The 71,772-nt window shown below is 45.8% G+C and overlaps 2 protein-coding genes across 2 annotated transcripts; one reads left to right on the top strand and one right to left on the bottom strand.

Annotated features, from left to right (window-relative positions):
- The first annotated feature begins 19,410 nt into the window (after nucleotides 1–19,410).
- Nucleotides 19,411–28,663, top strand: MC2R (melanocortin 2 receptor). Its single transcript, XM_007974766.3, has 2 exons — nucleotides 19,411–19,561; nucleotides 26,949–28,663. The coding sequence occupies exon 2, from the start codon at nucleotides 27,077–27,079 to the stop codon at nucleotides 27,983–27,985; it is 909 nt and encodes a 302-aa protein (XP_007972957.1). The 5' UTR covers nucleotides 19,411–19,561; nucleotides 26,949–27,076; the 3' UTR covers nucleotides 27,986–28,663.
- Nucleotides 28,664–28,955: 292 nt separating this feature from the next.
- Nucleotides 28,956–52,958, bottom strand: MC5R (melanocortin 5 receptor). The gene is made up of 2 exons (XM_007974765.3): nucleotides 52,828–52,958; nucleotides 28,956–51,413 (listed from the first exon to the last, which is right to left on the bottom strand). The coding sequence occupies exon 2, from the start codon at nucleotides 51,372–51,374 to the stop codon at nucleotides 50,397–50,399; it is 978 nt and encodes a 325-aa protein (XP_007972956.1). The 5' UTR covers nucleotides 51,375–51,413; nucleotides 52,828–52,958; the 3' UTR covers nucleotides 28,956–50,396.
- Between the last annotated feature and the right edge of the window lie 18,814 nt (nucleotides 52,959–71,772).

Here is a 71,772-nt window from a genome sequence, read left to right as displayed (position 1 = left end):
ACAAGTCTCACCTTACAATCCAAAAAATCACATTCATAAGTATTTTGACAGCTACTTTGATATTATTTCCAAACAAAAGCTACCATGAAATTATGTACAGAAGCCCTATTCTGTACCAAAGGACCAAAGGACCATTCTGTACCAAATGACCAAAGGAAAAAAAGGAATCAGAAAGTCTTACAACAGATGACTGTGTGGGAACCCACTCAGACATCAAGAGTTGTTATAGGGGCCAGGCACGGTGGCTCACTCCTGTAATCCAAGCACTTTGGGAGGCTGAGGCAGGTGGATCACAAGGTCAGGAGATCAAGACCATACTGGCTAACACTGTGGAACCCTGTCTCTACTAAAAAAAAATACAAACAAAATTAGCCAGACATGGTGGTGAGCGCCTGTAGCCCCAGTTACTCGGGAGGCTGAAGCAGGAGAATGGCATAAATCTGGGAGGCGGAGCTTGCAGTGAGCCAAGATTGCACCACTGCACTCCAGCCTGGGTGACAGAGAGAGACTACATCTCAAGAAAAAAAAAAAAAAAAAAAAAAAAAAACTTGTTTGTTTTATATTTAATAGTGATAACTCTGAAGACATAGTTGTTTTATTACACAAAAAATATTGGCCGGGCGCGGTGGCTCAAGCCTGTAATCCCAGCACTTTGGGAGGCCGAGACGGGCGGATCACGAGGTCAGGAGATCGAGACCATCCTGGCTAACACAGTGAAACCCCGTCTCTACTAAAAAATACAAAAAAAATAGCCGGGTGAGGTGGCGGGCGCCTATAGTCCCAGCTACTCGGGAGGCTGAGGCAGGAGAATGGCGAAAACCCGGGAGGCGGAGCTTGCAGTGAGCTGAGATCCGGCCACTGCACTCCAGCCTGGGTGACAGAGCGAGACTCCGTCTCCAAAAAAAAAAAAAAAAAAAAAAATATTAAATTTATCTTATTTAACTAAGTTTTATCCAAATCATGTTAACCTGGAAAACATTTGGATCACTTCCTATATTTCTAGGAGTTTGGGGAATATTTATTTATAAATGATTTTTTTTTTCCAAGCCAAGTTAGAATAGAGCCCTTATAGAGGATTTTATAAATGAATTTTGCAATGCTATCCAGAGTTAAGAAAAATCAAATATACAGAACATACATTAATAGACATACAAACACAAATAGAGATCTCATAGCTTTCATCCTGAAATTTTAGCCACGAATCAGGCATAAATATTCTGATGCTTAATTTTAGATGTCTGCTTGATTGGATTAAAAAATACTAACATAGCTGGTAAAGCACAGTTTCTGGGCATAAGTGTGAAGGTGTTTCTGGAAGACACTGAGATAAGGAAGATCCACTCTGACCCAATGTGGATGGACGCTGATACGGTTTGACTGTGTCCCCACCCAGATCTCATCTTGAATTGTAGCTCCTATGATCCCTACATGTTGTGGGAGCGACCTGGTGGGGGACGATTGAATCATGGTGGTGGTTACTGCCATGCTGTTCTCATGATCTGATGGTTTTATAAGGGGCTTTTCCCCTTTGGCTTAGCATTTCTTGCTGCTGCCATGTGAAGAAAGACATCTTTGCTTCCCCTTTCATCATGATTGTGAGGCCCCTCCAGCCATGTGGAACTGTCAGCCTATTAAACTTCTTTGTTATTTATAAATTGCTCAGACTCAGATACTTCTTCATAGCAGTATAAAAATGGACTAATACAGGCACCAACCAATTGCTTGAGAGTCCAGATAGAACAAAAAGGAAGAAGAGGCCGGGCGCGGTGGCTCAAGCCTGTAATCCCAGCACTTTGGGAGGCCGAGACGGGCGGATCACGAGGTCAGGAGATCGAGACCATCCTGGCTAACACAGTGAAACCCCGTCTCTACTAAAAAATACAAAAAGCTAGCCGGGCGAGGTGGTGGGCGCCTGTAGTCCCAGCTACTCGGGAGGCTGAGGCAGGAGAATGGAGTAAATCCGGGAGGCGGAGCTTGCAGTGAGCCGAGATCTGGCCACTGCACTCCAGCCTGGGCCACAGAGCGAGACTCCGCCTCAAAAAAAAAAAAAAAGAACAAAAAGGAAGAAGAAAGGTGAATTATCTCCTTCTGAAACTAAAACATCCTTCTCTTGTCTTTGACATCAGAACTTCAGGGTCTCAGGCCTTTGGCCTCAGAATGAGAGTTACACTATTGGCTTCTGAGCCCTTTGGACATGGACTGAGCAATGCTACCAGCTTTCCTGGTTCCCCAACTTGGAGACAGCCTATTGTGGACTTTCTCAGCCTCTGTAATTATGAGAACCAGTTTCCCTAATGAATCTTCTCTCATCTGTCTATCTACATAAATCCAACAGATTGTGCCTTTCTGGGGAACCCTGACTAATGTGATTACAAAAATACAAAATTTGCCAGTTTAAATAGAGGACTGGGGTTTTGTCTTTACCCCATTTTATATTTGTATTATAACTGTGTTTCTGGAAAATGGAACAAGTTTTTGTCTTCTTCATATGAGGGCTAAAGTGTTTTTCTCACCAATATTTTTGAAGATTTTTAAGATTTTCAAGATTTTCTTTTGACACTAAGCCCTAAAACTAACCTTAACCCCTACCACTAAACACTAGCCCTAACCCCTACCGCTAAACCCTAACCCTAACCCTAATCCTAAACTCTTTCCCTAAATCCTAACCATAACCATAGCCCTAAACCTAACAGAACCACAACCCAAACCCTAACTCCAACCCAAACCCAACAACAACCCTAATGCTAACACTAACCCTAACCCTAACCCTAACCCTACCCCTACCCCTAACCCTACCCCTAACCCTAACGCTAGCCCTAGCCCTAGCCCTAGCCCTGACCCTGACCCTGACCCTGGCCCTAGCCCTGACCCTGACCCTGACCCTAAACCCTGACCCTGATCCTAAACCCTGACCCTGACCCTGACCCTAACCCTAACCCTAGGGTTCTGTCCACTATCCTCTCTTTTAAGCCTTTTGCATCTATGTTCATGAGAGATATTGGTCAATAGTGTATTTTCTTGTAATGGCTTTTCTGGATTTGGTATTAGGGTAGTGCTGGTTTCACTGAATGAATTAGAAAGTATTCCTTATAAGTTTCTCTTCTAAGAGAGATTGAAGAGAATTGGTGTTGTTTCTTTCTTAAATGTTTGGCAGAATTCACCAGTGAACCCATCTGGTTCTGATGTTTCCTTTTTCAGAAGGTTATTAAGTATTGATTTAATTTATTTAAGAGACAGAGGCCTATTTGGATTATCTATTTATTTTTATGTGTTTTGACAGAGTGTGCCTTTTAAGAAATTGGTCTGTTTCAAATAGTTTATCAGCTTTGTGGGTATGTAATTGTTCATAGTATTTCTTTGTCACTTCTTTATTTTTGTAGATTTAGAGATACAAATTCAATTGTGTTATATGAATATATTGCATAGTGGTGAAGTCTGGGATTTTAATATAGCCATTACTCAAAGAGTGTACATTCTACCCATGAGCTAGTATTTTATTTCTTCCTTCCCTTCCACCCATCCACACTTTAGAGTCTCCAGTGTCTATTAATCCATACTGTATGTCCATGTGTATCGATTCTTGGTGAGAAAGAGAAGTTATTAATTTTCTGTTTCTGAGGCATTTCACTTAGGATAATTGTCTCCAGTGCCATCCATGTTGCTGCAGAAGACATAATGTTATTCTTTGTTATGGGTAAATAGTAGTATATTTGTGTGTGTGTGTGTGTGTGTATCACATATTTTCTTGTCCAATCATCTGTTAATAGACACTTAGGTTGATTCTATGATTTTGCTATTTTGAATAGTGATGAGATAAACATGTAAGTGCAGATGTCTTTTGATATAATGGTTTCTTTTCCTGAGTTAGATACCCAGTAGTGGAATTGCTGAATCAAATGGTAGTTCTATTTTTACTTCTTTGAGAAATATACACACTGTTTTTCATAGAAATTATACTAATTTATATTCCTACCAATATGTATAAGTGTTTCCTTTTCTCTGGTTTCTCACAAGTATCTGTTGTTTCTTAACTTTTTAGTAATGGCTATTCTGAGTAGTGTAGGATGATATCTCATTGTGGTTATAATTTGCATTTCTCTAATAATCAGTGACGTTGGGCATTTGTTCATGTTTGGTGACTGCTCTATATCTTCTTTTGAGACATGTCTGTTCATATTCTTTGCCCACTTTTTAATAAGGTTATTTGTCTTGTTTTATTTCTTATTGAGTTACTGAGTTCTTTATCAGATGCATTATTTGAATATAATTAATCCCACTTGTCATCATTTTCATGACTATATAATTCAAAATGGCCCATTTTCATTTTTCATATTAGTAATTTGTTTTTCTCTCTTTTCTTCTTAGTGAACCTGACTACAGGCTCAGTGATTTTATGGATCTTTCCTAAGAACCAGCTTTTGGTTTTCTGGGTTTTCTGTATGATTTTCTGTTTTCAATTTAGTTGATTTCTGCTTTAATTCTTACTATTTATTCTCTTCTAGTTTGAGTTTAACTTGCTCTTCTTTTTCTAATTTCCTAAAGTGGAAGCCTAGATAATTGATTTTAGATATTTTTTCTTTTATAACATGTGAATTCAATGCTATATATTCCCTCTAAGCACTGCTTTTACTGCATCCCACAAATTTTGATAAGTCATGTTTTATTATTTAGTTCATTTTTTTAAGTGTGGTGCTGAGTGAAAGGCAACTTACAACTATTTATATTCAATCAGAACAGCTACAAGGGAGGAAGAGTGAGAATTTTTAAATACTTTTAAGTTAGAAAATACACTTTAGTTTTATTTTATATAAGTGATGCTACTCTCATTAACCATCACCACTTTATCTCCTCCCTTGCTACCTTTCCTAGCCACTAGTAACCATCATTCCAACACTGTACTCTCTCTGATATTGTTTGGATATTTGTCTCATTCAAATCTGATGTTTAATTGTAATCTCCAATGTTGGAGATGGGTCCTGGTGGGATGTGTTGGGGTCATGGGAGCCTATCACTTATAGCTTGGTACTGTCTTCATGACAGTGAGTTCTCAAGAGATCTGATTGTTTAAGTATGTGGCATCTCCCCCAACTCGCTCTTTCTCTTGTTCCTGCCTTTGCCAGGTGAAATGTTTGTTCCTCCTTCTGCTCCCACCTTAAATAAAAACTTCCTGTAAAACCTGCAGAAATTTGAGCAAACTGAATTTATTTTCTTATTAGTTACCCAGTCACGGATTTCTTTTATGCAAGAAAATGCCTAATAGAATCTCCATGAGTTCAATTTTTTCACTTTTACCTCCCACAGATGAGTGAGAACATGAAAGTGGTTTTTTTTGTATGCTTGACTTATATTTCACTTAATATAATTTCTTTCTGTTTCTTTCATGTTGTTGCAAATGACAGGGTTTCATTAATTTTGCAGTTGAATAATACTCCATGGTATAATGTACGACATCTTCTTCATCCTTCTCTCCAGCGATGAGCACTTATGTGAATTCCAAATCTTAGCTGTTATGAATAGTGTTGCAATAAGAGTGCTGCACCGTTACGAATAGTGCAGATATCTCTTTGACATAGGATTTCTTTATTTAGGAAATATACCTAGCAGTAGGATTGCTAGATTATATGGTAGTTCTATTTTTACTTTTTTGAGGAACCTCCATAGTGTTCTCCATAGTGACTGTATGACCATTTTAACTAGATGAGATGACGTCTCCTTGTGGTTTTGATTTGCATTTCTTTGATGATTAATGATGTTCAGCATTTTCTTTTCATAGAGCTATTATCCATCTGCATATCTTCTTTTGAAAAATTTCCATTCAGATCTTTAGCCTATTTTAAAAATCTGATTAGATAGAATAAATATAGTGTTTGATAACACAACAGGGTGACTATAATCAATAATATTTTATTGTATATTTTAAAGCAACTGTAAGAGTAGAATTGTCACTAACATAAAGAAATGATAAATTATTGAGGTGTTAGCTATCCTAATTACCCTGATTTTATTGTTATACATTATATGCTGGTATCAAAACATCACATGTATCCCATAAATATATACACCTATTCTGTAACCACAATAATTTAAAATAATAAAAAATGATATTTCTTTCTGGACGCTCTGCTTGTCAGATTTTAATTTAGAAATGATATTTGTCTCTGGACACCCTGCTTGTCAGATTTTTTTTTCATTTTGTTAAGACCATAAAATGTTTTGCAAAGAAACTTAAAGAACTACTGAGAAAACCTTGAAAACGCTTTAAATGATTTCTAAACCCAAAGAGGACTCTGATAACTAAATAAACTGAGCAGAAAAATGAATGTTAACAAGTAAATATCCTTCTTTATACCCTAAATAAAATTCTAGAATACTGCGATATCGTATCAAGCAGAAAGAGTGCATCTGGGAATTTTGAATAAATATTTCCTAATGGTGATAAAAATTATTTCCTCATTGTACAACTGGCCACATATGATATTGAATGAAAATTTTCAAATTTTGGCTTATGAATTTTAATCAAATAATTTGAAGGGCTGGACAAATTTGTTATTTAATTCAGAAACTATCTCTGACCATTTTCATATCGATTTCTTGGAGGTATTCCAAGGGCTGTGAGAGGCATTGGGAAATTACAGACTAGAGAAATTCACTTTAGGCTTCACCTTCCACTTTTTTCAGCTAGAACAGCACTTTTTGAACTTTGAATTGCTTTTTAATATATTAAGATTTTGTGTTAGATGTCACTTTCAAACTTTAAAGACAAATGGTTCAGAAAATGTTGGGCGCAGACTATTCTGTAAAATTCAGTGATTTTTTTGATAAGAAGTTCATGCTCATTTTCTACATATTTAAGATATTCTCTAAACAGATATTTCAATAAACTATTAGTAGAACTCTTAGTGATATTTGGAAATAAATAATCTGATGTCAGAGGATTTATATATATTTAAATTAAATATTATGTTTTTATTTTTAAATTTAAATTTACATATAAATATATAAATGTCTATATATGTAAATTTAATATTACATGGTATCAATATTTAAATTAATATACACATAAATTTACAGGTATAAATTTATTATCATGTATTAAATTTATACAATAATATTTATATATATTAGTATTTAAATTAATACACTTAAATTCACATGTATATTTGTATCGGAGTCTCACTCTGTCCCCCAGGCTGGAGTGCAGTGGCCAGATCTCGGCTCACTGCAAGCTCCGCCTCCGGGTTCACACCATTCTCCTGCCTCAGCCTCCCGAGTTGCTGGGACCACAGGGGCCGCCACCTCGCCAGGCTAGTTTTTTGCATTTTTAGTAGAGACGGGGTTTCACCGTGTTAGCCAGGATGGTCTCGAACTCCTGACCTCGTGATCCTCCTGTCTCGGCCTCCCAAAGTGCTGGGATTACAGGCTTGAGCCACCACACCCGGCCCTAAAATCCAATTTTTTTAGGACATAAGTAATAATATCACATCCCAAACATCGGGATGGGGCATGCCTCCATATCTATTGTATGGTGGAAGAAACATGGCATTTATTTAAGATCTTCGGCACTGTTATCCACAGTGATCTGAGATTGTTCAATAATTGTATACCTACATTTAAAAAATATGTACCCTGCAGGAAAGATATGAACATCAATGAACCAACCACAGAAGCAGCAGAAGTTGGAATTTAGTGACAACTGGGGTGCACAGCCTCCAACAAATGGGGGGTATCCCACCATCTTTTCTCACCTGAAGTCACTACGCAAGACATTGAATCATAATTCACTTGCTTGGTAAAGTCAAATAAAAATTCAGCCAACAGCTGTGTGTGGATTCCTCCGAGTTTCCATCCAAGGGTGGAACTCCGTCTGTGGGTGGCTGAGCAGTTCTGCGTTTCTGGTGTAAGTCTCTGGAGTCCTCTTAGCTCCATTGGCACATGGGGGCCTCGCTAGCTGATGCAAGGAGCAGCATATGCTCAGAGAGGGGAAGGGACAGTGCAGCACAAGCCCGAGGTGAGTTGTCCCAGAGGGGAAAATGTGCACACCAACTTTCTATGAGCATTCAGCAAAGTAGACTATTTTGACAATGTGCATTACATGCTTTGCACAGACACATAGAATAGTGACAAAGTGACATACACTGATGTCTTAAGGAACAAGAAAAAATGTTAAAGCTGCTACCCAAGGAGAAATGAAATCAGTTACCAGATAACTTAAACAAAAACACCTGCAAGGGAGAGAGGGCAAAATGAGGGAGGCGGAGGTGCCTGCCCCTGAGGAGCTCACGTGCCAGCAGAGAAAACACTGCAGGAAGCCATCACACTACCACGAGGTGAGCACAAGGGGAGTCCCACAAGAGAGCAGCGGAGCACTCCCCTCCCTCTCCAGGGAGCCAGGTAGAGTCATGGGAGCTGACGGAGGCTGCGGATGGGTGGGGGACGCCACACAGCTTGGAAGAGGGTGTTTCAGGCCAGTCACAGGGCACAGACTGACAGATGAGCCAGTGCCCCGCATGCATTCAGGTGCTGCAGGTTTTTCGGGGTGCATAGAGGTGGGGGAAGGTGCCAGGCCCACTCCCAGGGAACCTGGAGATGTAACGGAGCCGTATCACAAATGGTGTTTACATCAAGGAGTGTAGCTAGCTTGGATGGGATAGACCAGCAGTCTTCAACTATTTGTGCTCAGGTCCCCACCAAAAGGATTTAGGAAATCTCCCTCCTCAATGAGTACACTTCCCAGGTGACTTCCAGCACTTTTCATTATAGGCTTAAGTAACTGCAAAGGATGTCATTCTCAGCCTACTGTAAATGTTTCTTTTCAGCTGTTACATCACTTATTACATTCAATGGAGTCTAAATACTACACAATTGGATATCTACACCATGATCCATTTTTTTAAAAACTACGTCTTCAAAAAGTCATAAATCTTAGATTATTTTTTTTTTCCTTGAACTTACTGGGAGTAACTTTCTTTTGTTTGGGAAAGTACTTTATTGGGCCTCTTGCTTATGCAGAGATGCACAGGCCTAGAAGAGATGGAACATCGAGACAGGCAGGAGTTTAATTGCTGTGCAACAGAGATTCTCAGACTCCTGGGCCTCGGAAGCCCCTGGAGGGCGGTCCCCTACCCACATCCCAGTTCTGACCCCCGGTCTGCTGCTGTCCTATACATGTGCAGGCGATCCTCTGGCTGCTTGTCTGCTGACCACACTGTGAAAATCACTGCTCAAGAAAATCAAGTAAAGAAGTACTTTTCTTGGACAGATTTATTTGTTTAAAAGAAAAGACACTGCTCTGGGGACCCAGGTGCCTCTCAAGGTGGGGTCAGGCAGGAGAAGGACAGAGAAAGCACCTTGTGGATAAAGAGGACTGGCCCTAAAGTGGAAGGTCGTAGGACAGTGACAGTTCTGTGAATTGTTAAATTGCCAGCACCCAAACTTTTAGCGGATGTTGAGTGAACCTACAGTGCAGTGTGGCCATGAGCTGGTCTCTGTGCCTGGAGACTGTCATCACCTCCCTGAGCCCTCTGTGCTAGGAGACTAAAGGGGAGGCTCAACGTGCACTCCCAGCAAAGAGGCGTGGGAACAGCCTCCAGGCATGGTCCAAGGCAAAGGCAAGACGCCAGGGGCAGCAGCTCCCACACACAGAGGCTGGCAGCAGCCACCGGACATGGGTTATGAAATTGCAGCAGCAACTGGGGGAAGGAGCTAAACCCCCACAGCATCACAGAAAGGAAACTCAAGTTATTTCATTTCTATGTCAAAGGGAACACAAGGGAAATGTGGGGCATGAACAAACCGTGTCCGGTATGAGACAGCCTCCCAGGGTGACGCTGAGAGAGTTGTTTCACCTCTGGGGGGTTCTCGGTTTCCTTCTCTGCACATCGAAGTGTTTAAACCCATGGGCCTCTAGGTACCTTCCAATTCTAAGAGCCTGGGATTTGCTAGAGGTTTTTGATTATAAGAAATCACAATCCGTCCTGTGCATACAGACGGAAACAAAGTTAAATGCTTTCCTTTTCCTTTTCCAGGGAGGCTCTAAAACCAAAAGGAATTGATGGAACAGTCAGCCCCAAACTGGAGAATTTACTCTCAGTTCTTTTTGTTTCTAAAGGTTTTGGAAACTTACTCCTTTTCCATTTAAATGATCACAAGTAGCTGTAGCATCTCCCCAACGGAAACAGCAGTGCAAGGGAAGCATCTTAGACGACTTGGCCAAGAGTGACAGGAGCATTCTGGGGTTCTGTGCTACTGAGGTTTGAAAACCCTACTCTACACACGTCTTTCAAGAGCACACAGCCGCAGCGCTGCCATGAAGTTAAGCCTGGAGGATTGCAGGGGCATTCCTGTCGCAGAGCCGTTCTGTTCTTGTGTAACCAGAGCCACTGCTCAGTGACACAGGGGCCCAGTCCCTGGGAAACCCGGGCTCTGCATAAGCACTAGTTGGAACCTGGGACCACAGCTGAGACTCCAAACACAGTGCTGGGAGGCCCAGGCTAATGGCATCTGCCAGGTGGCAAACACACTGCCATCTCTGCAAACTCCTCTCTGAGCCAGCTTTTATGGACTGTGTTCATCTGTGCTGTCAAAGAAAACATTTCAACAAATTGTGTTTAAAGACCGAATTGGCTTTTATGAATGATTCATGAGTTGGGCGGCACCCCATCTATGAAAGGGGCATGGGTAGCTGGGCAGACGAGGCAGGCTTTACAGGCAGAAGAAGCTGAAGAAGCAGAAAGAGGGAACAAAAAGCAGAGGGGTTGTTTCAGTTACTTTCCTTATAGAGTCACTGACTTAGCTTGACTGGGCCCCTTAGGACTGGCTGCTCTGAATCTCCCAGTTTTTTTTTGGGAAACGGGCCCATTTCTAGGCTCAGTTGGGTTATGTGGCACCTGGCACAGGTGACTCCATTCTGGTTTCCTCTGATCTGTTGTGGCCAGGTTCAGAAGCTCAGTCCTAACAATGAGCTTCACACATTGTATTTAATGGTGCAGAAATCTACCATTTGCCTCTCCAGATCCCCTGTTCAGCCTCTCCTCACAGCTCTTTGTGTCAGGAGGCTGAGTACAAAGGATATATCAGTAAATTCCTTGCCCTCTGGCTTCTAGTTGGATTAAGCCCATGAGTCGAACAGGAGAGAGGAGAGACAGGGTATTCTCCCAGCTCTCCCCTGCAGGTCACCACAGGCTGGATACATGCCTCAGACCCAGGGCAGCTGAGAGGCATGACTGTGCCCAGATTCTGTGCTCTGCGGTATGGCTTGCTCTACTCTGCTTACATCTTTGTAAATGACCCTTTTATTAAACTTGTCTCAGGTAATCCAGTCTGAGTGAACCACATGTTGCAGGACATTGACTGTCTCTGTGTCTAACCAAAGCTCCAATCTGGGAGGGATGTGGGAATACTAGAAAAGTTCAGGAAGATAAAACAATAAGTGATTATAGGGATGAAAATATAGCAGCCAGAAGAACTAAGGGTTACTTGAAGCCGAGAAGGCAGAGAGAAAGTGCTTGCTATTGTGCAGACAGCAGGCACAGGCAAGGAGAGGCAGCCGCCGCCCTTCATCCCCGCAGAGCAGCCGCTGGGCAGGAAGGCAAGCCAGCCTTTCTGGGGACAGTTTCCTCATTGGCGAGGCAAGGAGGGTGATACAGATAGAATATTTCCAGTGTATCTTTCAGCTGTCCCCAGGCTCTAACAATGACTCCATGACCTGGTCTCACACAGTCTTCGTTTTAGAGCTTCTCCAGCCGCAGTGGCGGTGATCTGCCCACAGTAGGGCTAAGGCACAAACCCTGTTTCATAAATAGCCACCACCACCTCCCCAAATTAATAAACTAACAAACACAATTCTTGTAACAGCCTTCAGCTTTAGGTTGTGGCTGGTGTCCCCACCTCTCCTTCGATGAGTGACTTGCACTCTCAAAGTCGCTCTCCGCTCTGCCCCTACCCAGCAGTCAGGGAACCCCTGCGATTACAAGACAACAGTGAAACAACCAGGGCAGTCATCACCAAGCATTTGTATGTGCCAGGCACTGCCTTTACTCTCTCTGTCCACATTGACAAAGTACTTACTTACTTTTAATATACTCCTCTATTTAAAAATAAAGTTCCTTTATATGTATACAAGGTTTTTTTATGATCCAAATTGTGCTGGCTTAACTCCTGCCATGTCCTCAGCACTCCCCACCCTCTATACTTGTATTTAGTTTAACAAGCTCTTGTGTAGCACTCAGTGTATTCCAGGTGTTGTTCTAAATGCTTTACAAGTTAACTCATTTGATTCTTAAATGGCACTAACTGGTAATGTACTGGTTAGGATAGGGCAAACTAAGTTGCAGTAACAAACTAACCCTAAAATATCGATAGCTTACCACACAAAGGTTTATTTTTCATGATGTGTGCAATGTGGATCCAAGAGAGCTCTGCTCCACATTGTCACTCAGGGACCCAGGCTGAGAGAAGCTCCAGTAGTTTTATCACACGAAACACATGGCCTCCAAGGCACCCACACAAGGAAAAACAAAAGTGACAGGTGAGTCACACAGGCACTTCACCAGCTCAGCTTGGAGTTGACGCTCCACACACAGTCCATTAAGGCCAGAACTAGTCACACGGTCATTCCCCCAACTATAAGAAAAACTGAGAAACTTGGACGATCACGTGTGATGTTTGGTGAGCAGTGTCTCTGCCACAGCTAGGAGGTATTAATCTTCTATTAGAGAGAAGGAAACTGAAAAGAAAAGGCATGGAAAGGTGAGGTAACTGGTTTAAAATCAGCTGCAGATCCAAAATCCACACCCGGGCAGTCTGGCCCCACAGTCCATATTGTGAACCACCACGACTGGTACGTCCTTTCCCTCACCCTTCCCCGTTCACTCTCCACTTCTCCTAGTGTGGGGAAAAGAGAGAACAAACTGTTATTATGTCTATGTAGAAAGAAGTAGACATGAGAGACTCCATTTTGTTCTGTACTAAGAAAAATTCTTCTGCCTTGAGATGCTGTTAATCTGTAACCCTAGGGCCGGGCGTGGTGGCTCAAGCCTGTAATCCCAGCACTTTGGGAGGCCGAGACGGTTGGATCACGAGGTCAGGAGATTGAGACCATCCTGGCTAACATGGTGAAACCCCGTCTCTACTAAAAAATACAAAAAACTAGCCGGGCGAGGTGGCGGCCGCCTGTAGTCCCAGCTCCTCAGGAGGCTGAGGCAGGAGAACGGCGTGAACCCGGGAGGCGGAGCTTGCAGTGAGCCGAGATCTGGCCACTGCACTCCAGCCTGGGCGACAGAGCAAGACTCCATCTCAAAAAAAAAAAAAAAATCTGTAACCCTAGCCCCAAACCTGTGCTTGCAGAGACATGTGCTCTGTTGAATCAAGGCTTAATGGATTTAGGGCTATGCAGGATGTGCTTTGTTAAAAAAGTGCTTGAAGGCAGTGTGCTTGTTAAAAGTCATCACCATTCTCTAATCTCAAGTACCCAGGGACACAATGCACTGTGGAAGGCCGCAGGGACCTCTGCCTAGGAAAGCCAGGTATTGTCCATGGTTTCCCCCCATGTGCAAGCCTGAGATATGGCCTCATGGGAAGGGAAAGACCTGATCGTCCCCCAGTCCGACATCCATAAAGGGTCTGTGCTCAGGAGGATTAGTAAAAGAGGAAGGCCTCTTTGCAGTTGTGATAAGAGGAAGGCATCTGTCTCCTGTTCGTCCCTGAGCAATGGAACGCCTCAGTGTAAAACCCGATTGTATGTGCTATTTACTGAGATAGGAGAAAACTGCCTTAATGCTGGAGGTGAGACATGCTAGCGGCAATACTGCTCTTTAATGCACCAAGATGTCTGTGTACTGTGCACATAAAAGCACAGCACCTTTTCTTCACCTTGTTTATGACACAGAGACCTTTGTTTCATGTCTTCCTGCTGACCCTCTCCCCACTATTACCCTACTGTCCTGCCGCATCCCCCTCTCCAAGATGCTAGAGATACTGATCAATAAATACCAAGGAAACTCAGAGACCAGTGCCAGCGTGGGTCCTCCGTGTGCTGAGCACCAGTCCCCTGGGCCCACTTTTCTTTCTTTATACTTTGTCTCTGTGTCTCTTTCTTTTTTCAGTCTCTTGTCCCACCTGACGAGAAATGCCCACAGGTGTGGAGGGACTGGCCACCCCTTCACCTAGACCCTCTCACACATGCTTTCATAATTGCTTTCCTGCACCTCCTGCGATCCTCTTCCCAACCATATCTGCTTAGCAAAATACCCCTCACAATGCAACTTAAACAACATGGGATGACATCCTTACGCTTACCTAAAGGAGGAATAGGTCCTTTTACATCAGAGTTCCCAGATACTTTAGATAGACTTTGGATCCAGCCCTTATCACTTGTGTGGCACACTTACACCTATGTTGTCCTTCTTCCCAACTAGATACTGAAGTCTTCAGAGTCAGAGGCTGTGTCATACACACCTGCATCCCCAGCACCCGCATGGTGCCAGGCGCACGGTACATACTCTTCAAATGGGAGCTAAATAAGTGAGGAAATGAATGGACAAATCTTCATTATCCTTTATGCAATGCATGAGATTGGTGTGAGGATGAAGAGGCAAATGCATTTGGAAATTAACAGAGGGCTGACAGGAAGTCAGGAACGGGGGCCAAGTACAGTGGCTCACACCTGTAATCCCAGCACTTTTGGAGGTCAAGGTGGGTGGGTCACTTGAGTTCAGGAGTTCAAGACCAGCCTGGGCAACATGGCAAAACCCCATCACTACAAAAAATACAAAAATTAGCTGGGCATGGTGGCACTTCCATGTAGTCTCAGCTACTCGGGAGGCTGAGGCAGGAGGATTGCTGGAGCCTGAGAGGTCGAGGCTGTAGTGAGCCAAGTTCACGCTACTGCATTACAGCCTGGGTGACTCAGTGAGACTGTGTCTCAAAAAGCAAAAGAAGTCAGGAGCAGAAGGAGAGTCTTACTGAGCACCAGCTCGGTGCCAATCGTCACTGTGGGGCTTTCTGTGCAAGTGGACGTGTTCTACAAACGGATTTCAAAATATTTCCTTAAAGACTGAAAAGTGGGTCCAGATGGGAAATTTAAACTGGAAATGTGCTTCCTTTGGCTTTATGGGTGGGAGCTACATTTGTGTCCTTGGCTGGTCCTCTTTAGGTTGTGTGGCATGGCTTCAGTGAGCCCTGTCGGTCATGCTCATGTTCAAATACACTCTCCTAATTCACTGGAGTAGCTCAGATGTTGGAGCACTTACTAGTTGTTTACATATCAGACTAAAATAAGATTGCCTCATACTTCTGTGAGAAATTATGCAATCAAGAGGCAGGCCCTCATCTCCCCTCCACTAGGCTATGGCCTCCCTACAGCTGTGCCTGTTGTCTCGCCATTCTGGCCAAGGTCACCCCCTCCTCTAGTGCTCAGGATTCGCCCCCTGCCTGCTCAGGAACATGTGTCCATCTCTGCCGCACTGTGACCTGCTGACTGAGCCTGTGCTTTCTGCTGGATCCTCCCATCCACACACAAGTTACCTACCCAGGAGGTCTCTTCCAAAAAGGCAGGCCCCTGTTACTCCCTATGCACTCTTGCTCCACACCTTCTCACATCAAAACTTCTGAAAGCCCTCGCCATGTCTTGATCTCACTTCTATGTAGAATAATTTAAAAGTCGAATCCTTAGGAAGAGAGGAGAAGGGTGGCTGCCAGGGCCTGGGGTGGGGACTTGGGGCAATGCTGGTCAAAGGCCATGAAGTTTCAGCCGTGCAGGAGGAGTAAGTTCTGCAGGACCAAGGTACAGCACGGTGACTGTAGCTAATCCTGTGTTGTATGCTTGAAATGTGCAAAGAGAAGGGCTGGGGACGGTGGCTCATGCCTGCAAACCCAGCACTTTTGGAGGCCAAGGTGAGTAGATTGCCTAAGCTCAGGAGTTCAAGATTAGCCTGGGCAACACAGTGAAATCCTGTCTCTACTAAAATACAAAAACTAAGCCGGGCATGGTTGCAAGTGCCTGTAGTCCCAGCTAATGGGGAGGCTGAGGCAGGAGAATTGCTTGAACCTGGGAGGCAGAGGTTGCAGCGAGCCAAGATGGCGCCACTGCACTCCAGCCTGGGCAAAAGAGTGGGACTCCATCTCAAAAAAAGATGTGGAAAACAGTGTGGCAATTCTTCGAGGATCTAGAACTAGAAAAACCATTTGACCCAGCCATCCCATTACTGTGTACATACCCAAAGGATTATAAATCATGCTACTGTAAAGATACATGCACACGTATGTTTATTGCGGCACTATTCACAATAGCAAAGACTTGTAATCAACCCAAATGTCCATCAATGATAGACTGGATTAAGAAAATGTGGCACATATACACCATGGAATATTATGCAGCCATAAAAAAGGATGAGTTCGTGTCCTTTGTTGGGACGTGGATGCAGCTGGAAACCATCATTCTCAGCAAACTATCACAAGAACAGAAAAGCAAATACCGTATGTTCTCACTCATAGGTGGGAATTGAACAATGAGATCACTTGGACACAGAAAGGGAAACATCACACATCAGGGCCTGTTGTGGGGTGGGGGGAGAGGGGAGGGATAGTATTAGGAGATATACCTGATGTAAATGACGAGTTAATGGGTGTTACACACCAACATGGCACATGTATACTTATGTAACAAACCTGCATGTTGTGTACATGTACCCTAGAACATAAAGTATAATTAAAAAAAAAGAAAAAAACAGGTAAAAAGATATTAAAAAAAGAAAAGAGAAAACAAGAAGGAAATGTGCAAAGAGAGCAGATCTTAAGTGTTCTCACCACACACAAAAAGGATATGTTCAGTTGATTGGCTGCAGTCAGTAGTTCACTGTAAGGATACACACAAAACATCATACACACCTTAAATATATACAATATTTATTTAAAATTTAAATTTAAATGTTTTATAAAAGCTTGTCCATGCTTGCTGTCTCCTGTCCTCACTTCCCATTTCCTCCTCAAGCAGCTCCCACCAGGCACCCACCTCTACCACTGTCCCATCTCCCCTCTGGCCCCTACAACCCATTTGCCATGGAAAGGATCCTTTAAAGCCTGAATCAGGTCATGTCATCCTAGTCTTGACTCCTCTTCGTTCTTACAGGAAAGTCTTGAGTGCTATCATGGCCTCTGCAGAGCTACTGAACTTCTCAGATACCCATCTGTAAATGGGGTCTGTAAGGTGACTTCACACATGTGATGAGAAGATTGAGTGTTGAGATATGTACAGCACTGAGAACATTCATCATGGTTGGCACGTAGGGAACCCAGTGTGGATTACTGCCATTGCTTCAACTGCAGATTTCAGCAAAGACATGTGTGAGTTACCTTCCAACCCCAGCATTTTCTGTGTCAGAATGGGGCAGTCCTGCAAACACAAAAGACAGATCCCTGGCCCTGTCTCTTCTTCCTGTCCCTTTCTGTTTCCCCATTCCAACTCCTTTCCCCTTGCTCTGCCTCCCAAGTCCCCGCCAACCTCTCACCCTCTGCTCTTCAGCTTTTCCATGAGAGAGACAAGCACTGGGTAGGAAGTTGTATTTGTGAAAGTGACTGAGTTGTATACGACTGTGTGAGAAGAGAAAAAAGGTGCATACAGAAGCCCTTTGAATGCTCCCTAAAATCCCCCTTTTCCATCCTGTCTCTTGGGATGAGAGAGAGACTGGGTTGGTGCTGGAATGGTGGCACAGTTGTAACATGGTCCTCGGAGTTCGTCTACCAGGATCTCCACTTACACGTTTGCTTCCAACGATCACCAGCTGAATGGGTTTCCCTAGAGCAAAGATACTTCTTTTAAAAGCCACTATTTCAAGAGCGTTTGGACAGGTTCCTAATAAAAACCACAGGGATTGGTATATGGTTTTGCATTTCCCTGCGCACGCTTACAACCCTGGACTGGATTCTCACAGCAGCCGCTTTACACGAGGCGATGGAGGCCTAGAGGCCTGGCCGTCCGAACTCTGACCCCATGTCTTCCGGCTCTAAACCCTTTGTCATTTCTACTCTGCTCCTTCTAAGAGACTTTTGCCCCCTTTTTTCTAAAAATTGGAGAGAGATGAGTCCCCACAATGGAAGAACTAAAATAGCAATAGCTACTCTCTTTGCAGGGCTTAGCCAACCCCTAGGCCACCTTCCTCCTGCTGGAGGTCTCTCGGTCCCTCCCCGTCAGAGTGGCCCAGGTCCCACACAGAGGACTGGCCGAGGCTCGCCTCCTCCAGACACTGCTCCCACCGTCTGCAGCCTGCCTGATGTCCCACTCCCCGGGGCTGGCCACCGGATGGACTTTCCCAATCAGCTAATCGGATCCACAGATCTCTGACAAACGACCTCTGCTTCTGCAAGTACAAGTACAAGCGCTAAGGACAAGTTGTCTCTGCTTTTCCAGATAATACAGTAGCTTTCTGGAGGCAATGCCTTGCTTTTCTCTGTTATCTCAACTATGACTCAGGAGGGGAAAGAGGCCTGTGAGACGCCAGGTGTGAGCTGCAGGCCATGGTGCAGGGGCAGACAGCTACTCAGAAACCGCCAAAGCCTGGGATGACTGAGGGTCCGTGAGTTCCTGGGGACAACACGCTTTGCCCCAGTGACAGGCCAGGGAAACCCACTTTATAAAATTGTGTTTACCCGCCTGGCAAATTCAACTCAGGCCTCTCACTTCGGTCTTCTCCAGACCACCCACGTGTGAACACTTTTTGGCCTGGGGTGGAAGCTCACATTTCAGAAACAGCCACTGGTTTGGCCCCAGCCCCAAAAACCCAGGACCATCCGGAAACTTGGCCCAAATCCACACTTCAACATTCCTGTTGCTGTGACTGACACCAACAGTAGCCCTTCCCTGCAGGCCCTGGCAGGCAGAACGCACACAGCATTGCACCCTAACACAGAAGACGTTTGCTTTGAATGATGGCTCTTATCTATGGCGGTTTCTGTGAAGGTTTTGGACGGAGAACACATTGGCAGAACACAGGGTTTTTTCTTGTCTGGACCCATGCGTCATATGTGCACTTGAGCACACAGTTCTCTCGCTCTCATTGTTTAGTCTTGTGAAATATGGATAATGGGGCTTGTGGCTTCTTAATGAGACTAACGAGCCAAATGTTTGCAAGAGATCTCGAGAAGTTTGCTAGAAGTTTTAAAACAAATTCTTCCAAAACCGTTTCCTCAAAAACCTGATTTATGTAATTCCTTTGTTCCTTTTAGAACTAAATGCCACTCTAATATGGCATTTAAAAAGAGCAAGATGACAATTCCATAATCTGCTGGAAATATTGTCGTAAACAATGGAAGCAACCTTGACTAGCTGAGCTCATGGAAATTACATCTTCATCTGCCTGTGTCTTTCCATTTCTCTAACTTCACATTACCAGAAATGCGCAGTTCATGTGGGATGACATTTACTCAAGGTAACGATAACAATCTAACTGTCTCCGGTGATGCATGTGTTCCGGCCCTTCCTGGCCCAAGGTCCACTTGCTTACTTTTCGCTCAGAGCTCATTCCTTCTCGTTCATTTTGCCCAGAAGCTTCCTGCTTCAGAGCCGAAGGTAAGTACATTTTCCACTAATTCCTCAGCTTGTTGAGTGCTTTTGGACCATGAATAGAGCAGCTAGGAACAAATCTGAGAAGAGGTACTATTCGGAATTCCTCCTAATAGCTCCTCTTTTTAATTATGGGTTTCCATCCTTCCTAAGGGAGTTTATTATTTTTCTAATTAAACTATTACCTTTTCATCTAGCTAAAACAATCTTCCCTATTAATGAATTTATTAGCTTCTCTAGTACTCTTCAAATTGTCACTGAGCTCTATTCAAGGACTACAGCCAATTTTTTCCTAATAGAATTAGGGGTGAAACAACTCATGCTTCTATTATCACTTCTGGCGTTCGCCCCTTCACCTGATGAGCTTTTCTAGGTGTAAGAGTGTGGGGGTTTTAGTGCCACAAAGACGTGGGCATGCTGCGGCTTCCTGCACCTCAGGCATTGGTGTTTAAGTAACTCCACCACCCACACGTGTAACATTACAGTTCTGGGAGATGCACTTTCTGTGCCTTTCTCAACCACTACCTCAGTCGTCCTCCACCTTCCTAGGCAGCAACATGGGGTGCAGAGTGAACAATAACTAAAAGTATACTGATTATCACATACTCCTGCAAAGTGTTTGGCCCAGGAAGCGTGCAGTCACCGCCATCGTGAGGGGCTCACACCTTCCCTTGGCTGGCTCTGTCGGGGGCACATGTTACCTAGAAAGGAGGCCCAGGCTTTCGATTAAACAGCTCTTCTTCATATTTCCATTTATCTAAGCTGCCTTCAGATAACTGTCCCCATTCTTCACTTACACACACACACTCATGCACACACATACACACATACATGTGCACACACTTGTAAACACACACACACATGCAAAAAGCCCAAAAGGGATAGGAATGGGAAAGGGGTACAAAGGGATGCTGAGAGTATAGCCTTGAGCAGATCAGAAGGAGGAGCACCCCTCATATCCCCTCTCCACCCCATCCCCGGAGTGGCAGTGAAGCGGTGGTCACAGGCTCTGCTCACACATTCATGCCTGGATCAAGCGGTACTGAACCCTTATGTGCTGGGCCTTGTTGCAGGCCTAAGTCAGAGTGGAGCCTCCTGGAGCCCCGGGGCTGAGGACACAGCACGCTGAGACAACACTTCACACTAGCTCACGACAGGACATACACCCACAAGGAGCTGTGGGAGCAGGGACACGGGAGCCCTCACCCTGCCTTTGGGACCCCGCTTAGGCAGCGGCAGAGGAGGAGGGCATGGACCAGGGTAATGGGGTAGACGGCTCCAAAGCCGCCCTGACTTCTCAGTGGAGCCTGAATCTCTGGCTGAGGAGGTTTTTGCTCAGCAGCAAATTGCCCTGTCACTGCCTCAGAGCAACTTAAGACATCTTAAAAAAAAAAAAAAAAAAATCCTATTCTTCACCTTGTTAATGATCCCAGGTATGTTTCCTATGGAATCCTTAGTGTCTAATAAATTTTAATGAGAGCTTTCATGTCTGTGTAAGCCACATTCCTTGCCTTCATTATGCAAATGTAATTGCTGTAGGCCAGGTCGTCTGCAGGGGCCAGACTTAGACATGCTCAGGGCAGGTCTTATCCTAAGGAACTCAGATCCATCTGCAGGCTTTTCATGTGAATAATCGTAGAATAATTGTAGAAAAATTGCCATTGTAGAAATAAGAACAAAGAGCTACAGGCGCATAGATGGGCAGTGATCCTGGGCCCCCTTGGGAGGAGGGGCCGTGGAGGAGAGTCTGTACTTGGGCAAGGACACGGTGCTGAGTGCAAGAAGTGAGGAAGGACGTGTCCAGGCCCAGGGAGAGAGAACGCGGACCCCACCCAGTGGCCTTATAGAGTGGTGGAGTCTTAAAGTCTTAACTTCTCTGTTCTCTGGCTATGAGCTGCCACGGTACAAAAAATTGAAAGACGGTTTTAAAGTCAGTTCTCAACTCAAAATAAGTGTGTGCCAAGCACTGTGCTAGCAGCATGGGTAACACAGAGCCTGACTCGGTGGGAAAACAACACGGGCAGATTGTGGAGACTAAGTTAACCCACTAGGCGTCGCAGCGTCAAACCTGGGGGCGGCGAGGGTTTGTGTGAGCGTCACAGCCACGGCAGGGAAAGGTCCGAGCGGGTCACACGGGCAGGGGGCGCCGTGGAGGAAGCCTGAGCCGAGCAGTGGAGCTCGGAGGGCGGGAGATGTGAGCGGGTGGAAGGTGCCGGTCCGGGTGAGGCTGTGCAGGGGGGTGGGCACGCGCATTCACGTTTGCTGGTGTGTGCAGACAGGAAGTCCGGAAGGAGGCCGGTGATCTGAAGGTGGCGATGGGGCCGATGGATACAGCGTGGGGAGGGAGCCTTCGTACTGTTCATACGTAGCCACACATACAGACACACAGACATAAGTGTATCGGGCCATAGAATCTATTCAAAGAGCGACATAAAAATCTTAAATGCATCTAGTGAAAACAAGGGGAAAAGGCAGCACAGAAGCTGGGACGCCGAAAGGAGCTCCCGATTCACTCAGAGCTGGTCCCAGAACCTCACCCCGACACGTGCAGGTCAGCCCCAGCTGCGTGACGGCTCCCACCCCCAGAACCCAGAGCTCCGGAGCGCGGTCCCCCGCCGGCCTCTCTGAAGCCTGGGTTGCAGGACTGCCCTCTAGAGAAGCCTGAGCGCCTCTGGTAAACGTCACTCAGTCACTCAGTCCTCCTTCCCCAGCTCTTCTCCAGAAGAGCAACGGAAGAAAACGCCCAGCAGCGCAGAGGAAGGCGGCACAGTGCCGCTTCACTTGTCTTCAGCAAGATCCACGGAGCCCAAAACACAGCCCGTGGGCCCCAGGACGCTGCAGCCCTGCTGCTCAAAGGCTGTCTGCAGCACTAACGCCCTTCCTCAACCACAGGTGGAGACTGCGGGTCTTTCTGTTCCCTGAATTTCGTTACAAATCTCAGAGAGAGTCAGGAAGACCATCCTGATTTGGTCAGATACAGAGGTTTAAGATTGTTATTTTGTATTCATTTTTACTAAAGCCATTAAAACTTCCTTACCAAATGAATATTCATGGAAATGCTAAGATTAATCATTTTTGGAGCCAAACAGGTCTTGATTTAAATCCCAGCTGCGCAACGCCAAGCCTATGGGACTTTAGACCGGTCTGCTGGTCTCTCTGCCTCAACTCCTCAGGGGTGAGTCAGAGAGAATAGGACTCCCTCGTATTGTCATCAAGAGGATTAAAATGAGACCCACCAGGTACAGCACAGGACGCAGGACCAGCTGGCACATAACAAGAATTTAACACATAATAGAGCCTTCTCCTGACCTTTGGAGACTTTAAAAAATATAAAAATTATATACATATTTTTTTTGGTCAAAGATGGTAATTGATATAAAAATCTCACTTTAGAGTTGCCCATGCTCCCTGGACTTTCCAAAGAGCATCTAACAGAGTGAGCCACATTTGGGGCCGCATTTGAGTATCTGGGGCCACGTTCTTGTGCCCTGTGATGCTGTTAACTCTGATGACTTGTGTGCCCCTCCCAGCCAAAAAACAAAAGTCGGTTTCGCTTTTCCTTGTAGTCCCTTGAACAATTGTAACTGCCCCAATTGTCTGCTCTGCCTGCCAAGACCTACGCCTTCAGGCAAGTGAATCAACCAAGTTTCTTTCTGGGTACAGATTCCAAAGCTATGAAAAACTTGCCTCTTTTCTCCTTTCTCATTCACCACCCCATGGGGTCCTCTGGGGAGGATCGCAGAGTTAGAGCCTTCTAAGATATTGTTTACTGCAAGCTCAAGGTGATGGAGCTTGGTCTTCAGGCCAGGAGTTAACTCCAGAGGTTCCAATAACATAAGAAAGAATGAGATTTAAAGGTCACTCTGACAGGTGGGATGGTTCATATCTGTAATCCCCAGTGCCTTGGGAAGCTAAAGTGGGAGGATGGCTTGAGCCCAGGAGCTTGAGACAAGTTTCAGTAGGGTACGGACAGAGGAAAGCAGCATGGAATTGAAGGGTGGACATTTATTGCCCAGCAAACCACAAACCCTGGAAGGAGGTGGAAGGACTCTAGACCTGTGTTGTTTGCAGTGAAGAAATCAAGACACAAAAGAGCAAATGGGAGAGGACAGCAGACAGCTTTGAATGAGTGAGAGCCAGACACATGGCAGGTGCAGACCCCCGTCCAAGTTCTTTAAGCCAAAGACATTGTTGAAATATTTGGGTCATTGATGCCACCTTACAGGGGGTCCTTGTGAAGTTTAATAGGAGTGAGTTTTGCTTCTTCTAGTTGTGATTTAGTGTGTTCTATGGGCAGTCTCCAAGCAGGAACAATAGGAGCATAGCAACGCAGCAGAATTTGCAAATCCTACTTGGCATTGAGAAAGGCCAAGTCAAGAGGAAAATGACTGGTGTCAATTTTATTGCAGTTTGCGTTGGAGTAGCGGGTGCTGTGTCTGGTCTCTTGCATCTGTTGTTATCACCCTTGCCACGTGTGAAAGGGGTGTGACACGGTGGTCACAAGGCGGGCCCTGCTGTGTCCTCTCCAGACTGTGGTTTGGGCAGTTGCCCAACCTCTCTGGGGTAGCTTCCTCTGGCGGTTGAGTGATTGAATGCATGTGGAGTATTAGGCAGTGCCCAGTGCATGCTGAGCTCTCATAAAGGCCACCAATTCATGTCACTGTCCCTTCAACCAAGAATGGGGCCACACACCACCTGCAGCCCCCACCACCAGCTTGGCAGCATCCACAAATGTGCAGCAGCAATGCTTGATTGGTGGCCTTTTGAAGGGACTCCATGGGCACACTGTATGTCTGTCCAGATTCAGGGTTCCCGTGGATTTGTAGGATTGGCAGCTGCAGGTCAGCAATGCACAGCAACTGAAGCTGGGTTCCCAAACCACCTGTTTCTAAAAAAAAATTACAACCACTTTCAATATTTCTTTCTTTTTTTATGAATTTTACCATCAAATGCATCTGAAATTGGAAATATATACTAATTCTGATTACATTTAATGGACTCATGAGATGGGGGGTATCTGTCCCAGCAGAGTCTTCACACATGGCCCATGCTGGCCACAGGTGTTGGGCCCTGTATTAACCAGGATTCTGCAGAGGAAAAGAAACAACAGGAGATGGGTAGAGACATAAAGAGATTTATTATAAGGAATTGGCACACACAGTTATACGGGTGCGCAGTCCCGAGCTCTACACCCAGCAAGCTGGAGACCCAGGGGAGCAGATGGTGTGTTCTTGTCTGAAAGCCAACAGACATGAGACCTAAGAGGAGCTCACGCTTCTGTGCTAGTCCGAAGGCAGGAAAAGGCCAATGTCTCCACCAGGCAGTCAGGCAGGAAGAGCCCCCTAGTTCTCAAGGAGCAGTTCTGTTCTCCTCAGGCCTTCCACTGATTGGTCAAGGCCCACCCACATCCCAGAGGGCCCCTGCTTTACTCAGTCACCTGTTCAAATGTGCATCTCACCCAGAAACACCCTCAGACACACCCAGAACACTGTCTCACGACATACCTGGCACCCTTAAGCTCTGTCCGGCTGATACATGAACATCAACCACCACAGGCCCCTCCCATCCCCAGGCTCCCCCTCCCATCCCCAGGCTCCCCCTCCCATCCCCAGGCTTCCCCTCCCATCCCCGGGGCTTCCCCTCCCATCCCGGGGGCTTCCCCTCCCATCCCCGGGCTTCCCCTCCCATCCCCAGGCTCCCCCTCCCATCCCCAGGCTTCCCCTCCCATCCCCAGGCTCCCCCTCCCATCCCCGGGCTCCCCCTCCCATCCCCGGGCTCCCCCTCCCATCCCCGAGGCTTCCCCTCCCATCCCCGAGGCTTCCCCTCCCATCCCGGGGGCTTCCCCTCCCATCCCCGAGGCTTCCCCTCCCATCCCCGGGCTTCCCCTCCCATCCCCGAGGCTTCCCCAGCAGATGGGACGCAGCACACAGGCTTCCCCGGGCCTGGGCAGGAGGCACGAAGGTGACTCATCCCTGTCTGCCCGGGACTGAGGTGGTTCCTGGGATGCAGGACTTCCAGGTTTTAAACCCTGCCCATGTTTCAGGCAAACGGGGTAAATTGGCCGTTCCAGGCAGCACCCTAGCAGCAGCCGCACCCTGTCAACCCCCTCCTTCTGCGTCCACCAAACCCACAAACCTCCTTCTGAACACTTGACCTCTGACCCAATCCTTTCCAAGGGAATTAGTTCCTTTCCAGACAAGTCCGTAGAGTGAGGCTGTGAGGGGCTCCCCGTGGACTTCGGATCACAGGTCGTGCTCTCAAATCTGTCCTGCCCAGGAAGTATCTTTTCCTCGCCACGTGGGGCTGGCTTTCCCCACTGCTGCAGTCCACCTTCCCCCCAGAGACACCAAAAATAAGTCTCCAGAAATGCCAGTCCCAGGAGCTCCCCCTTTGAAACACAAGACGTGACGCGCATTCCATAGTCATCTGTGGGAATGATACACGGCACCTTTGCCATTATCCCACAGGCTGTGGGGTCAGGCAGTGACCCAGGGAGAGGAGCAGCGAGAAGGAATGGACCTAAACATCTCCTGAGTCCGCCGAGCCCGGTCACCGCCTGCCAGTCGGAGAAGGCAGCTGTGGGCTCTCCAGTTCCCAAGTGGACCTTTCCTTGCTTTACCTCTTTGCTCATCAAGGGCACCATTGCTATTCATCTGTTCATCCCACATCCACGTGTGTTCACGAGAAGGATGGGGGGGAAAGTGGCCCTGCAAAGAATAATCTTTGCTGTCATCTCTCGGCTCAAAATTCCACTAATGCTGTTTCTCACAAAGTGCTTAAGATGAGGGCCCAGTATACTATTTTACCTAAATTACAACACTTTATATATATATGTTTATAAATGTAAGGGGTACAAAAGTGCCATTTTGTTGCATGGATATACCGTGTAGTGGTGAAGCCTGAGCTTTTAGTGTGTCCATCATCTGAATAACACACATGTTACCCATGAGGTAATTTCTCATCACCTACCCCGCCCACCCTTCCGAGTCTCCAATGTCCATTCCACACTCTACTTCCACATGTATGCATTATTTAGCTCCCACAGATAAGTGAGAACATGCAGTATTTGACTTTCTGTTTCTGAGTTATTTCACTTTGATAATGACCTCCACTTCCATCCATGTTGCTGCAAAAGAAATGACCTTATTCTTTTTTATAGCTGGTGTATATGAACCACATTTTCTTTATCCATTCACCCATTGATGAACACTTTGGTTGATTCTATATCTTTGCTATTGTCACTAGTGCTGCAATAAAACACGTGTGTAGGCTCTTTCTAATATACTGATTTCTTTGTATTTTATGGAGGGAATAGAGTTTCCTTAAGCGAGTGTGGCTGGTTTTTATTTTCTAGTGTACTTTGGAACTAATATTTCTGTGTACCCTCTTTTAGGTGATTTGGAGATTTTAATTTACATCTCCAGCAAGTGCTACAAGGAAGAAAAGATCCTGAAGAATCAATCAAGTTTTCCATGAAGTCAAGTCCAAGTAACATCACTGCCTTAACCACAAGCAGGAGCAATGAAGCACATTATCAACTCATATGAAAACATCAATGACACAGCAAGAAATAATTCCGACTGTCCTCGTGTGGTTTTGCCGGAAGAGATATTCTTCACAATTTCCATTGCTGGAGTTTTGGAGAATCTGATCGTCCTGCTGGCTGTGTTCAAGAATAAGAATCTCCAGGCACCCATGTACTTTTTCATCTGTAGCTTGGCCATATCTGATATGCTGGGCAGCCTATATAAGATCTTGGAAAATATCCTGATCATATTGAGGAACACGGGATATCTCAAGCCGCGTGGCAGTTTCGAAACCACAGCTGATGACATCATCGACTCCCTGTTTGTCCTCTCCCTGCTCGGGTCCATCTTCAGCCTGTCTGTGATTGCCGCCGACCGCTACATCACCATCTTCCACGCACTGCGTTACCACAGCATCGTGACCGTGCGCCGCACTGTGGTGGTGCTTGCGGTCATCTGGACGTTCTGCACGGCGAGTGGCATCGCCATAGTGATCTTCTCCCATCATGTGCCCACAGTGATCACCTTCACGTCGCTGTTCCCGCTGATGCTGGTCTTCATCCTGTGCCTCTATGTGCACATGTTCCTGCTGGCTCGCTCCCACACCAGGAAGATCTCCACCCTCCCCAGAACCAACATGAAAGGGGCCATCACACTGACTATCCTGCTCGGGGTCTTCATCTTCTGCTGGGCCCCCTTTGTCCTTCATGTCCTCTTAATGACATTCTGCCCAAGTAACCCCTACTGCGCCTGCTACATGTCCCTCTTCCAGGTGAACGGCATGTTGATCATGTGCAATGCCGTCATTGACCCCTTCATATACGCCTTCCGGAGCCCAGAGCTCAGGGACGCGTTCACAAAGATGGTCTTCTGCAGCAGTACTGCTAGAACGACTGATCCCTGATTTTATAATCCATGGGAATAACGTTGCCAAGTGACAGAATAATGTAACATTCCAACAAATGCCAGCGCTCCTGACTGGCCTTCCTTCCCTAATGGATGCAAGGATGATCCCACCAGCTAGTGCTTCTGATAGCTAGGTTCTATGTGAATAGTCTTACTGTAGGGGTGACTTTTTAACTTTGTAACTGGAGAGATAAAACAATGTAGTAAAAGAAGGACAGAATACAAAGTATTAGGTTGGTGCAAAAGTAATTAAGGTTTTTGCCGTTTCTTTCAATGACCAAAAATTGCAATTACTTTTGCACCAACCTAATAAAAACGGCAACAAAAACTCAAGGGCTTTGGGCTAAGGTAAAGGCTTGCTTTCCTGTGGACATGTAGCACGCCAGTTCTGGGGTGGAGGCCATTGCAGCCAATTTCCAGAAGTTAAAGTACCTGGGCATGCAACTCCAGGCAGAAGCTGTAGGGTCTTTGTAAGTCAGTGATAATTGGGAGGAATACATTGCTGCAGCTGGGTTTGTCTGTCTCCCACAGCCATGTGGAATCTCCGCCTTCCGCCTTCTCCCTGTTAGCCTGATGTAGTGAAGCCACCTCGGTTTCTGAAAGTAGGCTGAGTATAAACTGTAAATGTCAAATAACCAGCTTCAAGTTTCCAATAACACATGAACCTTCTCTGTTACTCTTCTTTGTCACTCAGTATCCCGCTGGCCTTAAAACCCTTTCCTGTTACATTTCCTCATGTTTTATGAGCATACATTTCAAAGGAAGAAATGAAAATTTAATCCATTTAGTTCCTATGTGGGAATACATAAAGGCCAGATGAAAACTGCCACTATTTGAAGAAGCTATAACCAAACTACGTGTGTTTGTTCAAATGTAGAAGTACAAGGAAAGAGCCCCAATGTGTATTTTAAGAGAGAGAGAGAGAGAGAGAGTGTGTGTGTGTGTGTGTGTGTGTGTGTATTTTCCCCATGCTTTTGGACTATGGGGAAAACCAAAACCAAAACAAGACTTCAAGCGACAGTGCTGTTATTAGAGCCCCAAGCCAAAGACCGGAGGGAAGCGAAACCACCTCCTTCTGCAGACGCTTGTGAAAGCAGACCCGGTCACTGGGAAGTGTCAGCCTCCCACCAGCCAAGACGCCAGCTATGGTAGAGTGGCAACCCCAGTAGGAATGAAAGAAACATAATCTGCGAGCTCATTCATTTTTAATAGCTAAGAATCAGCTTAAAGGAGAAGCACATTCTGATTGTAAGTCCCCGCTAAGTTGGGGGGTGACCTGAAGGGGGTGAAAAGTAAAAGGGACAGAGGACAGCAGTAGGGATTCAGAGGACACCAGGCTCAGGGTCTGCAGGGTGGATGGTATCTTCCAGAAGAGGCAACGCTTTGCCCTCAGGAGAGTTTCCCAGAGCTGCTGAGGGAAGAAGACAGCCACACGCAGGACCAACCATTTGGTGATGGATTTGATATTAGACGTGGCAAGGACAAGAACTTCAGAAGCAAAGGAGGCAGCTGGAGTCAAGTGAGGACAGTGGCGGGTACGCTTCCGCATGGCCTGTGCCACAGACGGAGGTGAGAGGTGCACCTGCTTGTCCTCTGTTCTGTGGAAATCCTTCCCTATTTGATCCTTCCCCTGCAAAATGGACTATGTTACTCTAATACTAACCTGTATTTATTAATATATGAGATATACATAAGTTAATTTTCCATGAAATCTAAAGCACAACCCTAGAACTAATTTTTAAAAGTGTTACTTCTACCATTGAAACGTAATGTATAGCATATTTTATGTGATTAAAGTGCATATTCTCAATAAGAGGTAACCTTTCTTTGATGCTGAACTGCTCTGTGACACCACAGAGGTAAGCAATGCCACTTAACCTCTGTCATAAATAGTCCCAAACTGCTCTGCCTAGAAAATTCTGCCTTTGTCAACAGCTTTGCTCTTGCTCTCTGCTGTGTATGTGACTGTTGTCAGAAGGAAAATCATGGAGAAACTTCACCTCTCACTGCCTTCAATTTGTTGCATTTAATCTAAGAAACAAAATGAAGATGGCTAGTCTAATCATGTACAAAACAAAAATGAAGCCTGAGTGCTAATTCAGAGTACTTTCAATTCTAGACATTTTCAATTCTAGGTCTTCTGCTATATTCCCATCACAACAGAAGCTTCAGGGCTCAGAGTTATTGAGAAAACTAAGATTTTCTATCTCTAACTTCGTATAGAATTCCAAATGAAAGCACCACCAAACTGCACATATTTGTGTAAGGAAGACCGACAAGGTTCAGACTTTTCCCATGAGGACTTAATTCTTTTATCAAATTACCCAGTTTTTAAACTGCTGTGTGGATACTGTGAGTGTTCACTTTATGGATGACCTAGCCTTGGAGCAGATAGCTGAAAATGTTCAGGATATGGACTCAAGCTGACAGTAATTCTGAGCCCTGTCTAATAAGAAGGAAGGATGTTTCCTTTTACTCTCCTCATTTTCCCATCCGATCATGGACAGACAAGAGAAGTTCAGCAAACACCGAAGCTGCCCCTGCAGTCACACGTGTGTTGAGCTATGGTGGGAAGAGCATGTGTTAGAGCTGCATTCCTGCTTGTGCGGTTGCCTGGGCCTCTGCAAGGGGCACTGATTCACTGTGGTTCGAAGGAACCGAAGAGTCTCCTTTCCTGTTAGGAAAGCAGGCAGGAGGGACGTGGCCAGCTCAGTCCTTCGTCGCCGTCTGCCTCTCTGCTACGGCACCTGTCACTTCCCAGCCGGGGGTAGTAATTCTCAAATAGGATAAAAATGTTGCCCGAGAAAACATTGCATTGCTTCGTACTTACGGTCCTGGTTTACAATCATCTTTGCATTTTGACCTAAACACCCCACTGCTAACATGAACCAATCATCTGTTTGCTCTACCAAGATTCTCATAGCTTCAAAAATTATCATTTACTATTTCGCTGCTACACAATGTAATCCAGCACAAACTTACTTGAAAGCACATTTTTAAAACGAAGTTTTTTGGCGGGTGCATAAAGTTTGTTTAGTTCATAGCCACACTTCAGATTGGTAGTGAAAATAAGCTGGCAGGAAATTAATTTCTGCCTCTACTGATCTTGCTGCTTGATATTCAGTAATTAAGTCCCACTGCTAACATAATCTCAAAGGACTGTCCCTGTCTCTCTTACCTAAACAGGGATGTTATTTCTGGTCCACCTGTTGCAGCAAAAAGTAAACCAAGAAACAGTTAGTGGGGAAGATGCAAATGCCAGAATACAATATAGAAGGTATAATTGCTTCTCTTTGTAAGAATTAAGCTGAATGAATTAAGCTAAATTAAGCTGAAATGAAACATAGTCATGGGATCTCTGAATATGAAGTTTGAAGGTTTCTTCTCTGGCCCGCTCTTCACTCTCATTGATGTCTGATTCTTCAGCTTATTCCTGAGTGTCTCTTAAAACATGCGTGAGGAACTATCAGACTTAACATACGAAAGTGAGACCCTGTCCTCAGTTTTTCATGATTGAAAATTCTGGTTTTCTTTATCAAATATCTGCTCAAAATTGGTCTCTGTCTCTCCCTTTTTTTTTTTTTTTTTTTAAAGACAGGGTCTTACTCTGTCACCCAGGCTGGAGTGCAGTGGTGCAATCACAGCTCACTGCAGCCTCAGACTCCAGGGCTCAATCAATCCTCCTACCTCGGCCTCCCAAAGCTCTGGTGTTACAGGCTTGAGCCACTGTGCCCAGTTTAAATTTGGTCCCTTTTGATCTTCACTGACCATGACACTCTAGGTTTTCAACTAAAACATTTAGGTTTATAGAATCACAGGATTATTAGGAACCTTAGAGATTATGTTCTTAATTTCCAAATAAGCAAGTCTGTTCCATAAACCACCAAAGATTCCATAGTGTGTAATTTAAAGGCAGATAATTTCCTTGCCTCTATCCTGAGACCTGGCTTTTCAAGGAACTTATTAATGAAAATGCCAAGTCTGTAGGGAGACCTTTAGGATGTGAGGGTAAGAGCTGCCATATTTGTCCTTTGAGAGGTGCTGGGATTTCTCTGAATTTCTCAGAATCAAGGCAGATTAAGTAACAACGTATGGCTGTCAGTGAGCATCAGGATTATGGCTTCTTAACATTATTTAATAATTTCATTTAATGCTTTTCATTTTTTTCAACACTTTAAAATTTTATTATATTCATATAAAAAAGGATTTTGAAGATGTATTTTAAATATGCCATGTATTCTCATTCTAGATAGAACTGTTTGGGTTTTTTAAATTACTTATTAATCAAATTATATTGAAGTTATGACGTTTTCAGGAAGATTCACATATTTCATTGGCTTACAGACAAGCAGTCAGATAGATTTGCATTCATGTCCAGGTTCTGCTACCTACTAGTTCCAGTAATTTTTGATGTGTAATTTAACTTCTGTTAGCCTCAAATTCCTTTTCTCTAAATGAGTTAATACATCCAATATGCTACATCTAAATAAAATAACAGTGTAAGCACTTAGCACAATACTGAGCACACAGTCCCCATCAACAGACCATCGTTATTTGTGATACCTTCAAGTAAACATAAGAAGTATCACTTAGCCGGGCGCGGTGGCTCAACCCTGTAATCCCAGCACTTTGGGAGGCCGAGACGGGCGGATCACGAGGTCAGGAGATCGAGACCATCTTGGCTAACACGGTGAAACCCCGTCTCTACTAAAAAATACAAAAAACTAGCCGGGCAAGGTGGCGGCACCTGTAGTCCCAGCTACTCGGGAGGCTGAGGCAGGAGAATGGCGTGAACCCGGGAGGCGGAGCTTGCAGTGAGCTGAGATCCGGCCACTGCACTCCAGCCTGGGCGACAGAGCGAGACTCCGTCTCAAAAAAAAAAAAAAAAAAAAAAAAGTATCACTTAGAGATCAATATTATACAAAAGCAAGCTATATTTTTTGTTGTTAGTAGCACTCTGGCATATACTACAAAATGATTTCTAATTACAAGTAAGTAAAATGAAGTGATTTGGGCTATTCACATTAGAAAATTATTGTATAAGTTACATTTAGAAATGCTATGACTCACTCTTAATTGTGACTACTGAGAGTTTTATAGACCACAAAATATCTATATTAAGTGCCAGTGGTAGAAAACTATCATTTGATTCTTCTTATAGATTACGTGATATTTCATTGTTCCCCCAAATACGCTTTTCTTATCACTTTAGTCATGAAACATTCACCTAGCGTCTGCCACTTATCAAGCACCAGTGAAAGAGGTAAGTACTTGTCCTTGAGGAACTCCAAGTCTAATGAGAGGGATAGAGCTATTCCTCCCTAGGGTTGATGGGAGCACTAAACAGATGGATCATAACCCTGATTGGAGGGCACTGAGGATTAGGAAAAGCTTCCTGGATAGGAAGGCGCCTGAACTAAATCTTCCAGAAAAGGTAGGTAACAGAGAGTGGAGGGAAGTGTATTTCAGGCGGAAGTGATAGAGGAATAAACACATAGAAATGCGCCATGCAGAAGGTAAGCAGTCCAGTGGTGCAGATGTCGGCTGCCAGGCAGGAGTGCCAAGAGCTGAAGCTGGAGGGGAGACTGGTCTCCCTAGCCACGTGTCATGTTAAGGATCTTGTATGTTAATTCTATAAGCACAGGGAATTTCGAAGGGTTTAAAAACAAAAATTATATGATTAGATGTGCATTTCCTGAGGATGTCTCTGGCTAATTCAGCGAGGAGGAAACTCAAGTGAAGCTGGGGATGCCAAGTAGAGGGCTCTTGGTGTGTTCTGGTTGAGAGTTAGTGATGTCTCGGACTAGATGGTGGTGGCGGAGCACAGAGAAGTGGACGTGTTCGAGAGAGAGGGCAGAGTCAGTAGCAATTGGTGCCTGGTGGGTTATGTAACGGGGTAGGGGAGTGGTGAGGAAGAGGAGTTCTGGATAATTAGAAAGGTGGTGGGGCAGGGATTTCTTCACAGACAGAGGAACAGAGGAGGAAGAGCAAGCCTGGGAAGTCCATGGATTTCATTGAGGCCGACTATATTTATGGAACTTCAGGGAGAATGCCAATTCCATGCTCGTATATTCAAGAATGAATCCAGTGGAAAAGCTTGGGTTGGAGATATGTAGTTTGGTGTCTTCAGATATAGGTAGAAATGGAATCAAAGACTTGATGAGATCATGCAAGGCGACTATATGGAGTGAAAAGACAGGCTGAGAACTGTGCCTCAGAAGGGAAACCGCACTGCTTCTGCCATGTTCTAGAGGTTGGAATAGACACAAGCCCAGATGCAAAGGGAGGCACCTTTCTTCAGTAAAAAGATTAGGTGCAAAGTTTTAATTTCTTTCTCCAAATTAAAGAGAATTTTGCTGATTTCTCTATGCACAATTATTTATTTAATGGTATAGGATTTTGAGTAACCTTAAGAATATAAAATATGAATCCACCAGTCAGCTAGTGTCTCCCTGAATATGTACACAAACATGTCTAGGTTGAACACAGTTACGGTTATAAATTCTGCAACTTTATTTAAAGTTTTGCTTTAACCTGTCCAGGTAGAGCTCCTTGGGAGGACTCAGCTGCTAGGACTGGGATCCTGTAGGTAGAAGGGAAAACAGAAAATGTGTTTTCTGCCTATCCAGAGAAAGCCTCAGGAATGTTTATTTTAATTTTTTCTTCTTCCCTATACCTTTTTAAAGTATGAAATGTGATAAAGGAGACCACATATAATCAGATTCTCTCATATGTCTTTTGTCTTTAACAATCTATTATTGTATTCTTTGGATTGGATTAGATTTTTTAAAAGCTCTCTGTGTCAAATTTTTCATTATACTAGCATAATAGTGAAAACCATAATTTTCTTGATTTTGCTTTGAAGTTAGCTAATACTACAACAGTAATACTGAGAAAAATCACCACTATAAAGGCAAAAAGGAAGCCTGATCCGCAATGCTCAGGAGTTGTCAAGGGTGTCACTGGTTTCACCTCTACTGAAAACTGTAAACACCACAGAGATTAGGTGACTCTCAGAAGTACCAGTGAATAAGTATTCCACCCAGTTCGATTACTGGCTTCATCTCCCGAGGGAAATGCAGATTTCTTTTTTCACCAAAGTCTGAGATTTTACAGAAGTCCTCAGCTTTAATCCTATCAATTGCTCAGAGGAATGTTGATGTCTCCAAGTATAATTCTGCATGTTTGTTTTCTTTCTTAAAGTTTTTGTTATTTTTTATGATTATGGGTAAATAACAGTTGTATATATCTATAGGGTGCATATGATGTTTTGATCATTGTGTAATGATCAAATCAGGGTAATTAGGACATCCATCACCTCAAGCATTGATCATTTCTTTGTGTTAGGCTCCTAACACAAAGAGCATTCCAATTCCACTCCTTTAGTAATTTTAAAATATACGAGAAATTATTAACTATAGATTCCCTACTGTGCTACTGAATACTAGATCTTGTTCTTTCCAACTCTACTTTTGTACCTATTAACCATCTCCACTTTATGCCCTCCACTACCCTTCTCAGCCTCTGATAACCATCATCCTACTCTCTGTCTCCATGAGTTCAATTTTTTTAAGCTCCCACATATGAGTGAGAACATGCAATATTTGTCTTTCTGTGCCAGTTCTATCCATGTTGCTGCAAAGGACAGGATTTCGTTCTTTTTTTGTGGCTGAATAATATTCCATCGGGTATATGTACCACATTTTATTCACCCATTCATCTACCAATGGACGCTTAGGTTGATTCCATCTTGGCTATTGTGAATAGTCCTGCAGTAAACATGAGACTGCAGGTATTTCTTGGATATACTGATTTCCCTCCTTTTGGATCTACACCCAGCAGTGGAATTGCTGGATCATATGGTACAACTATTTTTAGTTTTTTGAGGAACCTCCATACTGTTTTCCATAGTGTCTGTCCTAATTTACATTCGCACCAACAATTAATTTTGCATCTTTTCTATCTATCCTTCCAGCCCTGTCAGATTTTGCTTCTGGCTTTTGAAAGTCTGTTGTTAGGTACACACTTAGAATGACTGTGTCTTCCTGATGACTTGACCCTTTCATGGTTGTGTAATGTCCCTTTTTATCCTTGGTACTATTCCTTGTTTTGATGTCTACTTTCTAACATTAATATAGCCACTTCAATTACTGATTAGTGTCTCATAGAGTATCTTTTTCATCACTTTAGTTTTAGCCTATCTATGTCTTGATATTTAGATCATATATTTGAGGCTTGCTTCTCTAGACATTGGATTATTTAGATTACTTACATTTAAATATTTACATAACAAGTAAATGTTAATACGGTTGAATTAGAATCTACTATGTTGCTAGTTATTTTCTATTTGTTCCATCTATTCTTCTCCCCTTCCCTTTCTGCTTTGTTTCAAATAAGTATTTTTATTTCATTTTTTGTAAATATTGTCATTAATTTTACCTTTTAAATTCTTTCCTGTGTTTATCCTAAGGTTTGTAGTATGCATTGCATCTTAACTTTCACAATATCTCTTCAAATACTTTACCACTTCATACAGAGTGTGGGTTCCCTTCCAGGCTTTGGGCTGTTTTTGTCATATATTCACTTCCACATGTAATAAACCCCACACTGTTATTATCATCAATTATTAGTCATTGGTCATTTAATTAATATTTTAATCTTAAGTAGTTACCTTTTTGTTTGACTTTTCATTATAATTTTTTATCTTGAAAGATAACAACACACAAGACAATGAAAAAAAGTGCAGAGGGGCCGGGTGCAGTGACTCACACCTGTAATCCTAGCACTTTGAGAGAATGAGGTGGGCAGATTGCCTCAGTTCAGGAGTCTGAGACCAGCCTGGGCAACATGGCAAAACCCTATCTCTACTAAAATTACAAAAAATTGGCCGGATGCGGTGGCTCACTCCTGTAATCCCAGCACTTCAGGAGGCCGAGGAGGGCAGATCACGAGGTCAGGAGATCAAGACCATCCTGGTCAACACAGTGAGACCCCGTCTCTACTAAAAATAATTAGCTGGGCGAGGTGGCGGGCGCCTGTAGTCCCAGCTACTGGGGAGGCTGAGGCAGGAGAATGGCATGAGCCTGGGAGGCGGAGCTTGCAGTGAGCAGAGATCGCACCACTGTACTCCAGGCTGGGCGATAGAGTGAGACTCCGTCTCACAGGAAAAAAAAAAAAAAAGCAGGGTGTGGTGGCATGCACCTGTAGTCCCAGCTACTGGGGAGGTTGAGGCACAAGAATCACTTGCATGTGGGAGGTGGAGGTTGCAGTGAGCTGAGATCGTGCCACTGCACTCCAGCCTGGGCAACAGAGCAAGACTTTGTCTCAAAAAAAAAAAAAAAAAAAAGAAGTGCAGGGAGTGTCCGTGCACCTTCACCCAGTTTACTCCAGTACTCCAGTGATAGTATCTTATATAGCCATAGTCTATGTGCAAAACCAGGAAACTGACATCAGCACGATGCTATTAACTCAGGCATGACCTTCTTCAGACTTACTAGTTTTTACATACTTGTAAAATTTTTTGATGAAATTTTATCACAAGTGTAGATTTGTATAATCACAAACACAATCAGAATCCAAAGCCATTCCCTCACTACAAACAAACTCCTTGTTTAACCCCTTAATACCCTCTCCCAAACCCTAAAATCTGGCAAATGCTAATCTGTTCTCTGCCACAATGATTGTGTCATTTTGGGAACACTATATTAGTGAATTATACGGCGTATAATCCCTTGGGATTTCCTTCTTTCACTCTGCACAGTGCTCTTCAGATTCATTCAAACTGTGGCATGAATCAGTCATTGGCTCTTTTCATCGCTGCCTTGTGTTCCAGCGCGCACATGTGTCACTGTTTGAAGTCCAGCCACTCACTGAAGGACACTTGTGTGGCTTCCAAAATTTTTAGTGACAGATAAAGCCGCTATGAACATTCATGTCCTGGATTTTGTGTGAACATACTTTTTGATATATAATCTTAATTTTACAAGGAATTGGCAAACTGTTTCTGGCGTGACTATACCATTTTACACTCCCACCAGCAAGGCAGAAGAGATTCGGTTGCTCTCCATCCTTGTCCTCAGTTGGCATTTTCAGTTTTTATGCTTTTAATATTCTAATAGGTGTGCCTTGGCATCCCATTATAGCTCTAACTTGCATTTCACCAACGGCTAACATTGTTAACATCGTTCATGTCTCTATTTTCCACTCATCTCTTTAGTGAAATTGTTCAATCAACTGCCCATTTTCTAGTTGGCAAATATATTTTAAGGCAATTGAACTCAAGAAAACATATATTGTATATTTGTCCTCAGTTTCACTATTTCCAGTCTTCATTTTCTTTTTGTACACACAGCTTTCCATCCTGCATCTTACTCCCGGAATTTTTTTTTTTTTTTTTACCATTTCAGTTAGCATGTTAGGTGTCAATGGATTCTTGCAAGTTTTGTTTTCTGAAAATGTTTTTGTTTTACCTCCAGTTTAGGGTGGTATTTTTCACCTGGCATGGAGTTCTTGGTTGACAGTGTTTTGGTTTTAGTAATTTAAAGTTGACACTCAATTGTCTTGTGGGGTATTTTCTGACCAAAAAAAAAAAAAAGAAAAAGTTTTGTATAATCCATTTATTTGTTCGTAGCTATGTAATGTTTATTTTTTTTTCTTTGGCTGCTTCAAATATATTCTTTTTGTCTCTAGTTTTCTTAGATGTGTTACTTTGATGATGTATCTAGGTGTTTTCTTACTTGTTGTTTTTTGTTTTGTTTTGTTTTGTTTTTTGTTTTTTGGTGTTTTTTTTTTTTTTTTGGTGCCTGTTAGCAATTTTGGATAATTCTTGGCCACTCCTCAACGTATTTCTTATGCCTCTTTTCCTTCTGGAACCCCTATTACACTTATGTTGGACTTTTTGTTTCTGTTTCACAGTTGTTGGGGTGCTCTGTTGTATTTTTTCTGCACATTTTTCTCTTAGGTTTTTATCTGGACAATTTCTATTTGATTTTATATTCAAATTCAGTGAATTTTTCCTCAATTGTTTCCAGTCTGCTGGTAAACTTGCTGAAGGGATTCTTCCCTTCTAATTGTATGTATTTTGTTTCTAACATTTCCGTTTGACTCAGGGTTTTCTCTATGCTAAGTTTTCTCAAGTGTTAATCCGTGTTGTCCCTATTTAACATGTTTTGACATGTTTATCATGTTATTTTAAACTTCCAGTTCTATTGTTCCAACTTCCTGGTCACCTTTGTGTCTGGTTTTGTTGTCTTCTTTACCTCCTGACAATGGGTTGCTCGGTCTGTTTACCTTGTGGTATATTTTATGCGTTTTGATTGAGCAGTGGATAGCAGGTGTAGAACAGTGAAGACTGAGGTAAATAGTACCTATATCCAGAGACAGGTGTGCATCTAATTCCATGGGGATTTTACTGTGGAAAATTGATTCAATGTATTGAGTAATTGGGCTAGATTTGAGTTTGTTCTTACTACTGTCACCTTCAGTGTGTGACACCGCACCGAAGGACTGAAGACCCACAGACGTCAGCATCCTGTGCATTTCGTTCCTGTCAGTTTGCTTTGAACATTGGCCCTGGGGTGCTGGAGGTCTTCGCTCAGTCTTCCTGTTCAATGCCCGCGTTTCTGCCATCCTGCATGCCTGTGCCATGGAAGGTATGTCTCTCCATTGTCTTACCTCCTTTACAGCAGGAGACCAGTACTCAGTGCCAGGCTTGAGGTGGGGGCTGCAAGGAGTGGTTCTCCTGGCCGAGGCTCAGCCTGTGAGTTTCAGCCTTACAGGTGGCTTTCTCTTTCCTCTCCTGCCTGTGGCAACCAAACTCTGCCTTGCGTTTGTGACAGCTGTGGTGTGAGCGTGAGTCTCCTTCCCTCCTTCAGGAACAGCTGGCCTCTGATTTGTACTCCTGCAGGATTCTGGTCTCAAGAGGATTTCCTGCCGCCTCCCCGACTGAGGCAGGTGACTTTTGTTTCCATTCCCATGAGCATTAGTGGGCCTTTACCTGGGGCCTGAGGGTTGGGGAGTATCCTTCCGCTCTTTACCCCAGTGGCTTAAGAATTTTGCTTCTTATAAGAGTCCAGGGAAGTGGGCTGTGCCTCTCACCTCACCCCAAAGAGGTTCACTCCAGCCTTTCCTCTGCCACCAACGTTTCTTATGAGATCTTGGTAGAATCCAGGACAAAGCTTGGGAGTGAGTTATTCTAAATAGTTATACTGACCCACACTTCGCCTTTAAGATTTTGTTGAACTTCTACCTGGCTGTTTCTTTGTATTTTTTATTAACAGTTTTATACAAAAACTGCAAATATTTAACGTATGTAATTTGATGAGTTTGGACATACGCATACATCCATGAAATCATCACCACACTCAAGGTAATACACATATTTATCACCTCCAAATGTTTCTTTGTGCCCCTTTGTGGGGTTTGCTGTTGTTGTTGTTGTTGTTGTTGTTGTTGTTGCTGTTGTTGAGACCGGGTCTCACTCTGTCACCCAAGCTGGAGTGCAGTGGCACAATCTTGGCTCACAGCAGCCTCGACCTCACACCTCAGTCTCCTTAGTAGCTGGGACCACACACACTCCACACAAACACACTGGGACCACACACACACTCCACCATGCCTGGCTAATTTTTGTGTTCTTCTGCGGAGACAGGGTTCCACCATGTTTCCCAGACTGGTCACTAATGGGCTCAAGGGATCTGCCCATCTCGGCCTCCCAAATTGCTGGGATTACAGGCGTGAGCCATCATGCTGGGCCTGTGGTTTTGGTTGTTGTTTGTTTATCCTGTTTGCTTCTTACTACTTCTATGGAAACCACCTCTTCCTTTCCTGCGCTCTGCCAAAAGAAAGAGACTTCTTACCAGTCTGTGTGAGTCAGTTCACTTGCTTGACTTGTGACTTCATTCTTCTGATAGACTTAAACAAAATGTATAATTGTATATGTTATCCTTTTCTTTTCTCTTGATGTTACAGTGATATGCTCTTGTGGTTTTCTATATTTAAAGTTAAAACTGAGCTCTTCAGTTTTTAACTGGATTGTTTGCCTTTTATTTTTGGTTTGCAGGTATTTTTAAAATAATTTCAATCTTTAGATTTAGAGGGTACATGCACAGGTTTGTTGCATAGGTAAATTGTGTGATGCTGAGGTTTGGAGTATGAATAATCCCATCACCCAGGTGCTGAGCCTCGTACCCAATGGTTAGTTTTTCAGCCCTCACCCTCTCTCTCTCTCTCCTCCCGCCTCTAGTAACCCCAGTGTTTATTGTTACCATCTTTGTGTCCATGTTTAGCTTCCACTTCTCAGTGCAGTATTTGGTTTTCTGTTCCTGTGTTTCACTTAGGATAATGGCTTCCAGCTGCATCCATGTTATTGCAAAGGACATGATTTTGGTCTTTTCATGGCTGCATGGTATTCCATGACGTATGTTACCATGTCTTCTTTATCCAGTCTACCATTGATGGGCATCTAGGTTGATTCCATGTCTTTACTATTACGAACAGTCCTGCAATGAACATTCGAGCACATATGTCTTTTTGATAGAATGATTTATTTTGCAAAATACGATTTTAAGAAAAAAGTTAAACTCATTTATATCATGCTAGTATGAAGGATGTTGAGAACTGAAATTTTCCATTGACCTGAGCAAGACCTTAGCCTTAACTACTTCTCCCCGTCCCTCTTGCTAAATCCAAATTGACCAACCAGTGGCCGCTCATCCACTGCCCTTGTCTTGCTGTTCCCACCTATGGTCTCTGGACTAAAACAACTTCAGTTTACCCAAACTTTATAAGAACATAAACAGTAAACAGCCGGGCGCAGTGGCTCAAGCCTGTAATCCCAGCACTTTGGGAGGCCGAGACGGGCGGATCACGAGGTCAGGAGATCGAGACCATCCTGGCTAACACGGTGAAACCCCGTCTCTACTAAAACTACAAAAAAACTAGCCGGGCGAGGTGGCGGGCGCCTGTAGTCCCAGCTACTCGGGAGGCTGAGGCAGGAGAATGGCGTAAACCCGGGAGGCGGAGCTTGCAGTGAGCTGAGATCCGGCCACTGCACTCCAGCCCCGGCGACAGAGCGAGACTCTGTCTCAAAAAAAAAAAAAAAAAAAAAAAAACAGTAAACAATTCTCAGAACAAAACTGAACTCAGACTACCTTCAATCTAGCCCATGAAATCTTCAGGCTCCTTGGTCCCGGCAGCTGTTGTCAGGTTGTAGTGTTTTCACAAAGGCTTAAGCCAATGGCTTTCAGCCTCTTCTTTGTTGTGTTTTCCCCTTCCTCATGACAAGGAACCTGGATGCTGCTCCAGCCTGGGCATGGGAGCAGGAGCACTGGGTTTCCTAGAAGTGTTGTCCTGCTGTGCCCCAGAAGGGAAGGGGAGCAAACACAGGATTGTTCAGCCTTTTGTGAGTCTCTGATCCAATTTCAGAATCTGAAGATACCTATCTACCCTTCCCCCAAAATATGCGCACGCACACAATTTGCACGCACTTCTTGAATATGAACCTCCTCCATGATTTCCCGCTGATAATCACCCTGATATAATTATAATTATAATTATAATTATAATTTGGAGATATAATTAATACACAGGAAAATAAAGATACAATAGACCTGAGGAGAAGGTGTTTTGTTTTGTTTTGTTTTGTTTCAGATGGAGTCTTGCTCTGTCGCCCGGGCTGGAGTGCAGTAGTACAATCTTGGCTCACTGCAACCTCTGCCTCTCAGGTTCAAGCAATTCTCCTGCCTCAGCCTCCAGAGTAGCTGGCATTACGGGTGCACGGCACCATGTCCAGCTAATTTTTGTATTTTTAGTAGGGATGGGATTTCACTGTGCTGGCCTGGTTGATCTTGAACTCCTGACCTCAAGTGATGTGCCCACCTTGGCCTCCCAAAGTGCTGGGATTACAGGCCTGAGCCACCGTGCCCAGCCAGGAGAAGGTTTTTGAAGACTCATGAGTGTATCACATTAAGAGGCTAACAGTGATTACTTTTTGAGAATTAGCTGTTGACTGGCCTTCAGTCTGAGTAGTTACTGAAACTACTGCACAGTCCCAAGATTTCTGAAATTGGTGAAGTTTCCTTACAAATGTTCCTATTTGTTCTTCTTTGGATTTTTGTATTTCATGTTGCTTTGCAAATGTGTAATCTATGTTACCTAAGAGGGATCACCCACTCAGCCCTTCCTCCATTATCGTTTGGAATGGGTTTGATGGGCAAATTAGTGGGCACATCACCTGGCAAGGCCCTGGGAAAGGCTGTGAGATGGTGTGAGTCTTTCTCTTGGGGAGATTGGTGGTTTGGGAAAGGTAATCAGCAAGCAGGAAGTGTAGAAAAGACAGAAATGGCAAGAAAGACTAGAAAAAGACCCCAGCCACAGAGGGTGTGGAGAGCGCCGTAGGGAAAGCGGCAGATTGCCCCGTCTTTCACGGCCCTGCACAGTCCCTACCTGACTTTCAGGAAATGAAATGCAACCCGCTGAGGTGTTCTTAGTTCTTGGGGTGATGAATAACTTTGACGGCAACCTGAATGTTTGGGTATTGGTTTACGTGACTTTGATCTTATTTAAACCTGGTTAACCTTGTGTTCTCTAATACTTCACTTTGGGAGAAGTGGGGAGACGCTGCCTCAGCACTGTTGGGTAACGGAAGAAGTCCTTGGTCCCCACCTGCCTTTATTGAACCTTGCACTGGGAAGGGTCTTTTCATTACTTCTTAGTGCAGGTGAGAATTTTGGCTCCTCCCTTGGCCTCTGCTAATGGTGCCCTGACCAGTATGGGTGGGGGTGTCTTGTTGCTCCTCACTTGGTCCCCACTGTCCTCACCATATAAGGGGGGGTGTCTCGTTACCCCTGCACTGTGGTGAACATCCTGACTGGAGTCTAGGCATCCTCTGACATCACTCAAAGGGAAAGAGGAGGGACCCCTTGCTGGTGCTGGGTGGGAGCGGTGGTCCGGGCTGCCTTTGTCGTCTCCACCGACACAACTGAGGGAGGAGGGAGGTTCTTTATCACCAGGTGGGGTAGAAATTTCTGGCTCCCTAGTGAGTCTTTGCTGGTGGTGGTGTGGGTGGAATCATGTTTTTTTGTTGTTGTTGTGTTTTTGCTGAAATAAACTGACTAACATCTAAGATTTTCCTTCTGGCTAAGGAAAATCTTAGGCTAACATCTAAGATTTTCCTTCTGGTCCTTCGGTTAGGAAGAACAGGCTTTTGGATGGGAGGATGGCTCTGTGACCATTGGAATTTTCTAGTTACTGGCTTCTTTAGCTCAACTCTGGGAATTGTAAGGCAGGGAGCTCCTCTCTGTGGCCTTCCTTGGGTCCTGAGGTCTCTAGTTGGCTTTCCTTCTTTCCATCTTGAGGATTCTTCACATGCTTGAGTCGTATGTAATATCTAGGGGTTGTGGCTGTATTTAGCAGGAGGAATCAGAACAAGAACATGGCACAGTGGTTCACACCTGTAATCCCAGCACTTTGGGAGGCCGAGGTGGGCAGATCACCTGAGGTCAGGAGTGCAAGACCAGTCTGTCCAGCATGGTGAAACCTCGTCTCTACTAAAAACATACAAAAATCAGCCAGACGTGGTGGCATGGGCCTGTAATCCCAACTACCCAGGAGGCTGAGGCAGAAAAATCACTGGCACCCGGGAAATGGAGGCTGCAGTGAGCCAAGATGGCGCCGCTGCACTCCAGCCTGGGCGACAGAGCAAGATGCCGTCTCAAAAAAAAAAAAAAAAAAAAAAAAAAAAAAAAAGAACACTATTCTATCTTCCCAGGATGGGAAGTATATGACCTGTTAATTTACATGACATCTCACTTTGTATCTTGTCATACCCTTCTTCTTAGACCTTATTTATTTCTAATAGCAGTTCAACTACTCCATCTTTCTTATACTTGCTGTTTACATGCTACATATTTTTCCATTCATTTTCTTTTTTCTTTTTTTTTTTTCGAGATGGAGTTTTGCTCTTGTCACCCAGGCTAGAGTGCAATGGCACGATCTCAGCTCACTGCAACCTCTGCCTCCCAGGTTCAAGTGATTCTCCTACTTCAGCCTCCCAAGTAGCTGGGATTACAGGCATGCGCCACCATGCCCAGCTAATTTTTGTAGTTTTAATAGAGACGGGGTTTCAACATGTTGGCCAGAATGGTCTCAATCTCTTGAGTTCCTGATCTACCTGCCTCGGCCTCCCAAAGTGCTGGGATTACAGGCGTGAGCCACTGCACCTCACCCATTCATTTTGTTTTTACCTCCGTGTGTCTATAAATTGAGATTCTCTTCTCAACTACGCACAGTTGTGTTTTACTTCTTTATCCACTCTGATCACTTCTGCCTTTTAATTGGTGTGGTTAGACCATTAATATTTAATATAATTATTGATACGCTTATATTCAATATTACCATTTTATTATTTTTCTATTTTATAATTCCTCTTCTTTCTTCCATGGTTTACCCTTTTACACCTTTTTGTGGATTATTATTCTTTTGAGATGTCTTTTCTTAAGTTTCAATTTTTAACTCTCTTTGCATTATTTTTCCAGTGTTTGACTTAGGAGTTAAATATACATCCTCACACTCTCATAATCTACTTAGAATTAATGTAGCATCATTTTACTTAAAACACAGCAGTCTTGCAACTGCAGGGGTCCATCTACCACCCCACTCCTTCATGCTAAGGTTATCCTATGTATTATATCCAAAAATATTATTAGTCTCACAAGAAATGTTATATGGATTTTTCTCTAAACAACTGTGTATTTTATTTTATTTTATTTTATTTTATTTATTTTTGAGACGGAGTCTCGCTCTGTTGCCCAGTCTGGAGTGCAGTGGTGCGATCTCGGCTCACTGCAAGCTCTGCCTCCCAGGTTCATGCCATTCTCCTGACTCAGCCTCCTGAGTAGCTGGGACTACGGTGCCCACCACCACGCCCAGCTAATTTTTTGTAATTTTAGTAGAGATGGGGTTTCACCGTGTTAGCCAGGATGGTCTCGATCTCCCAACCTCATGATCCGCCCACCTCGGCCTCCCAAAGTGCTGGGATTACAGGCGTGAGCCACCACACCCGGCCAGAACAGGCTATTCTATTAGCAGACAGGGTGTAGCTAGACATCCTTCACGTAACCTCTGCCACCGGATGGGCTCCACACATCCTCAGAGAGCTGCACAACCAGGTGTTTTCATCCAACAGAGCTGCATGGACCCATGCAAGTACTAAATCAATCAAACCCACTCCTTCGTGGTCAAGCCAGGTTCACCCAGCAGCTAAGGGAAATGAGCCTTACCCGTGGGACGGCGCACGACAAACAGGACAATTGGCTTTGGAGGAAATAAATGATTCCAGTCAGATGACAAAGTTTTAAAAAACCTAATGACAGTCTTCAGAAAAAATAGACAAGATATGGGTCTGTGAATTCAGAAACAGCTTGCTATAAAAAGAAGGCAAGGAAAGGATAGAAAGTCACAGAAATTAAAAATACAGTTACCAAATTAAAATTCAATAGAAGAGGTGGGGGGAAGACAAAGTTGAAGTAGTCTTTCAGAACGCATAACAAAAAGACAAGAGGAAGAAGGTAGTACGAGAAAGATTCAGAGACATGGAAGATGGATGCCAATGGACCCACGCTTGACTAATAGGAGTCATGAAAAGAGACAAAGAGAAATGGAAAAAGAAAAAAACATTAATCAAAGAAATAAGAGGAGATGATTTCCCAGGATGAAGAAGAACACCTGTGATGAAAAGTTTCAGTTCCTGACCGCCCTCCCGTTCTATCCTGTAATGCAGCTAGTATGGCTGGAGCTCCAGCAGCCTTTTTGGGCCATGAATTGACCTTAGCAATGATAGAAGCCAGACATGGTGGTACACGCCTATAGTCCCAGCTACTCAGGAGGCTGAGGCAAGAAGATCACGTGAGTTTGAGACTATCCTGGGCAACAGGCAAGACCCCATCTCTTTTTTAAAAAAAGATAAAAGTCTGGATTCTTTATTGTGCCTTTGAGCTCCATTCTAGTCTTGAAATCCTTACCTCCCAACTTCTTCTCTGAAAAGAGAAATAAACTTTCATCTTGGCCAGGTCACTGGATTTCTGCAGGTTTTCTGTTCCATGTAATAAACTGGCTTCTAACTCTGTGCTGTCCAATATGGTAGTCATTAGCCACATGCAGTTATTTAAATATAAATTAACTAAAATTAAATTAAATTAAAACGCAGGTCCTCAGTCACACTGGCCACATTTTAAAAGCTCAATTGCCACATGTAGCTAGTGGCTACTATAGTGGACAAAGTAGAGACAAAACATTTCCATCATCGTGGAAAGTTCTGCTGGACAGCACTGCCCTAACTGACACAAATCCCTTCTCACAAAGATGCTTGTGTTCTGGCAAAGGACATAAAAACAATCTATTCTCTGGAGTACCCAGCAGAATGTGTGCCATTACGAGGTATAATTATGGAAGTCAAAAGGGTCCCCTAGAAGAAAGGCATCCGGGATGAACTTTAAGGTTCATGTGGGTATACAGGATATGGCCTGAAGACTGTGCAGCTTCAACAAAATCTGGAAGCAGAAAAGCACAAGACGTGCTCAGAATCATCTAATTTTATTGATGTGTAGGATCTGGAAATCTGTCATGTCTTGAAATAACTAATGTCCTCTAAACTCACTGGTGGCAGAGATTCTGTAATGGCCGCTGCTTCTAGCCCCACCCTGAGCACTGCTGGGTGATATCCCCAAAATGCTTCTGCTTACTAAGACACAGACTTTTGCACAGTATGTAAGGGCAAGTATGCAATTTTATTTTATTTGTAGGTGTTATATCATTTTGATCTGAGACATGGCCATCCTACAGGCAATAAATATCGTCAAGGAGACTTCACCACCAGTCACCAACAAAATGTACCTTCTCATTTTGCAGTAGATGCTAATAAATTGGCAGAAAGACCAAAACCATTCTGGATATTACACATCAGATTGACCAGTTCAAACAGGTGGTCTGCTCCTTCCATTTTATTAACCATCTCCTTGAACACATATTTTTACACCAAACAAATTTCCTACAGAAGCAGATATTTAACATACCCTATCACACAATATTCCACAGTTATATGTATTGTTTTTGGGGGAGACACTTTGTGTTGGGTGCTAGGGGGTGGCTCATTTATGCACAGATATTTACCAAGTCACGACATATGTGTATTCCTTCCAAATGAAGACACATCTAAATACTTGGGTTATTTCTGCACTACTTATAAAGATTAAAAGGCATCTGAGCACCTCCCTAAAGACCTTTATATGAAAGGTCAGATCTTGTAGCAACTCACGAAGCACCAGAGCAGAAAATTAGCCTAAAGAGAATTGGGTTCCCAGTTGGGGCCAGTGTCAACCACAGGGTTGAAGTTTCTGCCTGTAGGATTGGAACTCACTTAGTACTCAGGTCTAGCAGGCAGAAGAGTCGATGCACATTTGTTTTTCAACAATAACAAGCATTCCTGGTGCACCTTCTCCATGCCTGAAGCTGCTGTGGGACATGGGGCCACCACGTTGGGCGGGGCAGAAGAGAGTGCAGCCTTCACAGAAGCCTGGCTCCTGAAATATGCCCCACAGAAACAACGCACTGTGGCTCTCCATGGTGGTTACGCAGGACCACTTACTGCCCATCCATGGATACACACATGACTTTTCAGCAACAAGGAAGAGGAAACATTTGAAAACACAGCTGCCTCTTCAGAACTCAGTTGCCAACAGCCTACTAATTTGCCGGTTTCCAAATGATGTGGACGTCTTATGCATACTTCTGTTCATGCCCTGTTTCTCTGCTGTACTCTGCAGGGGCAGGGGTCCAGGGCACACGTTATTGATACGGCTACACCCAGGAAGCCCCTGTCCTGGCAGACCCCAACAGGAGGGGTCCCTCTTCTGCACCAGTGCTCGCTGTTGTGTGACCCAGTGGTCCTCTGCTTTATTTACATTTTTTTCATTGGGTGCGGTCTAGATGTGAATGTCCAAAACAAAGCATAAAACAGGAATCATACCAAAAGTTATAACGAGAGTGGACTGTGAGAGCTGCAAGGGCTCCAGCCCTTCGCTTCAGAGACCACACAGGCCTCCTGGTGTCCAGGCCACTGCTCTGACCACTGGCCCCTGTGTCCTTCCTTAGTATTTACCACATCTAGTCATTTCTTTTTCTTTTCTTTTCTTTCTTTTTTTTTTTTTAGTCTTGAACAGTCGCCCAGGCTGGAGTGCAATGGTGCAATCTCAGCTCACTGCAACCTCCGGCTCACGCCTCTAATCCCAGCATTTCTTTAAAATAAAAAGCAAACCCTATAGTGCTTTACAAATTTACAAGAAGCTCTCACAATTTTGCAGTTCTCATGGCCATTGTGTACAGTCAGCACAGATGTGGAACCTGAAATGAGATGATTCAGGCCACATGGCAGTGAATGGCAGAGTTAGGACCTGAACTTGGGCTTCTCCGCTCCAGTCTAGGTTGGGAGAAGACGGGGCTCCCCGGGCAATAGGTTGGGCCCTGACCTTTTTTGGCTGCTGAAATGAGATTGACATGCTGCCAAGTATACAGGCCAGAGTTCAGACTCCAACACCGATCTGGTGTGAGCCACTTAAAGCAAGCCTGGCTGTGGACGTGTGCTACACACAGCACTGGGCGCCTTGAACCCCTTGAGCCCCTGGAATGCCCCAAACACCCATTTGGAAACCCCAGATTGAGCCCAAATAAGATGGTAAGAAAGAGTCACAGAGTCTTCCACAGCACATGAGGCAAGGTGTGTAGCATAAGGTTTTATGTCTGGGTAAGTGCAACACCATGATTGACAGAAGTACAATTATTCGGACAATTATGAACACAAGCCATGAATCAAAAGTTCAGGCAAGACAGGCAAAGAAGACATTTCAGAACAAATGAACAGACTGCCTCCGATGGAAAGAATCTCGCCGCTCTGCTCTTCCCTGAAAAGCATGCACAGCTCAGAGCGCAGCCAGCAGACGGTGGACCTGCTTCTGGAGAGAAGCAGCAATTCCACCTGACGTGGATATCAGAACTTTTCTTCCCGTCACAATCCGTGTTTCATCATGCCTGGCTTGCACTCAGAGTGCTGTGTGTTCCCTGAGCACATGCCTGCTAGGTGGAGGGTGGGCGGGGCCCCCAGAAATGGGTGGGAGCAGTAGAAACCAGAGGACACAAAGGACAGTAAGAAAGTGTCATGACTGTTCCCAGAGTGGATAAACAACCCTTGCATGTTGGACACAATCACCAGGAACTGAACAGACAGAGCCTCTTAGGCCCACATCTGAGCTGGTAAAGAGAGAAAGGGGATGCTAGCACTCCCGCCTACCCTTGGCTGTGGCTTTGTCACAGGCGAGCACACAAAGGAGAACAGAGCCACAGAGAGGAGCACTTTGTACTTAATCCCTTCCGGGACACCTGCAGGCGATTCGGAAGCCTCGGCAACAAATAATCTCCTTAAACGTCTTCCGCATCTCCCGGCTGCGCAAGGCATATATGAGAGGGTCCATCACGGAGTTACACATGATGAGGATGAGGTACATATTGAAGTGAGACATGAAGCAAGAGCAGTAGAGGTTCTGAGGGCAAGAAAGCATTAAAATGAGATGGAGGAAGAACGGGGCCCAGCACACGATGAACACGCCCAGCAGCATGGTGAGGGTGACCGCGCCCTGCATGCTGGTCCTCTGCCTCGCAGAGCTGGCCCCGGGCAGAGCCGCCATCCGCTTGACGTGGGTCCGCGCCAGGAGGAACATGTGTATGTACAGAGACACCAGGAGGAACAGCATCGTGAAGAACATGGAGATGAGGCACAGGATGACGTAGGTGGATTCGGAGTACAGGATGAAGACGATGCCGCAGCCGGTGCAGAAAGCCCAGATGCCGGCGATGATGGCCCCCGAGCGCCTCGCCGTCATGATGTGGTGGTAGCGCAGGGCATAGAAGATGGTGACGTACCTATCCACCGCAATGGCCAGCAAGCTGCACATGGAGGCCACCACGGAAATGCAGATCATGGAGTCAAACACGTTGTCAATGTGGCGCACAAAGGCGTCTGCTATCACTAGGTGCTTGTTGTTGAGCAGGTAGATGGTGATGGTCTCCCAGGCGTTGGACATGCTCACCAGCATGTCGGCCACTGCCAGGCTGCACACGAAGAAGTACATGGGGCAGTGCAGGTTTTTGTTCTTCACTATGGCCCCTATAACCAAGATGTTCTCCACGAGGCTGATGGCACCCAGAGTGAGAAACACCTCCAGAGCGATGCCCATGTTTTCACAGGGCGAAGACTTGTTTTTGACATTGGGTCCTGAAAGGTTGCCCTCTGTGGCATTCAGGTTGAGATCCAAGAAATGCAGGTGAAACGAGGAATTCATTGCTGGAGAAATACACCTCTTGTCTTGGCAGCAAATTTACTGTAAAACATGTTTTGAATTCACAATCCAGAGAGGTTAGCAGCCTACCAAAGAAAGACAGCAGCTTGCCTAGAAACAACACAGCCTAAGAAAGGGGATGAATGAGTGCAGTGCATCAGAGGACTGAGCTTGGTTTGCTCAATCCTTTTTTTTTTTTAAGAGACAGGGCCTCCCTATGTTGCCCAGTCTGGTCTCAAACTCCTGGCCACAAGCGATCCTTCTGTCTCAGCCTCTCAAGATGCTGGTACTCCAGGGGTGAGCCACGTGCCCAGCCGCTGGCTTGCACCTTCTGACCTGCATTCCTGAGACCTGGAAGAGTGCCCCTGGATGCATGGATTAGAATCTTCCCCAGCCTCTTCTCTCCTAGCTTTCAGCTCCCAGCCTTTCACATGCATCTTACTAGAGAGACACTCACCTCCATGTGCCCAGGACAGTTTTGCTTTTTATGGCTGCTCTCCTGGGCTCAAGTTCACTATCGAAAATGTCCCCAACTCATAACCTACAAAATCCCAGCCAGTCTCCCGATGTTCACATTCCTAAGGCTACTGCACGACATTCTCCTCAAGGGAGCTCCGATTTAAGACTGCACAGAGCCGTATTCCCTCAAGAGAGACAGACAGGTGCATCCCCAGCATTTGTCCTGACACCTCTCAGACCCACTGGGATTCAGCCTCCACAGCTGGAAGTGAGGCTATAACCAGAGTGGTCTGTGACCCTGAGCAAAGTCACAGGTTAAAAGCTACTGTCTTAAGTTTGGAAGTGTAGGCTGCACATACATGTTAAACTTGAGGAAAACAGTGCTGCTTTTCCTCAATACCTATTTTTCCCTCCTTCTGCATCATGTGGAATTCCATGAGGTCTGACTGATAGTTTATTAGGTCCGCGTGAGCACAGTACAAAAAAACAGCAGTTTACATGTACTACACTCCATTTTCAAAAATCCCTTTGCCTCCAAACTTAGATCACATCTGGAGAGAATTTCTGTCATCGCGCTCATCATCAATATTGGCGATCATTCCGGGAGGGAGGGAGGGGGTGAGGGACAGCAGATCACTTAATAGGTACAATGTGCACTATAGGGGTGCTGGCTACACCAACAGCCCGGGCTCCACTACTAGGCGATATATCCATGTAACAAAACAGCACCTGTACCCCCTAAATCTATAAAAATAGAAAAGGAAAACATTGGTAATCATAAGCATTTATTGAACTGCAATCACTGGTTGCAGGCTTATGTCCAGTTGCAGCTCAGAGATATCGGTAAATGATGGAATTACACTAAACATCATACCGAGCTGTGTTACAAACTCAGGGGCAAGGCGGCTGCCGCCCCGCTCACTTCCACATGCAGCGGACGCGCAATTTTGCATTTACTTTCAGGATCGCAAGGAGATAGAAAGTTGTGGCTATTTACCGGTGCTCCTGCTCGCGGGCTGCGGCGCTCAGCCCGGGCCCCCGGCGTCCCCGGGATCTGACGGCCGCGCGGCGCTCAGGGCCAGCCCCGGACGGGCCTCTTCCCCAGCGCGGCGGTGGCGGCTCTGCCGGGCTTTAAGCTTCCTGCCCGCCCGCGCCGGGCCCGCCTCCGCGCCGCCGGCTGTCGCTCCGGGCGGCCTCCGCTGCCACCTGGTGGCCCAGCGCGGCACTGCGGCCAGAGAACCGCGTCCGCCCCAGCGAAAATCCTCCCCCAACGCATTCTTGAATGGTTGGTTGGTGGGTGGGTAGGTGGGTTGGTTGGTCGGTCGGTTGGGTAGTTAGTTGGTTGAGTAGGTGAGTGGTTGTTTGATTGGTTGGTTGGTTGGTGGGTGGGTGGGTGGGTTGGTTGGTCGGTCGGTTGGGTAGTTAGTTGGTTGAGTAGGTGAGTGGTTGTTTGATTGGTTGGTTGGTGGGTGGGTGGGTGGGTGGGTTGGTTGGTTGGTTGATTGGTTGGTTGAGTGATTGCTTGGTTGGGTAGTTAGTTGGTTGAGTGGGTGAGTGGTTGCTTGTTTGGTTGGTTGGTGGTTGGTTGGGTGGGTGAGCAGGTGGCTGTTTGGTTGCTTGCTTGGTTGGGTGGGTGGTTGGGAGGTAGTTAGTAGGGTAGGTGAGTGGTTGCTTGATTGGTTGGTTGGTTAAGTGAGTGGATAGTTACTTGTTGCTTGGCTGGTTGGGTGGGTGGGGTTTAGTTGATTGGGTAGGTGGGTAGTTGCTTGGTTGGTTGGTTGGTTGGGTAGGTGGTTGGTTGCTTGGTTTTTTGATTGGTTGCTTGGGTGGATGGGTGGATGGGGGTTAGTTGGTTGGGTAGGTGGTTGATTGCTTGGTTAGTTGATTGGTTGGTTCAGTGGGTGGGTGGGTGGTTGGGTGAGTGGATGGTTGCTTGGTTGGTTGGTTGGTTGGTTGGGTGGGGTTAGTTGGTTGGGTAGGTGGTTGGTTGCTTGGTTCATTGATTGGTTGGTTGGGTGGGTGGGTGGCTGGTTGGGTGAGTGGATGGTTGCTTGGTTGGTTGGTTGGGTGGGTGGGGGTTAGTTGGTTGGGTAGGTGGTTGGTTGCTTGGTTCATTGGTTGGTTGGGTGGGCAGGTGGGTGGTTGGGTAGGTGGGTGGTTGGTTGATTGGGTGGGTGGGTGACTGGTTGGGTGAGTGGATGGATGGGTGGTTGGGTGGGTGGGTGGTTGTGTGGGTGGGTGGTTGGTTGGGTGAGTGGTTGGTTGGTTGGGTGGGTGGGGGTTGGTTGATTGGGTAGGTGGGTGGTTGGTTGGTTGGGTCACTGGGTGGGTGGTTGGGTGAGTGGTTGGTTGGTTGGGTGGGTGGGTGGTTGGCTGGTTGGGTAGGTGGGTGGGTGGGTGGCCGGTTGGAGGGGTGGTTGGGTGGGTGGCTGCCTGGTTATTTTTCTGGCTGGTTGCACTTTTTGCTTCTTTTCTCTTCCTCTTACTCACTGATTAAAATGCTCCCCAGCTCAAAGAGGGCTCTGTCACCCCGTTTCTCCCGGATGGCGGTCTCTGGGATCTCCTGATGATTGTTCTTTGGGAAGGAGGCCCAGTGCCTGGGAGCCCTCATCTGTGGCCCTACAACGCCCCTCTTTGCCCGAGGCTCTCACCCCTCCTCCAGGACTGCACGTACCATGCCAGCCTTTATCAACCACACAAGCTTTCCTTACTCCAGCAAAAAAGAGAACAAAGGATGTCCTCTTGTCAAATATCCTGGCCTTTCACAATAGTTTCTGGACCACTCTTTTCTCTGACACCTGAAACTGACCTTCAACCCCCAAAAGAATCATTGTACTCATGATCGGCAGAAGCACCACTGCCCCTGCAAGCCAGGGCAGGATGCACGGGGCCATATCACTCCCAGAGCTTTCCCTGGGCTTCGCAGACAATCACAGCCTTCCAGCAGTTCGAGTGTGGGGACCACAGTCTGGCTGGTCTCAAACGCCACTGGAGTCCCGAGCCATGCTGGGAGCCGCGGGGTGGAATTCTAGGAGGAGGTTCTGAATGTTGAGAATACACATTGGGAATATGGTGTGAGGGAGGGAACTCGTTTCTGTGTGTTGAAAACATCAGCAGAGTCAAGTACTCCCGCATATAGTCCTCACATCCAAGATCAGAGAGGGCTCTGCAGAAGGTCCTGGCATCCCAGGAAAGTGCTCAAAATTGAATCCTCTGTGCAAGGTGAGCAACTGGACTGCAGCACACAGCCTCCCACACTGGTCAGGGCAGCTGGCCCGGGGCCCTATGTGCAGGGGAGACCCTGAGTGCTGCACAGGAATTACCTTTCTTAATCTTTACAAAACCCTAGAAGTGGGTTTCTCATCTCACAATGGAGGGAACCGGCGCTTGGAGGGGTTACTTAGCAAGCCCCGGCTTTCAGTGCCAGATAGCTGAGCCCCGACCGACTCAGAGCCCAAGCACTTCTCCCTGCAGGACACAGCCTCTCTGAGAGCCCTGGTGCCACCGGGCATTATTCTTTTAAAATGCTGCTGGATTTGATGCGCAGTGTTCCTGGCTTCATACTATCTTTATCAGATGTTGGCATGTAAGTTACCCTAACTTTGCTAAATAAACTGGGGAGAGATTTTATTATTTTCCTATTCTGAAACACCTTAGGTGGTATAGGAATTCTCGGTTTCTTGCAGGAAAATAATGGAATCAAGGTCAATAGAGTTAAGAGAGTATAGACTAAGCTCTTCGGCTGTTCCTGTCATTGGAAACTTTCTCCCCAACAGCAGCCTAGTGACAATGCTGGACACACACCATGACATGGCACTCTAGGAGCCACCCAGGAAGGAATGCTCCTTTCCCTGTCAAAGACCAGCGTAACCTGCAACAACCCAGGTGTTTCATTTCTTGAACAATGACCACAGAGATGATTCTCAATTCGAATGCACAGAGACAACCTGTGGAGTCGTATCTGTGAAGGCCTGCAAGGGTGAAATCTAGCTGGACACTGGATGTTTCAGCCTGGGTTCTCTGAGTCATGGGCTCTGAGGAGTTCACCGTGCAGGATGCTGTGGGGAAGCCTCCTGGGGGCAGGACTGCGGAGGGAGAAGAGAGCTGCCAGGCAGCCCCAACAACCTCAGCCCTCAGGCCCCACCCAGCTCAGTCACCAGAAGCAAGCTGCTTCCGGGAAGGTGTGAGGCCAACCCGGAGGGGCTGACAGCTGTGGGAGGCAGCAGACCACCCCTACAGTTGGGCAGCAGGTTCTCCCCGATGCGTCTGGCACAGCTCTGTGTCTGTCGCTCTCATGGCACCAACAAATGTCATCTCTGTGCTCAATGCCACCAAGGGTCTGGACGAGGGCACTAGGAGACCTGCTGCCAGGCAAAGCTCACCCAAGTGAGTGCTGAGAAAGCAAGACAATCACAAATGCTGGGTTATGACCATTTTTAAACTCCAAGGATTACAAAATACTTTCATATATTAACTTATGTAATCCTTAAAGCAGCCCTGGGAGGTATGAACATTATTTACCAGATTCATACACACAGACCCTGAAGTTCACAGTTTCTGACACTGTTTGGCTGGTCAGTGGTGCCACCTGCTGTTGATCCACATCTTCTCAATCCCAAGCCCATGTTTATGTAGATGCACTTGCCACGTCACACATGAACACTGGGCTGTGCAATCCTAGATACGCACGAGTTTTCCAACTTACGTAGAAAGAGAAAAGGGAAGGAACATTTGCTGGGAGCCTGCAGGGTCCAATCAATACTGTGGTCTGCGTGTCCGAATTCTCAGTGAATTCTCCCAGTAGTCGTATAAAGTTGACATTCTTCCCACCATCTCACAGATGGGGAAGCCGAAGCTCCGAGGAGTCGTGTGACTTCTCGGTTGGTGATGAAAGCAGGATCAGGATCTGAATCCAGACTCCCAGGTGGTGTCTGTGCTTAATCACAGTCTAAGGACGCAAGCCCTGTGCCTGGGATCCCAAAGGCAGGCAGAGAGGAACAGGGGGAGGGCATGAAGCGGAGGGAAGAGAGTTGGACAGGCAGAGAGGCCCGTGAGGGGTACAGGGTGGGCCAAAGCACGTGGTGGGAGCCGGGGCTGAAGGGTGAAATGCGGTCACCAGGCGGGAGGAGGCTGGGGAGCATCCAGCTAGGGCGCTAAGGCGGGAGGGGGAAGGAGAGTGCCAGTGACTGGGGAAGGAGCTTGTCAGGGCACGCAAGGCTTTGCAGGTTCTACAAAGGTTCTGAGGCTAAGAGCAAGGGGAAGCCTTGCCAAGGCTTAAGCAGCAGCACAACAGTTTCAGATCTGCGGTGTTAGAGCAGCCCGGCCACAGTGAGGAGATGGCACTGGAGGAGCTCAGGTGGGAAGACGGTGGCGCATCAGTGGCAGAACCTCACAACGAGATGAACAGGCCCCTGGGCTGAACCCCTTTCTCCACCCCCTGCCTGGGGATGCCGCCAATTCATGCTCAGGCTCAGCTCTTTGCAGCTGCAGCAAAATTACCAAGTTACTTTTCCTCCCTGACCCTGGGGTGTCAAGGCTGAAAACGAAAACCGGCCCTGAACAAGCAGGCTTCACATACTGTTGGCACAGCGGGACCCTTCCCCCCCAACCCTCAATATTCCCTCCTCAAGCCAGAAAAGAAGGACTTGAAGTGTGGGGTTTGGTGTGGGATTTGGGGGAATTTTCAAATTTCTATTTTGGTTTTTCGTTTCTATTTAATGTTTGTTTTGTTTTGACCGCTAGAAAGACGTAATCTCTGCAATGCCATGCAGGTCAAGATTCTCAAAGTCCCTGGGGAGGGCTATGTTTGAAATCGCACACACCGCTCATTTTTGAACGGGACCCAGTAAGCATCCTTTGCACTTAGTTTAAAGCTGAGGATGTCACACTGAAGACCGAATAGACAGAGTCCTTTCCTTCCAGAGCACATAGCTCCTGATAAGCAACTGAACTCACTGTGCTCCTGCTGACGGGTGTGGAATCGCTCACTGGGGAGATGCCCAGAGATGCCTTAGTCCAGCACCCAGGCAATTAGCCACAAGATCTGGAGAGGAAGTCTCTTTTCCAGTGTTTCCATCTTGCAGTTCTTGTAGTTACTTAGCCAATTTTTGCTAAGAAGTCTCTTCAATACTAATTGTTACTTCAGGCTTCTGAAAAACGTCTTGATGCTCCTCCTACCCAAAATTGTTTCCGTCTCTCCTCTCCTTTGTCCTCTAACCTCCCGTTCATCCTTTAGGCCCAGGCCTGTACCTCCTGCTGGGACTCTTCTGTGAACACCCCTACACCTGCCTGAGTGGCGGCCCTCTTCACTTCCCCACCCCAGCTCCGATCTCAGTGCAGGGTAATTATCTGCCTGTTTCAACTCCTGCCCCGGGGCACTGTGAATCCTGCTGCGCAGAGGACTCCCAGTGGTGGCCCTGTGACCAACCAGCGCTGGGCTGACCCCTTCCAGCCACGTGGGCCCAGTGTGGCCTGCACAGTCCTTTAGCTACAAGGATTCATTTGAGTGTCAGCCCGTGACCCAATCCAGGCAAAGGAGATTAAAGCAGACTTCTAGGAACTTCTGGGAAGGAATGTTCTCCTTCTTCAGTGGCAGCTACCACAGAGGTGCACCGTCTCCCCGACTATGAGTGATTTAAAGCCTAACAGAGCCCTGGTTGTTGCTGTCCACCTGCTTTCCTCCCGGGGACAGCCAAGCCTCGGGTTGTGCCAGCATCGTGCAGGACCAGCCTCGAGGTGTGAGCAGAAGCAGGACCTGGTGCTGCTGACCCCACCGGTCCAGACCTTCACAAGCCCGAGTTTTTCTGGACTCTTCAATCCCCTGAGTTAATACATTCCCTTTATTGTTTAAACAAGTTGGATTTGGTTTTCTTATTCTTGCCACCAAGAAAATCCTAGTCCTCAAATCCCACTGCACACTTAACTTCTCTCTGGATTATTCTATCGTATCACAGCCTAGCAGAGCATCAGATTCTTACATCCAGTTGTCACCATCTTAACATTTCATGAAAATTATAAATGCACAGTGGCTCACAGTAGAACAATACGAACTGTTTATAGGGGAAAACATCTCTTCCTCTCATCAGGAAGACTTTGGGGTTACTCTGGCTCATTACTGTGCTTTCAGCCAAACCCGCAGAGCCACCGGTCAGTGCAGATGCGCATCCATATTCACAGACATCCGGAAAGTCCGTTTCTGTGCCTGCATCAGGGATGCTCTCTGCATCATTGACAATCTTCTCTGAGCACCTAACAACCTTAACAGCTTTCAAGCTGAACAGCTCTCGCCTCCTTCTCACTGTACAGTGTGACTGTGTGTTAAGAATGCCCATTTGAGTTGGTTATGAACATTCAGATCCACTTTTCTTTCTGTCATTACACAGCCCTTCCCTAAATTGGTCAACACATTCTACTCAGGATTATCAGTCTTCCTTGTTACAAAATTCCAGGCTGCAAAAAATAACGTCGGAAGACACTGGGAGAAATACTTGCGGCGTGTATGACTGAGCACCATTCTCTCTTCCAGACCACTTAGAAATCAGTCCTCAGGACACAAGGAAGACACTGCAGCGGGGAAATGAGCAAGAGGTGTCTGCAGCCTCCTCTACTTAGTCCCTAGCTTCCAGGGCCCCAAAGCAGCCACCCCAAGCCCAGCCTGCATGACCTGCTGTCTGCCAAGAACCACAACCAAACCATTGCTAGTGTAGGGGTCAGCCGTGGCCTCAGCAATGCTGCATAATAAACTACCCTAAAGTATAGGGGCTTAAAATGAAAATGACCTAGTCTCATGCTCAATTCAATTGCAACGCAGCAAGGCTATGCCAGACCTTAGGCTTTTAGACCCAGATTGAAGGTGGTTTGAAGTCTGCTCAGGCCTTGGCCCAGTGGCTAGGAGGTGCAGTCTACCTCACTGGGGCTCAAAGATGAGGGGACAGTGGCGGCCTGGGGCATATCCTCCTGCCAGACCATGAGAGCTAGGCACCATACTTGAGGCCTATGATTGGGACCATTTCATCTACAAAAGCAGGTTGCATGGCCAAGCCCAACCTCGATGGGCAGTGAAGCACTCCACCCAGACTAGGGAGGGAGACATGGAATAAATACTTCCCAAGCAATAATCCAGACCATCACAGCTGGTCTCTGTGACCAAATGCTCAATAGCTCATCTGATTGGCCCAGCCCCTGAGTCACTGATCAGGCATAGGCCAATCATCTTGGCCAGGTCCGGTGTTCACATAGTTCCACGCTCAGTCCAGGGACCCACTTCTTCTTTCTTCCCCCAGGATGGAGGAGCATGCAGCACCCAGAACGGGGGACAGGCATGAGGCCACCACCGGAAAGCTCCTTCCTCACTTTTCTTCACTGGCATCTGGACAAGAGAGAAGAGTTTTGACCTTTGAAAGCCACACACTAAAGTCCCAGCACATGTGACAAGAGTCTGTATGACTTTGGCATAACCCATTTATTTCAAGAAGAGAGTTAAGAGAACAATTTTAAAAACTGTAATGTTTAAAAATGTGTTTTATTTCAAAGAAACCAGTGATTTGAGGAATAAATATAAAACAAATTACATAGAATTTCACATGCAGTTTTCTTTCTTCCCCGGATAGCTTCTTTAGGTATGGAGAGGAGGTAAATAATGAGAGAAAGAAATATCAGTGAATCAAGAAATGTTTTTCAAAAGTATCCACAGTGGGTAGTAAAAGTCTGCAATGTAACGACAATCACAACGAGTGTTTACTCACTGCCTGCCTATAAAGGTGAGATATGTGTCAGTGATGGAGAATATATTTCTTCAGTCTCCACAGCAGATCATCGATATTAAGGTTTTACTGTTGCGATGTTCTCTTATTTATTTCGTATTTTTAGAAACTGTATTTATTCATTTGGAAAGCTTGAGCCATGAGCTCTTTCGTAAGAGAGAATGCAACAGAGGACAGTAGCCCAAAGCATTCCAGGTCCATTCTGTGGACCACACCTTCTGAGCTCATGTAGGTTGGCATTTAGACTCCTGCCATCATGCACCATTTACTAAATACCGTGCTGAATCTAAATTTGTTTAAGTAGAAACTAAGGAAGAATTTTCATGGTCCTTCCATTACTTCTTGAATTTCCTCATTTCCACACATATCAAAGACACACATAAAATAGATATTGGTCTTGGCCTGGTGTGGTGGCTCATGCCTGTAATCCCAGCACTTTGGGAGGCTAAGTTGGGTGGATCACCTGAGATCAGTATTTCGAGTCCAGCCTGGCCAACATGATGAAATCCTGTCTCTACTAAAAATACCAAAAGTAGCTGGGTGTCGTGGTGCACACCTGTAGTCTCAGCTACTTGGGAGGCTGAGGCAGGAGAATCACTTGAACCCGGGAGGCAGAGGTTGCAGTGAGCCAAGATAGTGCCACTGTCCTCCAGCCTAGGAGACAGAGTGAGACTCCATCTCAAAAAAAAAAAAAAAAAAAAAAAAAAAAAAAAAGATACTGGTCTTTCAAAACTCGCATAGCCACTGAAATCCACAAATGTGAAGAGGCGCTGCCAGGTACGTTGCTAATCATTATAATTAATTGTTTTTTGCAATGAACATCTTTAGGATGATAGCTTTATCCTTCATTTGGACTATTTCCTTAGATAAACTCTCACCAGGGGGTAACAGGGTCTGCCTAAACTCTAGCAGTAATGTAAATATCAATTGCTTGCCTTAAAGACTAACATTGTTAGTTTTCCATGAATGCTTCTTCGTCCTCACAAGTTTCCAGTTGCATGTGGATGAGTTAGAGGGAAAAAAGAAGCATTTACTCAAAAATACCTCTACACAAATCAAGCAGTGTCTCATTTAAAATCTGCTTAATTCTTGTCTAAATTATGCTACTATCAAAGTCAACATGTTTTCTATTAATAAGAGTAAAGTTCAATTTAAAAAATACTCAATAACAGGCTGGGTATGGTGGCTTATGCCTGTAATTCCAGCACTTTGGGAGGCTGGAACCAGAGGATCCCTTGAAGCCAGGAGTTCAAGACCAGCCTGGGCACCAAAGCAAGACCCCATCTCTACAAAAAAAAAAAAAAAAAAAAGAATAAAATAATTAGCCTGGTGAGGTGGCATGCACCTGTAGACCCAGCTATTCAGGAGGCTGAGGCGGGAGGATTGCATGAGCCCAGGAGTTTGAGGGAGCTGTGAGCTATGGTCACACCACTGCACTCAAGCCTGAGTGACACAGCTAGACCCTGTCTCTGAAAAAAAAAAAAAAAAAAAGGTTTTTTTTAAGCGTGCTCAATAACAGACCGAATGTAAATCCACTCCCAGAAACTAAGGCAAGCAATTAATGTAAACATTACTGCTAGAGTTTAGGCAGACCCTGTTACCCCTGGTGAGACTTTAAAGAAACAGTTCAAATGAAGGATAAAGCTATCATGATGAAGATATTCATTGCAGAATCATTCATAATTTCAAAAAAAAGTAACAATAGGATAATGATAAATTAAATAATTATGTCTACTAAGAGGACTATTACCCAGTCATTAAAAATTATGAAACTCAAGGCCAGACACAGTGGCTCACGCCTGTAATCCCAGAATTTTGGGAGGCCGAGGCGGGTGGATTACCTGAGGTCAGGAGTTCAAGACCAGCGTGGGCAACATGGTGAAACCTCGTCTCTACTGAAAATACAAAAATTAGCCTGGCATGGTGGTGCGCACCTGTAATCCCAGCTACTTGGCAGGCTGAGGCACAAGAATCACTTGAACCCAAGAGGCGGAGATTGCAGTGAGCCGAGATCGCACTATTGCACTCCGGCCTGGGCGACAGAGCAAGACTCTGTCTCAGAAAAAGAATTAAAAAAAAGAAAATCACTAGTCAGGTTTAAAATGTTTACAATATAATAAGATGCAAATGTACATTACGATTATAATCATGTTAGAATATTTATGCATTTGGACAAAGGCCTGTGGGAAATAAAAATGAAAATGGATTAGGGCATTGGGCTCAAAGATTGTTTTCCCTGTTTTCCCACACTTTGAATTTATTAATTTTATGATGCCTGACCTGGAGCATAATGAAGTTTGACATCAGTCAGTGCAAAGTTCCAAGATGACCCCAGTCCCTGTAAGACAGGACAAGGCATACAGGATGCTTAGTGGTACACCCATCTGATGGAAAATGGCACAGATGGTTTTTAAATTTTTACATATATACATATATATATATGCCTATGGCTAAATGTATGATCGCAATTTTGTTTAGGTAGATAGATGATTGATGGAAAACAATAGATAGGACTTTTAGAATCAAAGCAAACAGACCACAGATAACCAAAATTGTTACCTCTTGTTGGTACAATTATTGATGAATTTTATTTTCTTCTGCATACTTTTCTCTAGTTTCCGATCTTCTACAATAAATATATTTTATATTTGTAATGACAAAGTATAAACATTATTTTTAAAATAAAAATGCTGCGTCTCTCAGCAGTGTGTACGTATGGATAACTTTGCAGAACTCTCTGGCCCACGCCAGTGGGCCTGACTCCCATCCTGCTCAACTCTGCTAGCTTTTGCTTTGCTCACTGGGTTCTCCTCCAGAAATTCGAGCCCCTGCTGACACAGTCAATCCCTCTAGAATGTAGCACCCTGTAACTCCAGCTTTGTTGCAATAAACACGCATTTGCCTCTGCTTCAACTCTTACCTTCCTCAGTGTTAGCTGGTATCAACTCAAGCAGGGACATTTCCCCTGGGTTCTTACTTTGCCTTAATTGATTCCTGGGCAGACCCAGCCCACAGACTTGAGACTCATGTGCTCTTTGCTGCCCTGTCCTGATCATAGATGGCACTACCTCAGCTGCCCCATGGAGGTCTGTCCTACCACCGGCCGATGTTCAGAAGAAACCTGACAACATTAGGCTCTGGTAATTCAGGAGGGCAGCTGTAGAATTCATATGCTGAAAACCTTTTACTCTATCTTAACCCAGATAGAGAGAACAGAACAAAAGCCTGCTGCATCTCTGTCAACTCGTGGGTCTCATTAGCCATAACAAAATTATTACTCGTCACAGCTTCAGATAAGACTGGTATATTTGGAACTTTTGGGATTACTGATGTTGCAATTTTCAGCAGCTCGTGATTGTTCTTAGGCTTAAATTTCACAGATGGATCAGATACTGCAGTGTCTACCTTTGCACACGAATGTGAGAATTTTGAAAGGCCAGCCAACAAATTGCCAAAAACAAAGCTCATGTTGACACTTTCCAAATAAACCTCTTGGCTGAACCAAGCGTAGCCATTCATAAGGACCTAAGGGCACATCCTGACATGAGATGATGCTTTGCCACACGTCTCAGCTATTAAAGGACAACGCCTGCGACAAACGATGCACGCATCAGAGCAGGTGTTCTTGCATTCAGGGTCGGCAGAACAACGTAAGTGCACAAGCCCCCAAAACAGATCTGCTCAGATCTAAGCGCACCTGCTCCACCTCCACAGGCTGAATACCCGAAAGTGTTTGTAAGGGTGTGAAGAACGCATAACACACTAAGGGCAGCCATGGAGATCTTCCTTCTTCACAGGCTTCGTCTTGCCCAGCCTTTTCAGTGATGTTCGTAAAAGGCCGTGAGAACGAGATGGAAATCACGTGCACTGATCCTGTTAGCTCCAGGACGGGAACCTTCCACAGCAGCGTCTCCGTCTGCTCTTATGGGGGTTATGGGTTCCGCGCATTTTCCTTCCAGCTTCCAGGCTGTGTTCAGGGGTCCATTTCCCCCCCACCGCCCGCCTCCGAGGAAGCCACGGCGCCGCGAGGTTTGGCTGATTCTGATCAGTACAAAGGGAGCCCGCTGAGGGTTCCGGGGACGCTTCCTTCGCAGAGCTATAGGATCAGGCCTCTTCTTCCTCTGGGGGTCGCCGAGCGTGCGCAGCACTCCGGGGACCACGAAGCCGTCCTCTTCCAGCACGAGCACGGGCCACCGTGGCGTGGAGCAGCCAGAGGACCGGACGTAGCCCGGGAACCTGACTCACTTCTGGACCAAGCAGCTCGGAGGGGCCTTCTCCCTCTGGCCACCCGCGGCTTCGGGGAGAATCAATTCTTCTTCTCAGGCTTGTCTGAGTCCGGTCCCTTGTGCTGCTGCGGGGCTCATCCTAAGCCGTGCCGTCCTTTCCCCCGCTGTTGATGCCCCCGCGTGCTTCAGAACCAACGTGGTTTCAGTGTCGAGACAGCGCAAGATGTGCTGCGAGTGGGCAAAGTTCCCACAAACAGGCTCCACGTGCAATCAGAGCAGGCCGCGGGGAAGCCGTGGGAGGAGCAGATCCACGCCCGCAGGGAAAACAGAGGAAGCCAAACCGCCCGGGCTTCCAGGTGCCCCTCACCCGTCTCCGCGGCAGGTGTCGGGAGGCCGCGGTCGCTGAGAAGCCAGACCTCTGCTCCGACGTGTGGATGTCCCGGCGCGGCTGCAGCGCGAGGCCACTGCGGGGAGGAGCTGCCTGAGGCCCCCGCCCAGCGCGGCTGGGACAGCGCGGGGAGGGGCTGCACCTGCGCGGGGAGGGGCTGCACCTGCGCGGGGAGGGGCTGCACCTGCGCGGGGAGGGGCTGCACCTGCGCGGGGAGGGGGTGCACCTGCGCGGGGAGGGGCTGCACCTGCGCGGGGAGGGGGTGCACCTGCGCCGGTCCTGGTCCGCACAGACCCCAGCGGCCGCAGCTTCCGACAGCAGCTCTCCTTTTCCCTCATCCTGTTAAAGAACTTAAGAAACGAGCTTCTCTGAGCCCCTTTGTAGCCCAATGTTTTCAAGCAAAGGCTGAAAAGATAGTGCAGGCTATGGTTTTGTTTTTTGTTTTTTTTTTTTCCCAATACGCATCGAATCCATTTTTTTTTTTTTTCCCAGTACACATTGAATCAAAAAAAAATTTTTTTTTTAGACGGAGTCTCCCTCTGTGGCCCAGGCTGGAGTGCGGTGGCGCGACCTCGGTTCACTGCAACCTCCGCCTCCCGGGTTCACCCAATTCTCCTGCCTCAGCCTCCCGAGGAGCTGGGACCACAGGCGCCGCCACCGCGCCCGGCTAGTTTTTTTGTATTTTTAGTAGAGACGGGGTTTCTCCGTGTTAGCCGGGATGGTCTCGATCTCCTGACCTCGTGATCCACCTGCCTCGGCCTCCCAAAGTGCTGGGATGACAGGCCTGAGCCACCGCGCCCAGCCTAATCAAAATTTTGAAACACGATGTTGAACAAGCCATGCATGGTGGCAGCCGCCTGTAGTCCCAGCTATTCAGGAGGCTGAGGCAGGAGAATAGCGCGAACCCAAGAGGCGGAGCTTGCAGTGAGCAGAGATCAGGCCACTGCACTCCAGCCTGGGGGACAGAGCAAGACTCTGTCTCAAAAAGAAAACAAAACAAAACAAAAAAAGAAAATTATAATAATACAGTAGTTATTTTGTATTAATGCTGGAAAGATAATGTAGTTAATGGTAACTGCTTTAAAATATTAGCTATCACTATTATCATCACATAATGCAAAAGGCCTAGCACAGTGGCTTATGGCTGTAATCCCAGTGCTTTCAACTGCTGAGGTGGGAGCATAACTTGAGGCCAGAAGTTTGCAACATGCCTGGACAACATAGCAAGATCCCTGTCTATACAAAAAAGTCTTTGAATTAGCTAGGTGTGATGGCATGTGCCTGTAGTCCTGGCTACTTGGGAGGCTGAGGCAAGAGGATTGCTTGAGCTGAGAAGTTCAAGGCTGCAGTGATCTATGATTGTACCACTGTGCTCCAGCCTAGGTGACAGAGCAAGACCTTATCTCTTAAAAAAAAAAGAAAAAGAATAGTGAAAAGATTTACCATGTGACCAACAGTGATATATTCACTTTTGTGAGAAGAGCAATGGATTTGCATATAGAGGTAACTTCATTTTATTACCGGTTTAGGAGAAGTGACACATGCCAAAAAGAAAGAAAGAAAGAAACGTTAGGAAGAAGCTATTAAGAATTCCATTCAATTTACTGGTATGATTGGATTGCCATTGCTAGAAAAATTAATAGTTACAAATAATATGAAAAGCTGTCTGGAGAAAAGCTGCAGGGCTTGGTGGCTCACGCCTGTAATCCCAGCACTTTGAGAGGCTGAAGCGGGCAGATCACCAGAGGTCATTAGTTCAAGACCACCCTGGCCATGGTGAAACCCCGTCTCTACTAAAAATACAAAAAATTAGCCAGGCATGGTGGTGAGCGCCTGTAATCCCAGCTACTCAGGAGGCTGAGGCAGGAGATCGCTTGAACCCGGGAGGCGGAGGTTGCAGTGAGCTGAGATCGCGCCACTGCGCTCCAGCCTGGGCAACAGAGTGAGACTCCGTCTCAAAGAAAAAAAAAAGAGTTACCAGCCACACTGTGACATTTCTGCCTTACACTTATTTCTGCAGGTTTGTTACCTTCTGACACCTAACCTTCACGTAAGACTCCCCGAGTGTTTGCTTTTACAAAGTAAGTTGTATCCCACTGATAAGGTGTGGGGAAAAGAAAGAGAGATCAGACGGTTACTGTGTCTATATAGAAAGAAGTAGACATAAGAGACTCCATTTTGTTCTGTATTTGAGATGCTGTTAATCTGTGACCCTACCCCCAACCTTGTCCTTGCAAGAGACATGTGCTATGGTGACTCAAGGTTTAAAGGATTTTGGGCTGTGCAGGGTGTGCTTTGTTAAACAAGTGCCTGAAGGCAGTGTGCTGGTTAAAAGTCATCCCCATTCTCTTAATCTCAAGTACCCAGGGACGCGTACACTGCCAAAGTTCCCAGGGACCTCTGCCTAGGAAAGCTAGGTATTGTCCAAGGTTTCTCCCCATGTGACAGTCTGAAATATGGCCTCGTGGGAAGGGAAAGACCTGATCGTCCCCCAGCCTGACACCTGTGAAGGGTTTGTGCTGAGGAGGTCTAGTGTAAGAGGAAAGAGGGCCTCTGGGCAGTTGAGATAGAGAAAAGCATCTGTCTCCTGCCCATCCCTGGGCAATGGAGCATCTTGGAGTAAAACCCAATTGTATATTCTGTTTACTGAGAAAGGAGAAAACCGCCTTAGGGCAAAAGGTGGGACTTGCTAGCGCAATGCTGCTCTTTATGCACTAAAAAGGTTTATGAAGATGTTTGCATATGCATATCAAGGCACAGCACTTTTCCTTAAACTTATGTCACAGAGATCTTTATTCATATGTCTTACTGTTGACTTTCTCCCTACGATGATCCTATTATCCTGCCACTTCCCTTTTTCTAAGATGGTAAAGATAATGGTCAATAAATAGTGAGGGAACTCAGAGACCGGTGCCGGCGTGGGTCCTCTGTATGCTGAGCGCCGGTCCCCTGGGCCCACTTTTTCTTTCTCTATACTTTGTCTCTGTGTCTCATTTCTTTTCTCAAGTCTCTCATTCCACCTAACGAGAAACACCCACAGGTGTGGAGGGGCGGGCCACCCCTTCAATAAGGGTGGTTGGAAATCTGCTTTTATATTTGAGAAGCCATGGTTGATGAGGGAAAGTGATATAGTTCGGATATTTGCCCCACCCAAATCTCACATTGAATTGTAATCCCCAGTGGTGGAGATGGGGCCTGATAAGTGGTGACTGAATCATAAGAGCAGATCCCTTATGAATGGCTTGGGCCATCCCTTTGGTGATAAGTGAGCTCTGGTCCTAAGTTCACATAAGATCTGGTAGTTTAAGCCGAGCTCGGTGGCTCACGCCTGTAATCCCAGCACTTTGGGAGGCTGAGGCGGGTGGATCACCTGAGGTCAGGAGTTTGAGACCAGCCTGACCAACATGGTGAAACTCCGTCTCTACTAAAAATACAAAAATTAGTCAGGTGTGGTGGCTCATGCCTGTAATCCCAGCTACTCAGGAGGCTGAGGCAGGAGAATCGCTTGAACCCAGGAGGCGGAGAATGCGGTGAACCGAGATTGCACCATTGCACTCCAGCCTGGGCAACAAGAGCAAAACTCCAACTCAAAAAAAAAAAAAAAAAAAAAAGATCTGGTAGTTTAAAAAGTGTGGGACACCTCCCCACCCACCACTCTCTCTCTCTTGCTCCTGCTTTTGCCATACGATGTGCCAACTCTCACTTTGCCTTCTGCCATGATTGAAAGCTCCCTGAGGTTTCCCCAGAAGCTGAGCAGATGCCATTGCCGTGATCTCTGCACAGTCTGCATAACTGTGAGCCAATTAAACCTCTTTTAAAATAAATTGCCCAGTCTCAGGTATTTATTGCAATTCAAGAAAGGCCTAACATAAAAAATTGGTATCGAGGAGTGGGACATTGCTATACGATACCTTAAAATGTGGAAGTGATTCCGGAAGTAGCTACAGGGCAGAAGTTGGAAGAGTTTCGAGGGCTCAGGAAGGTGAGCGAAAGTTTTCAACTTCTTGGAGACTGGCAAAATGGTTGTGACCAAAATGCTGATAGTGATATGAACAGTGAACTCCAGGCTGACAACGTCTCATATGGAAATAGGAAATTTATTGGGAACTGGAGAAAAGGTCATGCATGTTAGGCCTTAGCAAAGAACCTGCCTGCATTGCATTCATGCCCTTAAGGATCTGTGGAAAAGATTTAGGGTATCCGGTGGAAGGAATTTCTAAGATAGAGAGGAATTTCTGAAAGAGGAATTCAAGCAGATTGTGGAGCAACCACTGCTGGAGAAATTTGCATTACTAAAAGGGAGTAAAGTGCTAATATCCGAGAAAATAAGGAAAAGGCCTTAACGGCATTTCAGAGACCTTGGCAGCAGCCCCCCATCATCACAAACCCTGAGGCCTAGGAGGGCTGAATGGTTTCATAGGCCAGGGTCAGGTCATTGCTGTACTGTGAAATCTCAGGACACTGCTACCTGCATCCAGGTGACTGCAGCTCCAGCAAGGGCTTAAAGGGGCCAGGAGTTCAGGCTGCCACTTTGGAGAATGCAAGCCATAAACCTTTATGGCTTTCATGTCGTGTTAAGCCTGCAGGTGCACAGAATGTGAGAGTGATTGAGGCTTGGCAGCCTCCACCTTGATTTCAGAGGCTGTATCAAAAAGCCTAGGTGTCCGGGCAGAAGCCTGCTGCAAGGGCAGAACTCTCACAGAGAACCTCTACTAGGGCAGTGACGAGGGAAAATGTGGGATTAGATTCCCCACACTGAGATTCCACTGGGCACTGTCTAATGGAGCTGTCAGAAGGGGGCCACCATCCTCCAGACCCAAGAATCACAGATCCACCAGCAATTTGCACTCTGTGCCTGGAAAAGTCACAGGCACTCAACTCCTGCCTGCGAGAGCAGCATCTTGAATTGTAATCCCAACCTGGTGGGAGGTGATTGGATCATGGAAGCAGTTTCCACCCTGCTGTTCTGATGATAGTGAGTGAGTTCTCACAAGAGCCCATGGCTTAAAAGTGTTTGGCAGTTCCCACTTACGCTGTCCCTCCTGCCACTAAGTAAGATATACCTTGCTTCCCCTTCACTTGCTGCCATTATTGTAAGTTTCCTGAGGTCTCTCCAGCCATGCAGAACTGTGAGTCAATTAAAACTCTTTTGTTTATAAATTACCCAGTCTTAGGTAGTATATTTATAGCAGTGTAAGAATCGGACTCATACAGGAGCCCGCCTCTCGCACCACTGTGCCCTGGATGTAGGATACGCAGTCAGAGGAGATTGCTTTGGAGCTTTGTGATTTAATGACTGCCCTGCTTGGCTTCAGACTTGTGTGGGGCTTGTAGCCCCGTTTCTTTTGGCCAGATCTTCCCTTTTAGAACAGGAATATTTATCTAATGCCTATACCCACCATTGTATCTTGGAAGTAAATAGCTTGTTTTTTATTTTACAGGCTCACTGTTGGAAGGAACTTGCTTTGTCCCAGATGAGACATTGAACTTTGGACTTTTCAGTTAATGCTGCAGTTACAGGTGTGCACCACCACGCCCAGCTAATTTTGTATTTCTAGTAGAGATGGGGTTTCACCATGTTGGTCAGGCTGGTCTTGAACTGATCTCGTGATCTGCCCACCTCAGCCTCGCAAAGTGCCGGGATTATAGGTGTAAGCCACCGTGCCCAGCCTGCTTTTATCTTCTTTGATGCCATTGAGGGTTTAACTGTGGTGTAAGCGGCAGTGCAGTGGGGTGTGCGTGTGTCAGCAGAGTTAGGGTACTAGTGGTGAGACTGCTGGCGGGTGCCAGCAAAGTGGTGCATGGGAGATTGTAGCGGGAAGAGGCTGTGGGTGGGCGTTCACCGGTAGGGGCCAGTCTGCTGGAGCTCTGTGGCAGTTAGGTATGGTCTGCCTGTAAATGAGCTATTTTGGCTGCCACTGGAAGGCACCCTAGTTGGGCATCTGTGGCTGTGCTGCAAACGGCCATGGCCAGGCAGGGACCCCCAGAAAGGCCAGATTAAGGGAGCAGGGGCACTCAGGTAGACTGGCCTTGTCCCAAGGGCAAGACCACCCTGCTCTTTCCAGGTCTGATAGTTGACAAAGCCAAAGTCACCCAGAGGAGTGTGGTGAGTCCTAGGGGATGAGGTCCTTGGTTGTATTCCACTGTAGCCATTCCAGTGCCAAACCCTCTGGGTTCTGCGAAGGCTGGAGTCCTTTCCCTGCCACCTCTCCAAACAACTCTGTCAGCTTAAATGTCCATGGGGTTGTGGGGTTTCCTGCAGCCAGGATTCCGGAGGTCCATGGTAAGAGTGGGTCACTCGTCTATTTAACTCACCCCTTCCCCAGGAGCCACTGAGGACCAGGAACAAATCCTAGTGCTCACCGGTCCTGGGCAGGGTTCCCTGCTTCCTTCCCCTTGAGCCCAGCGTCTGTATTTTCCCACTGTCCACTCTCAACACCTTCCTTCCAAAGATCTGCTCAGAGTGTGTCAGTTTTCTTGATGGTCTGGTCTCTTGGTGAGAGATGCTCTTCCTGGCCGCATCTAGTCAGCCAGCTTAGCTCCCTCCCCAACTCTTTTAGATTTCT

The sequence above is a fragment of the Chlorocebus sabaeus genome, chromosome 18 (assembly GCF_047675955.1).
Source record: "Chlorocebus sabaeus isolate Y175 chromosome 18, mChlSab1.0.hap1, whole genome shotgun sequence".
Classification (NCBI taxonomy): domain Eukaryota; kingdom Metazoa; phylum Chordata; class Mammalia; order Primates; family Cercopithecidae; genus Chlorocebus; species Chlorocebus sabaeus.
Note: the sequence above shows the minus strand (reverse complement) of the source record. Positions and strands in the feature narration are given on the sequence as shown.

Excerpts from the sequence above, each read along its gene's own strand:
- MC2R (XM_007974766.3), top strand. The coding sequence starts at position 27,077 with ATGAAGCACATTATCAACTCATATGAAAACATCAATGACACAGCAAGA.
- MC5R (XM_007974765.3), bottom strand. The coding sequence starts at position 51,374 with ATGAATTCCTCGTTTCACCTGCATTTCTTGGATCTCAACCTGAATGCC.